The sequence below is a fragment of the Pieris rapae genome, chromosome Z (assembly GCF_905147795.1).
Source record: "Pieris rapae chromosome Z, ilPieRapa1.1, whole genome shotgun sequence".
Classification (NCBI taxonomy): domain Eukaryota; kingdom Metazoa; phylum Arthropoda; class Insecta; order Lepidoptera; family Pieridae; genus Pieris; species Pieris rapae.
The window spans coordinates 2,642,745-2,697,409 of NC_059534.1; the positions used below are offsets into that span (position 1 = coordinate 2,642,745).

At 34.4% G+C, this 54,665-nt stretch overlaps 2 protein-coding genes across 2 annotated transcripts; one reads left to right on the forward strand and one right to left on the reverse strand.

Annotated features, from left to right (window-relative positions):
- The first annotated feature begins 928 nt into the window (after window positions 1-928).
- LOC111003339 (paramyosin) lies at window positions 929-26,175 on the forward strand. Its single transcript, XM_022273781.2, has 22 exons — window positions 929-999; window positions 2,204-2,350; window positions 3,767-3,940; window positions 4,248-4,260; window positions 4,886-5,007; window positions 5,424-5,598; window positions 6,457-6,554; window positions 7,251-7,336; window positions 7,687-7,831; window positions 8,010-8,072; window positions 9,280-9,351; window positions 10,684-10,803; window positions 14,315-14,350; window positions 15,932-15,982; window positions 16,427-16,507; window positions 16,910-17,191; window positions 17,388-17,498; window positions 17,756-17,908; window positions 19,150-19,298; window positions 19,613-19,774; window positions 20,050-20,137; window positions 25,512-26,175. The coding sequence occupies exons 1-22, from the start codon at window positions 994-996 to the stop codon at window positions 25,689-25,691; spliced, it is 2,514 nt and encodes an 837-aa protein (XP_022129473.2). The 5' UTR covers window positions 929-993; the 3' UTR covers window positions 25,692-26,175.
- A 973-nt stretch (window positions 26,176-27,148) lies between these two features.
- On the reverse strand, window positions 27,149-52,679 carry LOC111003398 (SET and MYND domain-containing protein 4). Its single transcript, XM_022273870.2, has 13 exons — window positions 52,640-52,679; window positions 49,875-50,072; window positions 42,973-43,144; window positions 39,304-39,486; window positions 36,034-36,177; window positions 35,393-35,472; window positions 34,542-34,663; window positions 34,012-34,148; window positions 32,766-33,203; window positions 30,549-30,732; window positions 29,754-29,969; window positions 28,262-28,406; window positions 27,149-27,528 (listed from the first exon to the last, which is right to left on the reverse strand). The coding sequence occupies exons 2-13, from the start codon at window positions 50,070-50,072 to the stop codon at window positions 27,346-27,348; spliced, it is 2,202 nt and encodes a 733-aa protein (XP_022129562.2). The 5' UTR covers window positions 52,640-52,679; the 3' UTR covers window positions 27,149-27,345.
- Between the last annotated feature and the right edge of the window lie 1,986 nt (window positions 52,680-54,665).

The following is a 54,665-nucleotide window of genomic DNA, read 5'->3' on the forward strand; positions in this document are numbered from 1 at the left end:
ATCTTTTTTGCATGTATGTGTCATAAGTAAACTAGAAAAAGTTAAGTAAAGTAGTAAAGTATCTTTGTGACACTGATAAAGGTGAAAATCCTTTCTGCTCATTCTGTTTCATTAATTTATTCCATTATAAGTATCTGTCTAATTTTGTCCTTACCATACGATGGAAAGTAGTATTCAGATGTATCGAATATTAAACTGTTAAGATTTCTAAATAATTTTATAGTACGCATTAAACGTCTGCGTTGTCTGTGTGTCGTTTCCATAATGAACAATCTATCTATCAAGTAACGATGTTGGCTGTTTACTAGTAAAAATACAGTTTAAATATCGCTCATATATAATTCATAGTATGATACATAATTGGATTACTCAATTTATGCTATAATTGTCATGATATATTGAAACTTTTACTACTACTCTCCATTTCTTTATACAAAATAACTATTTGAAGTTCTTCGGTGTATACAAACTATTTGTGTCTAAAAAATCGCAATAAACTCTGCTTTTTTTGGTAACTTTCAATTATACTTTATAATGAGCAATGCATCTTATAATTTAGATATTCGTATTTCTGAGATTATTTTTTCTTGTATTATATTTTTCGTTCTATGTGTTTATGATATTATTATAGAAATCACAAAAATAAATTTATGATTGTATATAGATACTGGCTATTACTTTAATCAACTCAATAAACACCAATTAAATTAAATTAACAGAAGGCAACACCATTACATAAAAGTCGTTATAAAAATCTGTAAGATATATTAACTAATAGGCGTGTCAACTAAAACATGTTTCTCTCTATCGTCAAATGCAATTGTACTGAAGAAAAAAAGAAACAAATACTGAGCCAAAACTGACTAACACCTTCATATCTTTTCTCTATGGATATATATCTTATAAAGTAAAGTGTCAAAGTCATGTTGAAGTTTGAAATTTTTACAAATTATTTTTATTCGATTTTGCCTATCTCTAATTGCTAATTAAAACATGAAGGTAATTTAATTTCATAATTAGACATTTATCTATTTCCAAAGTTCAACTGTAAATATTAATTATTAAAAAAGCTTCCTGCCAACTTGTGCTAAACAACCAGGCTCATTCCTTATTAAGCTCGGAAAAACAAGGGAAACATCCTGCAACAGTATAAGTATGGCGTGAATCATACAGTGATTAATTAATTCGTTTATTACTGTTTTTATATGCTATGTGATTTGTTAGTTCTTCATTGGTTCATGAGACTGGTGAGATAATCGAATACACAGGAAGCTATCAATAAATTGCTAATGCAATAAAACTATTCAAAATATGTTTAATTATATATTTTTATTTGCATATAAAAAATAAATATTATCGTGTTTATTGCCGGTATAATTGAATAATGTTTATTTTTATTTTTATAAAAATCACAAAACCAGTTGTCCAATAATTACAAAGATTTATGAAGTGTTTACCTCAGTGAAATATAATACTTATAAATATTGGTATCTGTGCGTACGTATTCGTTTATATGTGCGTGCGAATTTGCGGGAGTGAATGTGCTATACTAGTACGTCTATGTATACTAATAGTTCTAGACTTGCAGAAGATGTAAAAAGATATATAAATCGTGGTCAGAATTTATTATGAAAAAAACTTAATTAAGCCATAATACTCTTCCAGTGGCGTAGGACGGAATTAAAAGCATCAGTTTAATAGCACTAGGTTGTAGCTACAGTAGTAGCAAAACGTAAGCCTTGTTTATTTACACGACGCATTGTAGACCGATAATTACTGGTAGATATTCTTGAAGTCTAGTAAGTCAAGTTTATGGTCTGGTAGTTGATCAATCGAAATAAGGGCACTTTACAATTTCGTCATCAAATATATGATATTCTAATAATCTAATAAACTGAGAACAATTAACGGTTAATAACTCGCGTTTGTTTTAAAAGAAATTGTTTTATGATTTTTTTTTATGTGGAGTCAAACGGGCACAACTGATGTTAAGTGATACAGCCGCCCATGGACACGCACATTGGCAGAAGGCTCTAAATAACGTGTTGTGTCTATTAATATATTAAATGATTCAAAATGTGTTTCCAAACGAAAATCTGGTTGGCTCAATCCAAATTAGCAGTGCGAATTATTTACATACGAATCAGCACAAATTATCTCTGAATAATATATTATTGTAAATTTGTACGTCAAATTGTTGCAGAGTTCAAAGGAGAAAGTTCGAAAAGATCGTGTAGAATCGTCTACCAGTGATCCAGAATTGAAATCGCCAATAAGAAACTTTAAGAAAAAACTGCCTGTCATAAAAAGAATACCCAAGGACGGTGTTTCGGCTTCAGAATCTAACTTGGTAAATCCTAGTTGTCTGTAATCTATGTTTCGGATATAAAAATATAGTATGTTATTTAACCATAAATAAATTTATGATGGTGTAAGCAATTGTTTATGTGAACACTGACATTGGGTTTTAAATTAAATCGTTTTTCAGTTTAAATTCTATGGCACTCTCTTATACTAAGGTTCTATAGTTATTTGCCTAAATTAGCCTTCAATAATCTTGGTGTGCTCAGCAAGGCAAGACGGTACTTGCAACTGTATAAAGCGGAAATTCGACTCCAAATTCTATTCACACTGGGCGTTAGCTCCCAGCTACTTCCATTTGACAGTATTTAACGAAGAACGGTTCGAATCGTCGACGACCAATCCATTTCCATGCGGCTTGATCCCTTGGTGTTGCGTAGAAATGTGGGGCCACTCTGCATCTTCTATCGAATTTACCATGAAGAGTGTTCAGAGTTGTTCGAATACCTGCAGCCCACTTTCATCACGGATGGAATTTCGTATTCCGCCTCGACGTCTAACGTTCCACACCTGAGCGTTTTTATAAAAAAAAAGCAATTTTTTTAAGTGATATCCATTGCTTAATCATTATATTATTGTTCCCTTTTAATTTCGTATACAACTTTGATAGTAGATATGGAAAATCTAAGGATTTCAATAAGGAATGTGACAGTATTGGTGTCCTATAGAATGAAGGAGTTCCAGCAGCCGAGAACAGGCCTCCGCTGGCTAGTTTAAAAAAAAATATCCATTGCTTAAATACAAATCCTTTTTAGAGTAAAGGTTAAGTAAAAAATGTGCAGGAGGGTTAAGTATTTGTTGCTATTTGGTGTCAATGAAGCTCAGGAACCCTGAGTCCATAGGAAATGTGGTCCTCGGACATAGACAAAAAAATTACCCTAATTGACGAAATTAATAACGATTTTTTTCTGCAGTACAATTAAATGCTTCTTTATAAATAGTGGATATTTTGTTACTGCTTGCAAGGGATTGGAAAACTTCGAATAAGATAGAATAGTGAAGCTTCTCGTTGCGCAATTTCCTTTATGTCGTTTTGGGACTTTTGGCTTTCAAATTAAAATACGAACATCACAATAACAACTTTACCAACATAGGCATGCGAGGTGTCGAGTTTTAAAAGCACAAAAATATCTTTACAAAACACTGATATTTCATTTCGTTGTTTATGTTCGCTATGGTTTCCGGGCATGACGTGTTTGTATTGTTTATGGCATTTTTGCGCCGCGCTATTAGATAAAACAAAAATACTTTTACATTTCACTGACTAGTTTCATGTATATTATTAAAAAAAATACGTTTATTATAGAACATAAGATCATCCAGTTATCACTTGTTCTACGTCGTTAAATTCGAACCTGTAGGCATCATATAGTGGACTATTCGTATATATCGTTATGACTTTCAGACGAACTGTGGGAGTAAATTTGTTCTTCAAGAAATAGTTGGTCGGGGTGACGTTCAGGCTACCGGCAATACTGATAGCAAAAGAACGACCAAGATTGCAAAAATAGCGAGTATGAAACCGCAAATACAACGCAATAAGAAATCGGCACAAGCATGTTCCGGAAGTGACGGGGCGGTATGTGTAATCCAAATTGTTCCTAATTGCTTATAAGTATATAAAAAAATTTTTTATTAAAGGCGCGATAGTCTGTCACTTTTGTCCCAATTTATTATTCATTCAGGTTTAACTAAGTAACGATTCTGGGTAATGTCACAAAACAAAACAGCCACAACTATAATATATTAAAACAAAATTTAACCTTTTAACATGCCAAAGAAGAAGAAATTGATCATGCTTTTAATTACTTAAAAATCACTTTACACATTTATGCTTTTTTTAATTACAATAATATTGTAATTAATTTACGATTTTTTTATTGCAGCGACTACGGTCATGTAAGTATGTTAGAAATGTTAAGTTACAGTTGAAATCAAAACCTTTTCAAAACCGTTTATTATGTACATTGCCTTAAGTCTTCATCAGTATATTTACTTCCATCGTAATCTATACATCCTATACCTACTATATGTGTAGTAAATTCCTTTCAATAAGCTATAACTTAAACATATTAAAAGACAGATAGATTTAAATTAGTGACACTGAACTATTTATCATAATTCTCTCAGATTATTTATATAAGAGAAATAATTACCAGACTCTTGAATGGACCCAATTACAGGAAATAATTTAATAGAGCTATTTTTACATTTATGCATTGATATGATAATTCAGAGACCTACATTATGCCTTATAGATTTCCGTTTTCTAAGTGGCATTGACTTAACCCAGAGGCACACTCAAGCAAATGATTAAGTATCGATTTTTTTAAGGATTTAATTTAACGCCTGTTTAAATAAAAACGCACCAACGTTGGATTAATTCGTTCAATACAAAATACGAGCAAATTATATACTTAAATGCTATTAATATAATAATATAAACGATATTTAGTTATTTGTTAATGATTTCCGTACATACCCATTTATGTATTCCTCATAATTGTTACTGTTATAATTAAAGCCTTTACATCATCGGATTCCGATGATTCTTTAAGAAAAGAGCTAAGTGCTATTAATGATGATACGCGTCGAAGTGCACGAGTAATATACGACTCACGCCAGAGGCTACTGAACATGGTGCAGGTGAGAATTTCGTATTAAAATACATAAATCTTTACAAATAATATTAGTAATGTAAACTTAAATTAAACAGGCATTTTATGCCAAGTAGGTTTACTGCTGTTTCAATATTAACATGATGCGTAAAACGGTGTTCGATATTTTATCTGAGGCTATTCGGTATAGCTAATTGGTTCAAATACTGATCGTAATTACAAAGAGATTTTTCTATAAGCCAATTTTGATCCGTTCCTTTTAATCAGAGAAACTAATGAGAACTTTGAATCTGTTAAAGGATTTTTTAAAATCGTTCGAATCAAATTTATATTGAAGTGAAACTGTTGTGTTTTTATACACTTTGTAATAATTGGATGGTTTTTTATCAGTATCAGTTTTTTAGTTTGAATAGGTTTAATAGTTAAATTCCATAATGAAAATAGGAAAAGGAAACAAAGCCAGTGGACGTTGAGGAGTTATGTGAGCGTAAAGACATTCTGCTGCAAGAGTTGGATCACATGGATGCCATAACGAAAAATATGTGGAAACTTTTTCGAAATAGGCTCCCTAAAACAACCAAGAAAAATATAAATTCAATTCACGAAAGGCCTCTAAGCAGTAAGAGTTTTGCATTTTAATCAATCATATTAATACAGGTATTACTTTAATGTAACCAAAAGTTTTTAAGAGAACGCAGAATTTATATTTAAATAAAACTTTAATATATAGAATCGTGATTTATTAGTCTCGCTGACTACGATTGATGACAAGCACTCGAAACGTTGTATAGTAAAATAAATTTGGGTTTATATGTAAAGAAGTTTTATTTAAATACGCCATAACACAATACATTCATAAAATATACATATTTTTTTTATAGAACAGGGGGCAAATGGGCAGAAGGCTCACCTGATGTTAAAAATAAAATAAAATAAAATAAATATTAACATCACCTGAGCTGTCCTTCAGATAGAGAATATCTGTACAGAAATCTTTATCATACATATATTATCAGCATTATCTACTAACCTATTGTATGTTTATGTGCCTCAAAATTTACCTACATTTATATTAACTGAAGCGGCAATTCTTATTCAGCCGGCTTCATTTTTAATCGTGCCTCCGCTGCCCCATGTTCGTATGTCAAAATAAAATCCAATATTTTTGTAAGCGAGGCTTAACTCTCCGTTTGTACCGACTCGATAATACGCCACTCGGCAATTCTGGCTGCTTTGTACAATTTTTTGGAGTTAAAAGATCAGTTGGCGTTAAAATTACAGCCAGTAGAGCAATTCATATTGTTGAAAAGTGTCACGGAAAATGAATTCTATACATTTATTTAGTTAAAATTATCTTGAAAGTATTATTTTCTTATATAATCAAATAATATTACCATAGCTTATCTTTTTCTTATATATAACAAAAAACAATACTCTGAATTCAGAATTTATGGTTATCGAATATTTTATTTTGTAGAACCACCTATCCATCACGAGAGGAAAATGAATCAGCCAACTGTGCATTCAGGCACTGGGATCCCGTCAGATCACGAGCCACCCACTAGAAGTAAATCTGTATGTCGTTCATGTTGTATGAATAAATAAAATTACGTGCTTTTATTTGTGTCATGTTTTAATATAAGAATACATTCTGAATTAAACACATCGGTACACCAAGTTATAGCTAATTCTGAGATTTATGTATAAATAAAATGAAGGTTATATGTATAATAATAAAGTTAACAAACACAATAAGTGTAACTAGAAATTCGATCTTAACGCCTATTGAACCTAAGTTGCCACGTAAGCTCCTTAAAAACTTATCTCTTCTGATATTGAAACGGGGGAACCAATGAATAAAAGTTGTCCTATAGTATGACATTGTAGGTTTATTTTAAGCTACTGTTGTGTTTTAATGTATTAGCTGTTGTATTATTATTGTTTTGTCGTTACAAATATTTATTTATTTATTTCCACTACATTATTCTACCTTAACTACTAATTCGATAGAACTCCAAAATAATACCCACACCAATTATCCTACATAAAAAGATTAAAAAATTAACTTATATGCCTAAATCGTATAACTAACAATATATAAGATTTATTTTTGTTGGTTTTTTTAAACATGAATGTCTTAATAAAGATAACAACGAACTTCAGATTGATTGTTTTTACGGTGTCCACCTATTAAAGATGAAACGCTCAAAATGCATTTAATATACGTCTATTTACATATAAATAAAAATATCTTTTGTTTTGTTTTTGTAGGAAATTGATCTCGGTCGAAAATTGTATGAAAGTTACGACATGCAAGAGAAACTTGTGGCGGACAATGCCAACCTCGAAGTAAAGAGGTATTTTTATTTATTATTCCATTGTTTATTATATTTGTTGCTTGGGGTCCTGTATATCACAGTTCACGCGTGTCTCTGAGATATTCCAACATCTATTTCTTTTTTCATTGATTGTTTTTGGTATTTTTTATATTCTATTGTCGTTGTAGAATTACGTTTTTCAATGCGTAATATATAACCTTTTTTATGAAATAGAAAACTATTTGTAAAATAGAACGTTCCAATGACTGAGATGTCACTTATGATGCACACATCACGAACAGTTTAAAAATTGAGAAAAAAAATGTTTATTTTGTAAATATTTATAAAAAGGAATGAAAATGGATAAAATTCGGTAAGTTTTTCTTTAGGCACATTTTGTACAAGGAACTTATGACGAAGGACCAAAATTTAGAAATTTGTCGCGGTCAAATAAAAAGACTACAAGGGGAGTTAAAATTATTACATAAAGAAAATACGACGCTGCACGAAAAGCTTAGTAAAAATAATCCTCAGGTATCTGTAGTTGTGTTTTAAGGTATTTTGTACTCTCAAATTAAATCTAGTAAGCTGAAATATAATTTGGAAACAATGTTTCTTGAGGCATCTTAACTTATCTTTTTTGTGTAATTTCTGTTAAAATCTACATTCCTAAATACCACGGTAAACATTCTTATGGTATTTCTTTTTATAGGGCGATGCGACTCCAAACAATCAAGACAACTCTTTTCAACAGGATATAGATAATCACTCACTGGTAAAGGTTTTTATAACATAGAAAATATAACACACCAAGCAGCCGCGCCGCGGTAGGGTATGCGCAATGCATTTCCCCAAGTAAAAAAAGTGTGTGAGTGTCCAAATATCCAAGGGATTAACAGGATTGCGAACCAATTGACAATCTATCGCTAATTCATACCATCACATCAAATAAATCAGCCAGCTGTGGTTCGTACTTGATCTCAGCAGGAATCAGATGTCGTTGAAGATTCGTACCATGACCTGGTAACAGAATCTAAATTGGATCGCTTCACCGTTAAACTATGATAAAATAGGCGATTTTGAACTGTTTGAATAGATAAGTATAAAAGATTTAAATTTAAATATTTTAATTGAATCGGCATATTTTTTTTATAATATTTAAGTTTAAGAGTTATAATAAGATAAAAAAAGGGAAACTCCTTAATATCTTAATATATTTTATTTCAAAATAGCGGTGTGGGGGGCGGGCGTAACCACAGTGATTTCATGTGTTTTACCGAAATCTAATGCGATGTTCAATTATAATTCCGTGTATATTTAGCTTTGCCTGAAGACATCTAATATGTATGCTGAAGATGTATTCAGGCAATTCTCAATTATGCATAAACAAAATTGATATTATTGAAAAGCGAGTTATTACTATTCGTTATATTAATTAGTTTTGTAGAAACTAAATTTATACTTATTTTTTACAAGTCATACGTTCTATCGAAAAAGTTTTTACATCAAGAATTCATTTTGAGTTTCAAATAAAAAATTGTTTAGTAAAGTACTGCTTGTACTTTCAAATTATATTTAAGTTGAAGGATGATTGTAAAATTAAAATTAAAAAAAAACCACCAAACTATGTTTTTATCTTCTGTTAAATCATATTTCTTTTAAAAGTAACCGAATTTTAAAAATGTAAACTATTACCAAAAAGCACGTTTAGAATGTATTATTAGTGTATGTGTATTAAAAATACAATCGCGCATTGTAAATGATGAATAATTTGAAATAATAAATTTATTCCAACATAATTATATGTCACAACTCAACACAAACCACAAACATAATTATCGTTATATCGTTCAGTCTTGCGATTCGAATGCGTTTCAGTTTATAGGGTGGCCATGATTGTGTATAGGAGCTACTACTTTAGTAAATTTTTTTTGCTTCTCAAGACTATGACAAGGGCTGAGTAAGGTTTGTTTATTTCACAGACCAAAGAAACCATATGTGTGAAAAGTCCAACCGTTGAGGTCCAAGATAACCAACAAGAACTTGAAGAAATTGTAAGTATTTCTTAGATGGAACTATACTTTTTATTATTAATAAACCAACACTAAAATACGTTTCAACATCAAACGGTATTTAGTGTTTGAGTTTAGGTTGAGGTTTGATTTTAAGTTGAGTTTGGTAAAAACACAGATTTTTATACAGTACAAAGACGTGAAATTTTACTTTAATGTTAAATAAATGACATACTCTATAATTTTAATTAATTTGTATTTATTCCAATTGCATATTTGCCGTAAAATGCTTTGCAATTTGCTGAACTAGGAAAATGTTTACGCTAATTAAATGTCTCCGTTCTTTGATATCTGATAACATTTCTTGTCCTGTTTAATTAACACATTTCATATCTACTGCGTTTATCCTCGTTAACAAGACTAATTATATATGTAATTTTCCAAGCATAAAACTAGCAAGTGATTTCTAATACTAGTCGTATTTGAATATAAATTAAGAAAGAAAAGTTATTAAATAATTAAGAAAATGGGCTACATTATTCTAGAGAGAGAGATTTTTTTTGCTTAAAAATTACAAATAACCCGGTAGAATTGGGGCTAAAATGAATATTTATTTGCAATTGAGAAATATTTTTTAATATAATATGAAAAATTGGTGATAATACATTATGTATTGGTGTAACTTAGACTCAAGTTTAACAAGCGTAAAGTTCAGTACCAAATCAATCAAGTGTTTCGATTAATTACGTACCTTTGAAGCGGAACGGTTTTGTGATATCTGATTTAGGAGGATATTACCTGAGTGCCTAAGAGCTCCTCATCGTGAAAGGGGCTTCTATTCTTAAAATAGACGGGTGTCTTTTGACAAATTTGTATCTATGGAGGCCAGAGACGTTTGTAATTAATCGTTACTGTATGTTGCATAGTGCTCCAGCTTCGCTATTATTTAACTGGAAATAATATATCATTTAAGTGGCCATGGTAACGCCATCTTACGCTGCGAAGTAGTATTTGTAAAATTACCGGTGTTATAAGTAGAACCGATGCGATGCTGCTAAACTGTAACACTAATAGAAATGAAAGCGATTTTAATAAACAAGTTTACTTTGTTTTTAAGCAATTGGTCGACTAGTTCTTATATTGAAATAAAATAATTTTATATTCCTTAATAGTTTTTTTTTTCCAAAACCGTGTTTTTATTTTACTTGCCTTAATTAGCTCTGTCGGTAGGTGTCCAATCAGTCATAGAATTTATACCATTTTCTTTTGTGTATTTAAAAACATCTTTCAAATTTTCATACTTGATTTTGAACAAATAGTACGTTATTTTTATAAAGGGCGTGGGCCAGTTAACAAGCAATTATTTTCTTTCAGGAAAAGGAAATTGTACAATTGAAGAGCGAGCTAGATTGTTTTCGGTTAGAAATGGATAGTGCTAAGGCCGGTAGCGCTTGTAAAGGCGGAGGCGGGCAAAACACGTGCTTTCAACAAGATGTGAGTTCCTTATAATATATACATTCCTTATGTATATACTATTATAGATAAATGTATATATTTTCTTCTTTTGTTAAGGTTATCATAATTCTCTATTATCTATTATATTTTGTCGAACCGAAGTGGTGGAGACCTGATGACCTGTAACAGGTGCTCTAACCTTCAGCAGGCATCAGTCTCACATAAAAAAAAATTATCCCTCAAAAGAAGAATGACAATTATTTATACACATTAATAAATAGTTGTAACTTATCATGTATGAAGTTTTGTGAGAAAATAAGTAAAGATTAATATTATTATTATAGTTATTTAATAATACATTTACCGTTTACTCTTCTAGTGTATCTGTGTGTCCCTTTTTGACAAAGATTTTGATAGTTTATTTAAAATTATGCGTTTCGTTGTATTCCGCTATGGACTACTAAACTATTTAACGATTTAAATCAAACTTTTATATCCTGTGCAGTTCCATCTAACTTAAAGATAGGATTAGCTTACGTATATATATAATTCTACTATACGTGTGAATGTCATGAATGTTTTTGTATGCGTTTTCGTGGAGCCCAAAAACAAATCAGGCTGGCAGATGGCGCTGCAGTCGGTTCTCTCATTCTTTGTTTAATATACTAATCGCTTGAAATATCCTGCAGGACAACGTCTGTCGGCACGGCTAGTTTAATTTAAAATTATGCGTTACGTTGTTTGTCCGCTATGCACTCCTAAACTACTTAACCGATTTCAATCAAATGTGCACACCGTGTGAAGTGATATAACTGAAAAGAAAGAATACATATAATTGTACTGTACGTGTGTAAGTCATTATACTCCTCTTAAACTCTTTTTTTTGTGTGTTAGATGGTTTAGATTCCCAATCAGCCTGGCAGATGGCGGTGCAGTTCGTACATTCACACTTTGTTTATTATCCTAATTGCTTGAAATATCATTCAGGACAATGTCTGTCGGGTCCGCTAGGTATAGTTCCTGTAAAGTTAAGTTAGTACAATTTCAGTCAAGTTCCATTTTCTACTTAAACTAACAGCAACTGCTTATATTCTTTCACTAGCATTGCGAAACCTGTCACACATGTTACATCCTGGTGCAACGTTAAGAAAATTGTTTTGTAGCAAGGTTCACGCTAGCGTGAGGCATATGGCAGACAGATTTCTGCGATACGATATGATTCGGGATTCAATGTGAACTGTTAATAAAGTTTTACCCGACATGCATGTTTCTTCTACGTATTTTTTTTATAGGTCTTCAGTCGTCCGTGCCTAAACATTTACACATTCCTATATAAAGGAATTGTGTTTATATTGTTTTAGATATAATATATGCGCAGGGATTTATCAGTAGACGGTTAATCATTAACTTTACGCTTCGATGATCGATCTTGGTTGTGGATTTGCTTAAGATTTAAACAATAATTATTTATGAAAAGTCTATGACATTAGATCTTATTTGTCATACCAAATTAAATAAACTTAACGTCGAACCGTAGTTAGAAGTAATAAAAATAAACGCTCCATTTTCAATCCTGGAATAGTTAGGTGTTTAGTCAAATTTGTTTAAGAATAACTTCTATTTAATTCACTCCTATAATGATAATACGAGGTTTTTTGTGCTCCTAGATATGTCCAGTTGCATTCGTAACATTTAGCGGGTGATGTAATCGACTGTGCAAAATTTTAAAGAAAGAACAATTCTGTAACCTAAGACTATTAATTACGAGCTAAAGTTAAGACTAAAAGGGGTTTTGTTATTCGATATACCTTACCTTTGTAGTCTTATAATAATCTTATTGAAATAACAGGGTAATGTGATATTTTAATGCGCTGTTGTGTGGAGCTGACATGAGATATTTGCTTTGTAGCAAATTTGATGCCCATTGTATGTGTTAGCGCACAAAAGAGGTGAAAGTTGACTACTTACTAACAATGAGAGTGCCTCTCAATACATTATCCTATAGAATTGGAATAATAGAAAATTTTTATGACATATTAATGGAAACCATTATCGACAGCCCTGGGGTATCATATTGTCAATACAGCTTTTGCGTGGTCGCTCAGGGTGACCTTATTGTATACTTTACACATGATGCGCAGAAACAATTGGGTCCAAGAGAGAGGCGCTAGCGGTTTAGTCGGATATAGAGGGAGCACTTCTCTTGAAGTTTTCATCTTTTTGGATCTCCGAGAAATTATGTATGAATTTCCAGCTTCTTGGCCGATTAAAGCATCGAATGTCGTCAATGACAGAGTTTCATTAATTTCATTTTCTGAATTCAAATTTGGAACTCTGTGAGTTCCCAGACCGTTTTTTTGCATATTAATGCAATATTGATTGCTATGCACTTGATACAGGCGGTGCAAAAGTTTGCACGTTTTCTACATAACTCCTCTCTACTTCTCTCTTCGAAGACACTCGCCATACAGCCACATCTCAGTGCAGGGCATTGATTTATTGAACGAAGTGCAGTTTTTCGGTAAATTAGCTTCTAAGAAGTTCACTGTGCAAAGTGAGACGGTACTTCAATCTGGACCATTGCTTGCAACTGTATAAAATTTCTGCCCCACATGGAGATCTGATCTCTTTTCTTGGTGGAAGATCCCTAGTACCGGCTCCTTCCATATGACAATCGACAAAGAATGAATCCACTCGTCGACGATCGGTCACTTTTCGACCGTTTGGCGTTGCCTGGGGATGTTGGATCTCCACATATTCTACCCCATTTTGGATGGAGAATGTTCACAGGAGTAATATTTAATTGAGATTCAATATTTCATGTAGAGGCAGAAATTATACGTAGATTTCCATACAAATTATATATACAATTACCTATACTAAGCAATTACTCTTATTTAAAAATAACTCGACTAAACATAAATTATTACCGAACAAACTTAAACTATAAATAAACTTTAATTTATTTCTAGGAGGTTGCTACATCATTATAGTAGTTCCTAACGTTACATTGTTTTAGCTCATTAAATTTAATCAAAGACAACATCGCTTCTAATCGCTTCTTTTTCTCGTCGTATTTTGAAATATAAATCTCAAATAAACTTTTAATAAATCGAGCTTTAACAAAAATATCCGTAGCAAGAGTTTAATTGTGCTGTCGAAAAGTTTAGACCATGACACGGTTGATTTGTTGTGATTTCAACTTACTACATTAACTCGTTATTTATAAATATAGTACGTACGTTACGATATTAAAAACTGAAAATCATTATTTTTCTAATTGAGTTAAAGTTTATGAATGAGAATTAAGTGACTTCAAAATATCGGTTATTTTTTATAAATATCAATTCGACCGCTATTTTTTTTTGTATATGTTGAAGTTTTTTATAATTGGACGTAGCTATCGACGTCCGTGGAGCGATAGGTTTAAGATTATAGGCATTATGTTAGATTATCTTAGATTTCTGGCACCAAAATCAGCCTAATGTGATCTTCATATCCCGTTAAATAATTGTTGAAGTATGTCTTTATACTTTCAATATTTTTACAGGCTGGTGCTCCTCCGGTGCCTCCTATGACAAGAGCTGTGAGTATATAATAATGTATAAATATAAAAGATTTGAATGAACAATTATTCAGTCGGAAAAAGTGCGTTTGTTGTATGTATATACAATTACGCATATATATATATATATATATATAGCAAATGGATTGTTAGAAATAAATCAATATTTTGGTTTTTATAAATAGTACTACACAGACTTTGACTAAACTATTAAAAATATACGCTAATCAAGGCTTTAGAAAATACACGGTAAATTCTACTCTTATTCTGATATAATAACTTGGATAATAATGCTGGTACGTACGTAATTTAAACACGCAATTTATACCAACGTTAACCTTTTGTGAGGAAAATTTCTGCCGATGGAAGTGAAGTCTAATTTTCATTTGAAGATTTGATGGAACAAAGAGACAAAGATGTCAGTCACATGCTTGGCCCTCTAAGTGAATGTGGGCAATCGTTTATGCCTCGTGAATGTTCTAAATACTTAGTATATAAAAAAATCTGAGAAAGATATACATAGACTTTTAACGATGCCCATACATTTTCTTTATTTAACAATACAAACTTCAATAACGATTCCGATTTGTACGTTATTCCAAGTAACGGATTTAAAATATGTATGGTGAAAGTTATTAATTTAAACGATAAATCGGTATCCGTTTTGCAGTGTAACTTTGCTGTGGTTTCTGTTTGGGCTATAGAACTGTGCTATGATCAATTCGCCTGGATTAATATAATCATAAGCCTTGTCTCTTTTCATAGGTAGTTTTAAATATTCAATTTAAAACTATATTGGAGATAGAAATTTTGAGAATGGTGCCAATTTAGTTTTTTTACATTGATGAAATTTTATTCATGTCGTCGCACTTTTAATTTGTTTGATGTAGGAATTTAAAGTAAGTTTTTATCAGTCACCCTCTGGGACAGCCTTGCATTTCATCCACGGAACTCGGAGGTTCCATACATGCAATGAATTTAGTTTTATCAGTAGGTCAAATCCCACAGAAACTGCCTCATTTTTGTACCCCTACGTATACTTTAGTTATCTACTTTGATCAATGCGACGCATGTGAGACTAACATAAAAAAAATACGCCGGCGACAACGATACAAGATCCTTCATCAACGATCAACGAAAAAGATGAGCAATTACAAAAGCAAGGTACATAACCAACGACGAAGTGCACGAACTGACATAAGAACAAAGAGAAAATTTGGCAGATGCTAAACGAACTTATTTTAGAGTTAGAAGACTTGCAGTAACTCCAATTGCTCCTAGCCTTGGGGCTGATTGCTTAAAAAATACGCAAGGACAAATAATTGTATACTTGATAGAATTTTGAAATAATTTCATTGTGGTAGTATCGTTATTGTTCAAGCAATCAAACCAATTTTAAAAGTAAATACATTTTATGAGCTATAACAATATTGTTAGAACAATATTAAATCTGTTTCAGCTAATAAAATGTTACATTTATATATTATGGCGATATTATTCCCGAGAGTTGGCTTGATTGTTGCATTATTGTAAATACAACTTTAATACAAAGCATCAACTAACTACTAGCCAAATTGTTTTAAGATTATTTCTTATTTTTAGTGTGGTGTGTGTCCACCTTGTCCAGCGCCATGCAATCCCAACGCTCCTCCGGTAAGCAGTGTTAAAAAATATTCTTGATGATTTGTAAAATAGAACTTCCATGTGGATGTGCAGTTATCGCTGCTAAGCTTCTCAGCTTTCAACCCAAAGTTCCTACTCGAATCACGGTTTTACAGAAATGCATTTTGTAGTTGGGAAATTGAAATAGAACACCGATGATGTGACACAGAAGGCCTAACCTGACCTATTGTTTTTTTTTTAAATGATGAAAGGAATCCTCACGACCCATATCATTTGTCGAATGTGGCGCCCCTGGATTATTAGTTCGATCTTATCATGTAGAGTATAGTTAGTATATCAAAACGTGTTGGTAGATAGCGCCGCAGCCGTTGTCCCAACGAAACTAAAACAAATTCCGCGCATCTTTGTTGCTGACCAACTTCTTTTTACATTTGACAAAGTAAATTAAAAATTCATGTTATCGCATGTTTGCAGACACCCGCAGAAAAAGAAGTTCAGAAACTGACGATCCAACTCCGCCAAACCGAGGAAAACTTTAAGACTAAAGTGACAGAGGTGTGTATGTTAATTTCTCAAAGGGATTACAACTTTCACCTTTACTATGTTTGGGTGTATGAATAAATAATTTTGTTTTTTATATTTCGTTAATATAATTAGCCAGTGTTAATTTATTTAGTCCACCAAAACAACGCCGTTTTTAATATGAAATTAATTCCGGGCTGTGCACCAATGGAAATTAATTTCTATGTGCGCATTTAACATTTGCTCGAACGGTGAAGGAAAACATCGTGAGGGAACCGACATGTCTTAGACCCAAAAAGTCGACGACGTGTGTCAGGCACTGTCTGATCACCTACGTGCCTATTAGATTAAAAGTGATCATGAAACAGATTCAGAAATCTGAGGCCAGGACCTAGAGAGGTTGTAGCGCCACTGATTTATTTTATTGTTCTCTAGTGTGCTATGCTTCGAGCTGAGGTTCTAAGGAAAAAGGAGGAACTAGAAAAGGAAAGATGTCAGCACCGTGAGGTTCAGAACAAGTTGCGTGAGCTAGAAATGAAGTTTGAAGGTCTGGCGATGACAACCAATATGAACCTTGGCAGTAAGGAGCAGGCATTTGAGCAGGAAGTTAACGTGCGAGGCTTAAAGATGTGCTACAGAGAGGCGCGAGAGGAAATTGATGAACTCAGAATGCTTATGAAGGAACAGAATGATCAGCTGCAGGACTATAGAGTGAAGGTATTTTATATAGAAACTGTGCCGGTATTCAAAATTCAAAAAAAGAACAATATGAATATATATTTTCAGTAATTTAAAATAGTCCAGTAAAGGGAAATGAATAGCTTATTTCCTATGTAGAATGCATTCTTAGGATATTTTTGACTAAATAATACAGAAGATAAATTGGTTGCTGATTCAATAAAATTTATTTTAGTACCTTCACACACAACAACTCGTAGAGGAGCAGCGTCGTCAAATGGATATGATGGATATGGATAACACGAGAATCAGCGAACAGATAAATCTAGAAATTCAAAAAGTGAAGGTAAGTGATAATTTATGTATATGATCTTGCAAAACTGTCACGAAGATACTCAGTGATTGGTTATTAAGTGAAGATTGGGTTTTGTGAAGTGTTGGGTTTGATTTCCAAAGCGATTGTTTTGGGGATGGCTGATTAGATTAATATGTAGTTTTAAAGACGCGTCACAGAGTCAAGAACTCCTTGACAAAATTAGTGATGACCAGTTTCTTTTTACTTAAATTAGTCAATATGTATTAATGAACCGGTCTCTCCTATAGTTAAAATTCCAAGAGAAGCTGCAGGAGTTAGCCCCGATTCCAGATCTGCTTAAAGCAGCTCAGCTTAAGCTAAAAGATGCACAGCAGTCACAGGCGATTGCCGAACACAACGCTGAACAGTTAGCCCGTGAACTCAATTCTGCTAGGGAAAAGGCAAGATATCTTCAAGTTGTATTTTATTAACACGAGGTCGTTTATCATCACATCACATCACATTTTTTTTTAATTTTTTTTTATTGGAACATAAAATTAGGACAAACACATGTCAACATCTTACATACGGAAATATAAAAAAATGCAGTGCCGTCCCTAGAACATGTGGACACGACCAGCGAAACACATGTCATCACAAGCTTAATAGAGGCAGCTATCGTACCAGGGCCGTGAAATTAGTATATAAGTTAAGATAATGAACAGGTTTATATACTCATAGACAGTTTAAGTACATCGTTATGAAACTATCGCACGTCTAAGATAATTACTGTACGCTTGAGAACACTGATTTGAACGGCTTATAATTAAACAGTTATACTTCATAGATTTGGCTTGTATTCGTGATTTTCAAGTTCATGTCTATGTTTAACTGGTGACACTGGCCATGGGACAAATTTCTACAATTTTTCAAGCATTTAACAGACGTTGACGCTTTGTTCACATGGCACTAAAACTTTGTTGACATCAAGCTTTCGTCACAGGAAAGTTATTTGAACAAGGTTATTTAAACTATTTATCTTCCCAACATCTAGGCATTCCTTCGTGGACTTATACGGGCTGAAATAGTCGGAATATATTTTCAAATTCTTGCTTTTAATTTTTAACATGTAAATGCGACTAATTAATTTCACTCACTATAGCATACAAATTACATAATCGCATTGTGTGATTTTTTAGGCAAGCTGAATCACATTTTTTTCTTATTATCTTTTTTATTAATTCCACGTTCAAAATCTATTCTCTATGGAATCAAAATTTAACCATAATATTTTACGACTGGTTTCTACAATATAATACCTTGAATACATATTTGATTTAATATAGATCTATACGGCTCTTTACAGCATACGATTTAATTGAATGTTTTGCAAGATATTACAGATTTTAAATTTGCGTTTGCGGAGGTACCGGCCGGCAGGGGCGGTGTTTCTCCCCCTTACCAATTCAGGCCAAGCTAAGCTCGCCAAAACAGCTCGAACTGAGCTGTAAAGGCCCTTAAGGCCAACAGCAAGATTCCATTTAAAAAAAAGTGGTCCCTATAGCACTTTGAATTGAGCAGCGATCGGACGCGTTTAATAATAAATACGTGCTTTCCGTCAGCATTGCACCCGTGCGAAGCCGGGCGGTGATATACTATATTTTATAATTGTGTATTAAGAATAAATATAATTGATCAAAAGGTCCATATGCTCCTGCATAGCAGCCTTAAGCCACCTGAAAAAGCCACAGAAAGGGGTGGAGATGAGAAACAGATAGCCCTTCTACAACAAAGAATTACGCAATTGACAGAATCTAACATGACGTATAAGAGTGATATTGAAAGACTCAAGTGAGTGACTTTTTCATTCATTGGCTCTTTCTTGCACACTTTTACAAAGCAGCCAGTTTCAACATAAATATTGATTTTACGTTGCAAAAGTGATGAAAGTTATACAAGAAACTGTAACAATAATATTATTTGAAATAGGCTTTATTTCATTCAGCCTACTTGCTTTGACACAAAGATCCTTTTAACATTCTATAAAATTAGACAATATTTAAAATTTAATGTTTTAATGTCATTTAACTTTATAGCAAAGAAAATGTTTGATTTTCGTGAAACTACTATTACTTGCAAATTTCTTTCATTTTGTACTTTCCCAGGGCGAATATTATTCGTATGGAGGAGTCTGTCCTTGCGAATGAAAAGCGTTTGCAAGAGAAGATGCACGAATGCGCTCAATTGGGTGGCGAACTGGATAGGGCCAGGGACGAGGCGGCTAGAGCCTTGCAGAGAGCCAACGAACGCACTGACACTATTCGCAAGTAAGTAAAAAAAGATGGCCGATATACATACTTAATCTGCCGCCATCACGCAAAATCTGGCCAAAATGTCTTAAACTTTGGTGAACTCTTTAAAATGAGTGAGGCTGAATGAGGCTTTACTTTCTACTAGTCAACTATTTAACTAGTGAAATATACGGGCTTCTCGTTAATGTAATAAAGTTCTCCATTTCGCACACGGTGAATAAATTTAACGTACGAGGTATACAACTATATATAAAGGTGCTATCGATAGCTATATATTTGAATGTTTACAGGTGTATGCAAACTACTGTAGCTGAATTGGAAAGGCAGTTGGCATCGACTCGAGCTCAAGTCAAAAATGCAGAGAAGGACAGGGAAGAGGTTAGTTGATCTTATGAAATGTATATTAAAAATATTGTTGGCGACTCATAAATAGAAATATAAATATATTATAAGTTAGGTTTGAAAATTGTAACTCTATAGATAGAAATTATGTGCGAGTGTTAAGAGTTATAAGTTAGACAAAATATGTATACAGATTTAAGTGAGAAATATGGTTCATTTATAAATGTAAATATATTAAATAAATAAATAGAATACTTCGCCGAATAAAAGGGTCACAGCTCTCGACGCGGTATACCGGCGCAAATGTATATAAGCGTAGCTCTCGTCGCGGTATACTCGTGGAGTACTTAAGCTCGGCGCGGGCGAGTGTCGAGGCAGTCTCGGTTCAGACTTGACACGGTGCAGACGCGCGTAGAGACTCGGGCTCTTCCCTCTATCCCGTGATAACGAGCTGTGATCCACAAACAATTGGCGAAGCAAGAAACAAGAACAAGGCGCAGTTTCATTTCAAGACAACACCTACAATTACGCACTAGCAGGGGTGCGTGGGTCGAGGCGGTACCAGCGTTACGTCGAGCCGTCTTGACAAACGAGTACGAAGTCAAACCCCACCGGTATACAAAGCCGCACCGAGGTTACTTAGGTTACCGCACGGGTGTTATCAAACGAACACGATTAAACGTACTATACCGTGCGGGCCTGAGTATATCTGCGAGTGTCGACGGTGGTGATTGGCTAACGCAACCAATAGTGGTCCTTCGAGCCGGATCCTGCAGCAATAGTGGAGTGAATCAAGAAGTGAATATTGCGAGAAGAAAATGCCAATCACAAGATCACAGAATGGGATGCAGCGAGGAGAATCGACGTTGACTGTTACCTCCGCCACTAGGTCCGGAGTTCAGACCACAGGCGAAGAGAAAACGATCGAGCAGTCCACGTCGACGAGCGCAGCCAGCCAATCAGAGCAAGCATTGACTCTGAGACCAGCGGGTTATACCCGGCGGGCCGCATCGAGAACCGTATCAAAAGCCAGCTCAAGAAGACTAGCCGAGGCCAGAGAAGAGTTGGCTCGCTGCGAACTGCGGGAAGCGCAGGCTGCAGCACACCTGGCCAGATTACGATTAGAAGCAGAAACGGAAGAGGACGACTCCGTTATAGAAGACGTCAACGATGACCATGAAGAAAAGGTAGCAAACTGGATGCGCTCATCGGAACAAAAGCCAGAAGAAATAGAAACAAAGAGCGACATCCGAGCAATAGCCGACGCAATAAAGGAAGTCATGACGAACCATGTAATGCCGCAACCGAAATACATTCAAGAGCTGCCAATATTTGAAGGGGACAGCTCCGAATGGACGGCGTTCCGGGTAGTATACGAAGATACATCTCCCATGTTCTCGGACATTCAGAACATGGCGCGGCTACGTAAAGCGATAAAAGGCACGGCGAGAGAGAGTATTAAGAGCCTCTTGTACTCAGAAGCGAAGCCAGAAGAAGTTATTAACGCTTTACGCCGAAGATTTGGTAGACCCGACGCATTGGTGTTAGCCGAACTTGAGAAATTAAAAGCGCTTCACAGAACGACGGAGAATCCCAGAGACATATGCGTATTCGCAAGCCAAATAAATAACAGTGTAGCTGCCATAAAAGGATTGAAGAGACCGCAATATCTCTACTCACCGGAAATTGTGAAAATTATCATAGAGAAGATGCCTGCGATTCTGAGGTTCAGATGGTACGACTACACGGCTGCGAGGGAAGAGGAATCGTTCTCAGATATTCAAACAATAAGCGACTTCCTCAATTTAGAAGCGGATAAATGCGGCGCATTCGCGGTACTTGAAGACAGCAAAAGTGTACGACCGAGCGCAACGATAAGAAGACCGGTGAAACAAACTACTTTTAATATTGCTAAAAAGAGTAGACCTGAAGAAATCAAGTGCCCAGTATGTGAAAGCAACCATAAGCTCAAAGACTGCCAAGGATTTCTGAATGCAGCAGTCAACGATAGATGGGAAACGGTTAAGAGGCTTAAGGTTTGCTTCAAGTGCCTCGTTGGAAAGCATCGGAAAGAAAAATGCCGAAGACCACCGTGCAAGCTGTGTCGAAGATGGCATCACAGCTTATTACATGTGACATCGGAGAGCGAACAATGTCATGAAGAGGCAGTGACCAAGACAGCGACGGTCCATACAATTAGTACTCCGAAAGCTATTTTAAAGATGCTTAAGGTGGAGATCTACGGACCGACTGGGAGCAAACAAGTACTGGCGCTGCTAGATGAAGGCTCAACGGTAACACTGCTCGATGAAAATGTGGCTGCAAGCATCGGTATTAAGGGTCCTCGCGAAACCTTAAACATAGAAACTATCGGCGGCGGGCAAATGAAAAGTCACGACTCAATGATTGTAGACATCAAAGTGAAAGGGATAAGACAAGGCGAGACGAGTACACTCAAGCGGGCAAGAACTATCAAGATGCTCAAATTAACCCCACAACTTATCGATAAAACACGACTTAAGAAGTGTCAGCACTTGCGGGGTTTACTGCAAGACGTGTGCTACGAAGCTGAGGCGCCGAAGCTGCTCATTGGCCAAGACAATTGGAAATATATTGTCTCGTTACAGATACGACGCGGAAAGCCAGGGCAGCCGGTGGCGTCAAGAACAAAGTTAGGATGGGTTATCCATGGCTACGATAACAACGGCGTGTCTCCGATGAATTATGTAAACACATGTGCACATGCAAGTGTCGTCGATGACAAAATAAATCAGCCAGTGAGAGAAAATCTTAATATTGAGTCTTTGGGGGTTCAGCCGAAGAAGCCTTCAACGCCTATAGAACAGCGCGCACCAGAAATATTGGAAAGAAATAGTCAACAATTGGAAGATGACAGATCCGAGGTCGGACTGTTGTGGAAAAGGAAAGACGTACAACTTCCTAACAATTTCTCAGCGGCCTTCGACAGATTTCAAAGAATAGAAAAATATCTGCGTGAGGACGCTAAGTTTAAAAATGAATATAGCACGCAAATAGATCTGTTGAAAAGCAACTACGCAGAAGAAGTAACAGCCGACTGCACATCGAACAAAACGTGGTACCTGCCTCACTTCCCAGTGAAGAAAAAGCTAAGAATTGTCTTCGACGGTGCAGCCAGTCACAACAGAGTCAGCCTCAACGACATTCTGTTGTGCGGACTGGACTTCAGGACCGGTCTACAGTCAATATTACGAGTGTCACTGCGAGTACGTCAAGAACTCGTATCGATAGCGGCCGATAAAAAAGAAATGTTACCGCGAGTGAATATATGTGAAGAAGACAGAAATAGTCTCAGGTTCCTTTGGCGAAAAGACAAGAAAGCGCTTGTGAAAGATAACAGAATGTTATCAGTGATTTTAGAAGCTGCGTCACCTTGTGCCACGATTTATATAAAAAACAAAAATGCAAAGGCCTTCGTACATAAATGTCCAGAAGCAGCGCAAGCAATAGAGCAATATCGCTATATGGATGACTATTTGCAAAGTTTTCACTATGTCGACGATAACCAACGAGTTATACAGCCAGTGAACTTGATCCACATGAAGACGCACTTTGAGTTACGAGGATGGGCGTCGAACAAAAGAGTGATCATTGAAGACGACACCGAAGCTCGGAAAAGCTACCTAGAGCATATCGGTAGAATAAAAGATAATCGGCTGCCGCGATGTATGTCACTATTCTGCACTGAGGGGGAGCTGCATACTGTCGCAGACGCGAGTGAGACAATGTATGCAGCCGCAACTGGAGGTAATGGAAAATACTTAGTAAACCTCGTTGGTGCCAAGTCGAGAGCAAAGTCTCGGAAATCAATATCTACGCCGAGACTTGAACTGCAGGCAACCTTGTTGGGGACAGAACACATAGACAATTCTAGACCAATCACGAACCTAGCTGACAATTCGAAAAAGGAGACGCTAAAACCAAACTACATTCTCATTGGACGATCCAGTGGAGCTGCGCGCATACTACATTTTCCTGATGCAAAGCTGGTGGGCAGAAAAGATTTAAAGTCCGTCCAACGACTCTCTGATCACTTTCGGAAGAGATCGCTACGGGAGTACTTGCCCAAACTACTGCCCAGGAAAACGAATAAACTACAGAGAGGCGAGCAGCTGCAACCAGGCGACGTGGTTTTTATCGTAAAACACACGCTACCACGATGCACTTGGCCGAGGGGAATCATCGAAACTACATACGCCGGGCCCGACGGAATAACCAGAATCGTGGACGTCGCAACCAAAGGGGGAGTGTTACGAAGACCATCGTCGAGGATCCTGATCTTGGTGCCTGCGGAGTCGCCGTGCAGAAACGACGGTGCTACGCACGAGGGGGAGAATGTTGGCGACTCATAAATAGAAATATAAATATATTATAAGTTAGGTTTGAAAATTGTAACTCTATAGATAGAAATTATGTGCGAGTGTTAAGAGTTATAAGTTAGACAAAATATGTATACAGATTTAAGTGAGAAATATGGTTCATTTATGAATGTAAATATATTAAATAAATAAATAGAATACTTCGCCGAATAAAAGGGTCACAGCTCTCGACGCGGTATACCGGCGCAAATGTATATAAGCGTAGCTCTCGTCGCGGTATACTCGTGGAGTACTTAAGCTCGGCGCGGGCGAGTCTCGAGGCAGTCTCGGTTCAGACTTGACACGGTGCAGACGCGCGTAGAGACTCGGGCTCTTTCCTCTATCCCGTGATAACGAGCTGTGATCCACGAACAATTGGCGAAGCAAGAAACAAGAACAAGGCGCAGTTTCATTTCAAGACAACACCTACAATTACGCACTAGCAGGGGTGCGTGGGTTGAGGCGGTACCAGCGTTACGTCGAGCCGTCTTGACAAACGAGTACGAAGTCAAACCCCACCGGTATACAAAACCGCACCGAGGTTACTTAGGTTACCGCACGGGTGTTATCAAACGAACACGATTTAAACGTACTATACCGTGCGGGCCTGTGTATATCTGCGAGTGTCGTGGTGGGTGATTGGCACCAATCAATAAATATATTACCATTATTTTAAACCGACTTTAAAGCAGGTATTCAAATTTGTCGCTTTTTTGGTGGAGAACGTTTTTAGTAGCAACACTTATTAAATTTCAGAATTATATCGAAAAAAAGTCACGAGTTTAGTATGAAAACTAGAGATTATATTTTGGTGTAAACCTTATACTTCTTGCTTTTGTTTTTTTTGAATTTGTTACCTTGTGGAAGATAAATTTAATTGTCTAAAATAATTTTTTGGCTATATTTATGTTGATATTCCTTAACTGTCCTCCTTCCGTAACGGTTGCCTCCATGAAACACGAGTAATTGTTACACGTTTGTTTTTTGTTTTCTATGACGTCTGGTTTCTTCAGGTACAAAGTCGTATGCACTGTCAAATAAAGCGCTTGAACGAGAACTTCGAGCAGGCACAGCTACGTATATTTGGACTGCAGTCTCAGGTGCAGGCCTTACGAAGAACAGCGTCCAGCACTGGCGAAGGAGATGGAGAGCAGCAGGAGTGCGCCTGCAAAACGTTCTTTGACAACCCTTAATTCCCACCGGCTTTAGTGTGTCAAAATATACTTAATACTCAGACTAAAATTCAGTGAAGTGCCAAGCACGAACTAATCCCATTCATTTCATTCAATTCAATTCATTTCCATTTGACAGATGTGAGACTTAGTTCGCACTTGACATTGGCATGTGTCTCGTGATTTTCTGTCATAATATTTTAAAGCGTGTTGCAAGTTTTATAATTTAGTCAACTTATAGTGATGTTGGCGAGAAATTTATTTGGAAAACGTTTATGTATTTACATGGCTTTATGAGTAATTTTTAAATGTTTTGAACTGTTCCCAATCGAAAACAGTTCACTTAACAAGCCAATTGGTTTGGTGTTACATCGTTTTCCTACAATCTTTTGGTTACATGAAATTTAAGATATTTCTTGTTTTAAAAGGCCGTTTAATTTAAGAAATCGAGAGGCTTGCTATTGGATGGACAACAAATGTATAAGAACTGATGCTGTGGAAAATTGTCGAGTTGTAATAGAAAATTGTTTTATATTTTTAAAGTTGTATTCAATTACGTATTCTTCATATTGCCCCTAAAAATATTATTTGTTAAATAAATAAATAAATAAAAATCATTGCTATTTATTCACTTTATTGTTGACACATGTCACAATTGGAAACAGGGTTTCCCTTCCCTTCTCTACCCTTGAACTACACTCAACGTAAATGAAATAAAAAAAAAACGATATTTATTTGACACTTAGTTAAAAATCGTACAATTATAATATATAAGGGTGGCCTTATCGCTTTGAAAACAAAAGAAAAAAAAAAACACGAACGCAGCGAATGACAGAAATTGATTTGGATATAATACTTTAATAAAGAATAACTTTGGCGTTAAAAAAGAGTAACGGAGAGTTTATTGCTACTTCTTGACCGTTATACATTGATATGAGGACTGACAGTATATGTAAATTTTGAATCATGTATTTTGTTTATTGGTGTACATGAGTGCACATTAAGTTACTCATGAATAGTTTAATGTTTAAAGAATGTTTAATGATTTTTCACATCTGAACGGAGATTGCAAACTGCGTAGGCGATACTAGCGTGGGCGGCGTCGTAAACTCAACACATCTATCTACATAATGCATATAAAGTTTTTATAAGTACAGTTGTTAAGCTTCTTAAAATATTATTAAGTTTTCTTAAACATTTTTACACCACAGAATATTTTTCTACTTATGAATGTCTAGACTCGGCTTTTACTAAAGTTACTGAGACAGGCTATAGTTTGTAACATGATTAGTACTATTTGTACATGCACCCACGAGAATGTAACTGTGTGCTCCTATTTCACTATGCCTCCTGCTGATAGAGGACAAATCTTTGTTTTTATTTTATTATTCTTTATTACTCAAGATGCCATATGGAACATGGTGTAATAGTTACAGCTCCTTACAAACATGTAAAAGAAAAAACTTGGCTATTGAAAGAGCGGCGGAGAGTTTATTGCCAGTCCTTCTCTTCCGTTTTACGCCCTTGATTTGAGAACTGGCAGTAAATGTAAAATTAGAAGCATTCAATGTATATTTCTTTTTTGACATACATAACTGTTCTTTATGTTAGCTACATGAACAAATGATTTTTGAATTTGAATTTGTATTATGTGTAACTGTTAGGGATACATTTTTTAGATGCTAGCTTCGGGAACTTTATAAATGTTGCCAGCTGCTGCATAGCAAACTCTTAGCGATTCTTGTGCAAGGTGAGTATCACGATGAGGAGGGGTGGCAACCTCGTGAAACAAATCGACGCCCTTGCAGAGTGATGATACCGCTTCAAGGTTTTCCTGATCCATTAGTTTTGCACCTTCCTAAAAAATTCCATACAATATGTTACGTATATTTTCTGTGACTTAGGGCCTGTTTCACAATGTCCGGATAAGTTCCAAATAAGCTATTTATTACTTATTGGTAGGATAAATAGTATTTTTGCGTTTCACGACTGTCAGATAGCGCTATACGTCATGAAATTCGAAGTATCTTATTTGGAACTTTTATCTTTCGAATAATTTATGTGTTGCATAGCTATTTGGCACTTTATCCATACATTGTGAAACAGGCCCTTAGTCGTATAAAAATTAGTTAATTCTTTAGTTATTGTACATTAGTTATTCCTAATGATTATAAAGAAATATGCAAACAAAATATTAAAAGCTAATACAAATAATATTGTAGAGCACTAAATCTAAATTTCTTTGTGTTACGTCCTAGTTTTGTGTAATACTATAAGATTATTTTCGTAGAGATTATGTTTTACAGGTAAAGATTTCCACGACTTATTTGTTAACACACCTGGTGTATAACCCTAAGACAACTAATCCCTAGAAAAATGATAATAATTTATTGTTACAGTATTTATATTTATTTGTAGTTTAACTGTTCCTTTAATATTATGTATGTTTTTCTTTTCTAATGACTTGTTAATTCTAAATAAATATCGTAACATGCGTATGGAACGGGGTCAATTATATAGAAAGAGGTCTGCAATAGCGACTTTAGAAGTTACTACGAGAATATTCTAGATGTTAAAAAGGCGATACATACTTGATACAGTGTTTGACATTCGTCAATACTTTCCATGCACATTTTAATCAATTTAGGATCGATCACCGTCGAACATTTAGCGCATTTGTTTGGCATACTCTTTGGGTTTGCTTGGAACTTACTAGAACAATCCGTATTGGGACATCTGCAAAGAAAATAAATGCTTGAATATTCAGGTTTTGATTGTGTGATTCATCGATATGCGATATTAAAATAGCTATCTGTATCTATTGATGAAATAAAAAAGAATATATGCTGGATTCAGAAGGCCTCTAACGAGGAGGTTCTGAAACGAGTTGGAGTGGTGACCTTATGCAAAACATTAAGCAGCGGAAAGTTGCGTACTTGGGCCACGTGTTGCGCCATGACCGCTACCACCTACTTCAACTAATTATAATGGGTAAAATCCAGGGTAAACGGCGTGTTGGTCGAAGGAAAAAGTCATGGCTTCGCAACGTTAGGGAGTGGAGGGGTATTGCCAATGCGGAAGAGTTGCTACATCTGGCGCAGGATGAGACGTTTTTCAGGAAACTGACGGCCATCCTCCAGTAACGGAGAGGCACTTGAGGAGAATCTATTGATGAAGATGGCGTGGTTAGTCTCGGAAGTCAAACCTTACATTGTGTCGTTGGATATGAGTGTCAATATTATTTGACTCTAGTATGATGATTGATTTTAACAGTCAACATATTTTGGCAGGGGTTAGAGGTTCGCTAAACTAAATAACTTACGATCGAGCAAGCTAAGAACAGCAGTGAGATAACCGGCTAGCATTAGACCGTGACGCGTATGTCAGATACAGAACGCTGATCACCAAGCCGATTAGACTGACAAATGATAATAAAACAGACCAGACTGAGAAATCTACAGAAATCTGAGGCACAGGCCTGAAAAGGTTGTAGCACCCCTGAATAATTTTGATTTATAAAACTGAAAACTTACTCTTGTCTGTGGTTAGACTAAAGATACACACACATCTATGTAATACAATCGTTCGAGACATGTCTAAAGATATATTAATGATTATAAATATGTTTTAATTATTACTTGGTTAACAAACGTATTAGTACCCGGCAGCCCGAGGCAATTAATCACTGTAGGTTTCTCGTTACATTAATTAATACCATAATTAGCCACCCCAAGTGGTCACCAATTCTAATTTATATTAATGTTAAAAATGGCATGCAATGTCGGCAATAAAGGTCTACCACGTAACTGCCAAAAGCGATAGCGATTTAAACATAAAAGTATTTGGAAATATACTTCACAGTACATAACTACATACATACACACAGTTGAAAAACTGTCATTGTGGTAGATGCAACTCTGTTAAGACTCAAGATACGGTCTCAATCGCTCTCCGTTTTCTTTGACAAAAACGCTGCACATATTCGTGACGTTTCATCCGTAAAAAAATACCTTCAAGCGCCTAAAGAAGTTTCACTTCAAAAACTTGCATTCAATGCACATATACGTATAACAGTCATATTACCTTAAATATGGAGTCAATGACTGCATTTGCTTCAGTGTCGGCCAATCTTCTCGACACGCGACGCATTCACATTGGAACCAATATCGGCAAGCTAGAGCCCGCCGTCTCTCCTTATAACTCCGTACAAGGAAGTGTGGGCCATAGTTTTCAGAGACCGTGGCCCCGGGACTTAGCGGTCGGATTGCACGAAGGACAATCTTCTTTCCTTCGAAGTACCTTTAACAATATTACGATGGAATTAAGGTAGAAAATAGCTTTAAAAAGTAAGTTATTAGGCGGGTCTACACAGAGCGACCAGCCTCGCGAGGCATTTTTCGCGCGAAGCAGCTCGCTTAGTATGGACGTGCCTCGGCCTAGGAAGGCGCCCGAGCTACCGCGACCGAAAGACCAAACGTCCCAGCCATCGAGTGTCGGCTTTATGAATTGCTCAAAGGCGCCTCATTCATTTGCCGCGCGTACTCTAGAGGCTTGGGCTTACCAAGTGCGGTCGCCTCGCAATTCTGCTCGCTGCTGTGTGGACCCGCCCATTGGCGTATTCTAAAAAAGAACTCAACAAGAGTCCATTGGAAATATTTCAAAATTTATCAGGTATATTCCTCCGCGCGTGTAGACGTAGTATGAAGTGATATTTGATATTTAAATAATGGAATCATTGTGATAAATAATTTTTTTAAGCAAGTGTTCTTTACCTATCAATTCGAAATAGTCATGGTAAATGAGGATCATTTATAAACCAAAAGCTAAGGTCTAATCCACATATGTCTCATTAATTAAGATTAATTCAAAGAAACATACCTAGATACGGCTGGATAGCATTCATGATTAAATAGAGCGCCTGTAGGATAAATTCCAACAGCTATGTATACTGGCTTTGATCCAGAAAACTGGTGTTGTCCTCTCACTGTCTCATAAATTTCATGGGCATTGAATTGTAGGAGTTGTAGGTTGTGAATAATAAGTTCGCATATGGCGGTTTGAGCTGAAATTTTAATAATATACAATTAAAGGAATTACAAAAATAATGACTTCGCCCTGTGAGAATTATTTATCCGGATACTTTGATGTCCCATTTAAGCCAATGGGATTGGGATGTTACCCAAGTCATGAATTGATTAAAATTATATAATACTGTCACAAAATATACTTTGCGCGTATATTTGTTATTTCTCTGCATATTAAGCATTATTTTGTGTACAATTTCGGGCGAAAACTTATTTCACCATAGTCGTAGTCCACATTTTATCTTTAAAGCCACAATTTGAAAAATTCTGAATTCATAATTCTTCATTGATTATTCCCGATTTCAACTGCTTTGTGATCAACGAAAATTATTATACCTAAGCCATTCACCAGGCCAGTTTCTCTCGATTTCCAATGAAAAAGCTTCCAAATAGAAAATAGGTCGGGCTTCGAGCCAAACTCAATCTGCGAAGGACGTTTAATAATTGCGTACAAAATCTCTCACGTCGTGTCGGTTAACCAGCGTCAAACATTCATTAAATAAAGATGCAGAAATAACAATATTTTTCTATGAATTTTGTGGTTTTAATATTAGTACCGTTGACAAAAATGATGGTTATTCAACAAACCATTGAAGTTTATGTAAATTTCGATGATGTAAGCCGCAATTTTCCTCTTTGTGAACTTTGTGAAAGTAATGAAATAAATGTATCTTTATTTATTTTTTAAGTAGAATAGTGCTAAAGTTATTTTTAACATAAATTATTTGATGCATATGATTACTTAATTTTATAAATACATATAACTAATGTATATTAACGACGAAATAAATTTTTACTAGTCATAATTATAAGAGATGGTAATGACGGAAGGTTCAAAGGTATTTCTGGCACAGGCTTTCCCAGTTTAAAGTATTTGCTGCAAACTTAAATTTAAACACACATCATGTATATCCAACAAGACGTATTTAAATAAAAATGCAGTCATCTGTTTTTCGCTTGCGTCGTGTCGAAACGTGTTCTTAATTTTTTTTTATATTGGGATCCCGTAATAAAATATCTCTGTTTGAATAACTACGCAGACGAAGACTTGAGAGTTTAACAGTAGGCGTTCATGCTCATGCGAATACCATCTATACGCGCATCGCGTTGGTGTGCTTAGTTCAAGCGAGTAAGAACAACGTTATTATTGCGCAATTGTTGGTGGCTTGGGGTTTTAGTGGGTATGCACAATCTCTATCAATACGCGTGTCCCATATAACCCTTCCGCACCAAGCAGTCGCGCCGTGTAATGCTATTCCACAAGTAAAAAAAAAAGCAAAAAAAACCTTATTATCTACGAATCCTGCACTGAATGCCTACGATAGAGACTGAAAAAATTATTTAAAAAATGGAAAACATTGTCGTGTTACTATTTATTTTATAGCATAAGAAATGAAGATTTCTATTGATTGTGGCCATTACATATGACCATTCAGCATTAGAAAAATGTGCCCTGAAACTGAGATTTTCACAAAGCAGGGTCAAGTCAAGATCTTGACAGATTTTTGGCTCAATTCATAACTATGAACAAGACTATTATGACGGAGCCATCATTGCCTTGTAGGCAGGACAAATAACGAGGCTGCTTGCTCCAGCAGACAAGTCCAGACTCCAATGACAGACATCGAAGACACAGGCTTCTATTTGGGGGAAATCCTCTGTATTCACTTGGACCTAACTTCAAGTGATCCCATTTCCGCGGTTAGACACGTGAGATTTCATAAAAGAAGCTGATGTTGCCGCAATGTCAGCGGTACACGATTTTTAATAGATCAAAACGGAGAATTTTAATTTTTTTTAGATTTAGAAAAGGGAAAATCTGGACTACAACGAAAAATAAAATAACAGTTAATTAATGATAATTGCTTCATACTCACTCTCACTTTTTTATTGTTATAGTTGATATGTGTTATCATTCTTATGGATAATATAAATAAAAAACTCCCGGAGAAATCTCAAAGAGGTGTTAATAAAATCTCACCAAGCTGTAAAAAGATTTAATTTAATGTACCTTTTATCTCGCTTTCCACATCCAATTTATTGAAAAAGCCGCCTCTCTTCAAACATTCAGTGAGAAACATCGCCATTACTACCCGTTTGAGGTAGTCCCGCCCGTTCCTCGAAGTAGAATGAGTACATAAGGAGTATATTTGTGCAGCTGTCATCTCTAATTTGTCTTGATAGCTCCCTTTATCTTCCACACTTTTTGTCTCGCAATTTGCATTTTGATCGGAAAAATTCTTGTGATATTTTCTCGATCTATTTAATCTTTCCTTTCTACTTTTTATCCTTGACTTTTTCGCGGTTCCTTCAATATCATTTACGATCGTACCTTCGACGGATTTCATACAGTTGTTTACGTAACTTGAGTAGATTTGCAAACTCGTCTCTAAGCCTGCTTGCGTTATCATCCGTAGTGCAATGTGACTAAGTATTGACATGCCAGATCCTGAAATAGAATGCATTCTCAGTAAAAGGGTCAAAGGTATTCGTAGTGCTGTATATTGTGAATCTAGTAAAATCAATAGAATTCACTTAGTGTTTCTGTAATATATCTGATAGTCTCCTCTGAGTCACTTATGAAATAAACAAATGTAGGCCTTTATTTCGAAACAACTAATAGAGAACTAACATTGTTTTTTAAATCAAATTATTTAATAATAATATTTCTTAATATAACCTGGATATGTACATCGCTGACAAAGCTGAATTTTATAAGGCTAAATTAAATCTTTACATACAATATATAGCTATACTAATATTTAGTATAGATATGTAGTTTTAAAAATTCTTTCACCATTTAAATGCTTCATTATCACTGATTAATATAGATTATTTTAATTGTAAGAAAAAAGTAAAGTACTCTACTAAAACTACAATAATTTTACCCAAAAAAATTTATTTATTATTGCATTACAATAATGAAGATAGAACAAAAAAAATACATCTTGCGAGTCCCAGCCACTAGTTTTTAAGAAAATGTTTTGATTATCAGAATATCAAGTCATTTCGCTATACTTTGGGTCCTGCAAGAAAAGAGCGTACCAATTCTTAAAAGGCCGGCAACGCAACGCGGCTCTCTGCCCTCTGGAATTGAGAGTGTCCATGGGCGGTAATATCACTTAACATCAGGTGAGCGTCCTACCCGTTTTCTTCCTGTTCTATAAAAAATACATAAAAATATGTCTGTATTTGTGGAATTGTTGAATACAGAAGTGAAATATAACCGCAGATGGCGCTTAAAATGATTTTATTACCCGTAAAAAGGTCTATGAATTTACACTCATGTGGGTGATAGGTTGTTACAGCAACATCGCGGCATTCGACGCTACAAAACGCGACACCCGAACAAATAGGACACCAAATTGGAGCTCCATTGTCACAGATTTCGAGCCTGCAAAAATAAATGAAAGGCTTCAGATGTTGGACCCGTTTCATACAAAAATATCCTATAACGAATGAAAATTCTTTATCTGCTTCGATATTGATGAAAAAGTGACCTGGCCGACTTTTGCTATTTTTAATAATATGGCAAACGTACGGTCAGCCGATAGCGTTAAACTGCCCGTGGGCTTTTGATACCCAAAACGGCTGCGTTGCCAGTCGTTTGGGGATGGACTAAGCTTCTACAAAGCTTACGACTAAGCTTAAACATCGTTCATATTCTGAATTAAAATACATAACTTTGTGAATCGTTTGTTCTTTTTACGGTAGCTGCAGATAATTCTTTTTGCAAAATTTGCCGGAATTTTCCTCTTTTTGTCCAGTATTTTCATTAAAAACTCACCTTTTGAAACAGTGCAAACAATGAGAGCCGTAATAATCAGATATGAGGCACGCTGCGTAGGGATTGTCAACTAAAAGTACATCGCCGGTTTTTATCTGATCATTTGCGACAACAAACCGTCCCTGAAAATACATAATAGGTACAGTCAAGGCCAATATACGACTTATAATTGTCCTAATACATTTAGGCTTCGTGGCATACATCCTTTACTTTATAAAGTCAAATCATTTATTCCAATTAGACTACCTAAAACGGCACTTATGAACGCTAAATAAAATTTAAAGATGAATCTTGTTGCCCCTTCCAAAAGTGTCCTGTGGAGAAGAATGGGCAAGAAACTCTACACCTAATCTTTTAAAATAAAATTTTGTATATTTGTATACATTAATAAAATAATTATATGTGAAAACAAAGGTCCTCGCCTTCTCCAGCGAAGGCGGTTTTCTACCCTAGTCTGTTGTTTATGGCTACTGATATTATTATTGGACGCACGGGCGGCTTTTAATTTTTCTTTAGTTATTGTGATTGGGTCATCCGAATCCGTTAGTACGTGTGCCACGCATTCTCTGTCGCTGTGTCTGTGTGTGTGTGTGTAAGAAGTCGCATTAGAAGTTTCACTTCAGAAAATACATGTTGGCCAGACTTCATTAGCTATGTATGAAATTACTTATGCAACTACTGCGCGTTTATCAGGCAGACTTATTGACTGGGAAGTAAACACTATAACATTTATTTTTACACATTTATTTACTATTTTACACTGGATTTAAATGATTATGATATGATGTGCATTACTTGGGTTATTTAGTCTTCAACATGCATTTTAATATGAAATATGAATAAATTGTTACCTTATTTTGTTCTTCAGTTATTTTTACTAACTTTGATAATGCAGGTATGTTTATTTTAGCACCGCCCGTTAGAGTTATGCCTGAAACGTTAAATAGTTTTATTTACACTCAAGTCTTCTTATAGCTTTGTTGATAATATATATTAACGTAGAAACTCTTGGGCCTTGTGTTCAATATAATATAGAATAATTTCATCCTGGGAAGGTAATTCGACACAATTATACGGTAGATTAAATTGTTTGAATTTGAACAACAAAATTTGTAGTTTGACTCCGAAGACGGTTCTTTTTGCGGGTTATGAGAGTTAAGTTTTCTTAGAGCGCGGCCACACGATGCGGTAACAGTGAGGTTTGGCACCGAAGCGGTGCCGCAACGTCATCCAACATACAAATTACTATTTCGCGTCACACGACGCGCGACGCCGCGCGTCAGCGCAACGCGCTAAGCGCGCCGTACTTGTGACCTGCAAGACGAGGCAGGGTGGGGTAAAATATATTGCCACACCGCAACGCCCGTGTGGCACCCTATAGCTCGAAATAATTGTGGTGCGGCGCCGCACCGCACAGTTACCGCATCGTATTACCGTGCTCTTAGTGCTTGTGTTTTGGAATACAACAGCACAATTAATGTTATAATATTACCAGAAGATTTTGTAGCCGATTTATTGGTTGTGTGGTCTAGTGATTCTATATCTTTTTGCAATTGAATTTTGGCTTCTTCATTGTTGCCCAACAGTCGTCCGGCTAACTCGTAAGACACTTTAGCTCTTGTCGGCTCTAGCGCCCCTGAAAATTGACATTACATTAACTGAAAATATTTAACTTTGGCACTGGATACAAATAAATTAAATTTCTTTGTAATTCACACAGACGCCTACCACGATAACCACTTCCAGATGAACATTCTTATGAGTTTTGTGAAAATATAGAAAAATTCTCATCGATTGTGTCTACCTGTAGTCAATGAACCAGAAATCTACAGAAATAAAGCTAAGTCCAAATAAGATTGTAATATCAACTAGAAATAACTAGAAACAAAATAGATGGTAGCGTACTTTTTCATAACCTTTCAATAATCTGCCACACGTACCCAACAAGTTTTTTTGGTTTTTGTCGGAATAGGAGACATGCATCATGTGTGTTATGAAACCACAAGGACGATGCCATATTTATCACAACCAGTGTGGTTAGTAATTGAAAGTTAGATTATTAGATGGTCTTATATTCAAATAAAAATATAACAACAATGTTGAGGCGATGTAAACGTGATCAGTTGGTAGGAAATAAACATTTCTTCGAAATAACGAACAAAAGGCGTTTGTATGAAAAAAAGAAATACGGTAACAAAAATCCCAGGAATTTATTCAAAAACTCTTAAAAATGAAAGAAGCCATTTCAGTTGGAATTGCTCAAGCAAAGGAACAACTGTTACTTATTTTACACGACGTTTGAACTTCGAATGTAATATGACATAGTGATTTGTGTACGTTTTGATTTTAGGCTATAGAAATCACTGTATCTAGTTCTCTGCTTAAATCAATTTCTACGTATCGGCTTTCGCATCCCTAAAATAATTTAGCAATTATCTAGATACATTTTTGCATTATTTATTTTTATTTTGATTTCTTTATGTTTAAATAGTTGTATATTATTTGTGCTATTTCAGTTTTGAGCTTCCCATTAGTGGTTGCCAGGAGGAGAATGCTAAGTTAATTATGTTGCCTCGGTATCGATTTTATACTAGGGGTATGGAATATTTTGTTCAATTTACATATTTCTATATCTGTCCCTACAATAATTGTATTAAAGCGTATTTAAATGAAAATGTTATCACTACTATTTTTTTTTTCAAACCATGGCCATGCTAGTTGTGAAGGGAGACATCGAAACACATTTATTATAATTAAAATTAAAGATTGATAAATTGTAGAGCAACTATATTATTAATTCACTATGTAAATTAAAAACAATTATTTCATGAATGCGTTCCGATCTCAGTTGAACGACTAGTCTAATATTTACAGCCATTGCAAAGTAAATTATGCCCACGAGGCTATATTGACCCAATTTTAACCCGTGTTTGGTGTAAGTTGTACGCATCCAGAAATCAGTTAAAAGTTAAATGGGTCAAGCGTAAATAATGGGTCAATATAAATCAAAGGAGTTTAAATTACAATTTTCTTAAATTTCATTAGGAAAGTCGTGGAGCAAAATTATTGTAAAAGATCAAATTTTATATAAATAAATGTGAAATGTTATTTAGAAATCATTTCCCAATTTGAATACCTGTTATAAACAAATTGTTACACGTGAAGGGAAAACAGAGTTTCACATAAAGAGAGGAAAGGAACAACGTGACTCGCTTTTTTGGCTGTTTGGCACGTTTTTGAAAAACCTGTGAAGTTCCACCCTAATTAATAAAAAATAAACCTTTTTTGTATAAATAGGTACTCATGTTTACAGAATTTGATAGAAAGAGATGAAGTAGTACATTAATTAAGTATCTAATTATACTGATGTACTTAGGTACAGCTAAGCAGTTTTTGTATGTTTATGCCCCGGTCTGGGCCTTGGCAGTAGTCAAGCATCCTCACAAACCAACAATGGGCGTGAAGAGACGGACCACCAAGCAGTCGCGTCGCGGAAGGTTTCCCCAAGTAAAAAAAAGTTGTTGTATGCCAGTTTCTGTGTTGTAACTTTTTTTAAATTATTATATACTTTTATATATATACTATAATTACCTATATACTATTAATTTTATTATTGAACAAATACAAAACAACCAATTTCAAATAATAAGCCGATTACCTTAATTGGCATCTCGAGAGAACGTAAACATACACATTTTAGAGGCTTATTTGATTGTATAAGAAATAAACAAATAATGTGTTTTGTTTCAGTTATAGGGATCTAAGTGAATGTTATTAACGTCCACTTGACTTATGTTTAAAAATATGTACCTACAAATTTGTTCCTGCAAATGCTGACATGCCACAAACCGCACCGGAGTTTAGTTTTGATCCTAATATCACTAAATTAATAAACATCGGAGGCATACCGCCACTGTCACATATAGTTCGTCACAGAGATTAACAAATCAAAGTCAAATCGGTTTAAAATCGTGACTACTAGAGGTTTATTTGAATTGCCAATGTCGCTAAATTTATAAACTAATTACTATTTAATGATCGATAGTAATTTTATAATCATTAAAATATATTTAACCTTTTAACTCATGTTCCTACGACAGTCGTTTGACTCTAGTCGGTTCGGGTTCAGAAGCGGAATGTGTTCACGAAATATGTTTATGACAAATTCGGGATCGCTTTTCATAAAGGCACCGGTTTTTCGATAATCGATTGAGTGGTCGTACCTAGACAGATTTACATTAGACTCTTGAGTGGAAATTAACCGGCTGATGCTAAAAATCTTATTTATGATCTTTTTTAATAATTCATCTGCAAGTGCCTTTTTTGTTAATATTAAAGTAGTGCTAGATTTAGATTTTTTCTCCTTCCTAGTCCACTTCGCCAGTCTAACCCCGTTTCTTTGTAATTTTTTTCATCGTGTACAATACTAAATGCTGCTGTTTGCGATGACTACAACTAAAGTTCCATAATTGAGCCATCCATATCTGGTAAATTTTTCATAAATTATTGATATTGCACTTTAAGGAAAGTAGTGACCAATTCCAGGTCTAGGGTGGAATCGCACTTGATTCCGAGTAACACACAGTGCTTCAAACCACAAATTTAAATCCCTGATAATCAAAATCAATGATGAAAAAAAATCCTTTTCATTACTTTTTTGCATTAATGCATAATTACTTTTGCTATAACAAACAATGCTACAGATTTTTTACTATACTATATGTAATTAATTATTCTTATAAATATTATTAATTTCAAATACCTTTATAACAGTGGCCCATTCGCCAATAATATTGCGCTCGCATCTTCGCAGGAAGGCGTTCCTTTAACGCAAGCTTCAGATCTTCCAACGCTGCGTTTGGCTTTTCGATTTTCAATAGAACTTCTGACCGAATCCAAAGCGCCAGTGCAAGAGTCAACCCGCCATCAATAACTTCATCTACACCTGTGAAAAATCTCTTTATGCGCACTCATATTGTGAACATATGAATATATAATAACATAACATAATATAACATTTATTCAATGATTCTTAAAATGACGTTTAAACGTCGGCCGTAATCTCTAAATAGGTTATTGGGTTATCACAACGTTTTCGAAATTCTCATAGCGGCACTGGTACTCTGTAACTTCCAATTGCAATAAAAAAACCTATGTTGAGTTTTTTGTACCGGGCAATAACAAAGTATAGGTACTATAACCTAGTCAAGCCGTAAGTTCTGTTATAAATAAAAATGCATTTTTTTAAATGAAAAATATATTATTATTAAAATTTTATATCTACATTTTTATAAAAGTCTTAGCAAAACGGATGCAGCTTTATCGGACGCACTGTTTCAGAGACACTGTTCAAGAGACTCAATGTCATCGATTCAAGACTCTTGATAGACTTTGGCTGAAGATTTCACTCCATTTTCACAAAAATGTAGTTTTGTGACTGCTTCACACGCCCCACCAAAGCTTCACTGACGCACGATGATAACTACATTGTACTTTTCCGATCTCTTAAACAGCTTCTTTAGAACAGTAAGCGTACTGTATCTTGCTTATTGTAGTGTTCTTCAATCGTGAAATTTTTTTAATCGGTAAAGAAGATATAATCGGTAAAGACCGCGACAGAAGGCGTTTTTATCGATCCGCTCTATTTAATCGTAGAGATTGATTTAGGGCATGCCCTGTGTATCGACGATAAGGATCGAGCTTCAGATTGTTTTATAATACGCGACGGAGTCCTAACGGGAATCTTCGAGAGAGTTTATAATGGGGTTTCGACGAATTCTGACGTATGTAGTTCTAATAGCACCGCTACGATCTTTTCTCTTCGACAGACGAAGTGGTGTGGTATATGTTGATAGTACGATGTACGGACTACTGCTAAGCCAAGCTTTTGAAGTGTCTGAAATTCATCACTGCAATCCTATTTTATTTAACACCCCTTATTTTATTTATCAAAATTATTATCAACATGAAAAGGTATATGAAATAGCCCTAACACGAAAGAAGTTTTTAAAATAATATACGGGTTCCAAAATGAAAATAATTAAAAAGTTAAAAAAGGGAAACGTTTTTATGTGACAGTATTTATGGAGTATTATTTTCAAAAAATGGCCTGGTACGAACGTCACATATATATAAATAAACTAATAAACACTTTTCCCTTTCACTCATACAAGCAAAACAAATAAAAATGAAAAGTTTTTTAATATACTGGACTAAATTGAACAAAAAACCAGTTAGAAGTGGTTTTAATGGTAGGGATGCCATGATGATCTTATGTTCTAAAATTAACGTATTTTATTTTATTTTTATTTTAATATACTTTTCTCAATTATTTTAACAAATTAAGTTTTAATATCTTGTCTGATTTTTTTGTTGTTAATAATTATTGTTATATTATGAGAGTTTTTCATAAGAAAACATCATTAAAATTGAAGATATTGAATTTCATAAACAATCTTGAGTAAAGCTACGTAGATTCCTCTTCAAATGGATTAATAAAACTGTTTCGTGAATTTCATGAATTCTTCAAAATGTATCATGATATCGTTCTTAGAAAATGTTTAAATTACTTCAGCAATAAATGTTATTATTTATTTAAAATATGTAATTTATATACATTATATTTACATACTATCAACAATAAAATTGTATTTTTATTGACACACATATTGCTCTTATATCGCACTTTAAATTTCATAAGCTAAAATAACTTTTGTAATTAATTAGCGGACCCGACACACGTTGTCCTGTCCTTACTATGAATATTGACTTCGAATTAGTATAATTAACTAAAAAATATTTCACAAAACAAAGTATAATGTTTTATGATATACAATGACCATGCGAAAAACAATGTTTTTCAAGATTAATGCCAAAACAAGCGACTGTAATAATGTTTTATGCATTTTATCAAAAAATTAAACTCTGATCGGAGCTTTTTTAAACGATTTTAATTTCACTTACTTTCTTTTTGACGTTATGTTATGTCAAACGCGATAAGGTTACATCAAAAAAGTTTGAATTGTAGAAGGACTCTAAATGAAAAAAATTGCTGTAACAAAAGACTGGATAACATGATTAAATTTTCTAATTTTCATTCATAAGAACCTTCCCCTGACATTAACAAACACAAAAAAAGAAAGTTCAGGCGTGTTGGCCTCACCAAAGGAAATAGGCATTTATATATATATACATTATATCTGTATATGCATATCTATCCCATTACAATCTATTATTATTAGCCAACTATCTACTTAAACTTGATCATAAAAAAATACGATAATATATTATTCTAATCCAGGGACGGTTAAAGAGAAGAAGGATCCTTGTACCGTGGTTAATCCAATTTTCTCTGCTGCACTTTATAAGTAGATTTACGAGGTTTTCCAATATTCTATAACTGAGTAAAAAATTAGTGCGATATTTTTGCTACAATTAGCAGCTAATGGAGACGAAAATACCTAAATCCAATAAGTATAGAGAATGAAAATCTTTGATATCCAAAGTAAAAAGGTCCAATACGCAATCGCAACTCGAAGTGTAGGAGGGTGTGTGGGAGTGTTTTGTCTGGAGCAAAATAAACAAGACTTTATAAAAATATTTAATTTTTAAGTCAAAGGGCGTCCTCGTCTTACACTACCACAACAGATAGCCTAAGATAAAACCGTTTGCCCCCTGTTCTATAAAAAAGAAATCAGTCAACAACCCCGTTAGGTCTCAGATTTCTGTATCTGTTTCATGATTATTTTTAAAACTAAAACTGAATTTTCTAAGATGTTTTCCTTCCGAGGATCGAACCTACGACCTCCAAACCACGACGCTGAGACTCGCATGTAGCAAATTTGGATTTTATATTTAGGATGTAATATTTTATCTACCTGTCTGACCATAATGAATATCTGTTAGAAACCGTCATAGAATCGTTACAAAACTTTCTCAGTCAAACCACTTTTATTTCATGTCAAACAGTACATTTCCATTTCCGTAGCGTCATTTCATTTGTTGCAAATAAATGCTCTCGCTTTTCCTCGCTGAAGGCTTTTCTCCTGCAGTGACAAGTATCCTTTACTTATAAATATTTTATTGGATTTTCATTTTGTTATCACAGTATTATTTTATTCACTTCGCGGCTTGTTACAAAGACGTAAGAGTCACAAATTAGACGTCAATCTTCGGTATTTTAAATGGAAAGTTTCAGGTTTCTACTTAGAATATTATTGACTTAGAATTTAAGTAAGTACATAGCGTAGAGGCATTTCTATTTCTCACATTTCTATAGACCGATTTTATGATACATGGGTATCATGGGTAAACACATATTTTATAGTACTGTAGATATAGAAAAATCTATGCGAAATAAACAAATTCTCAAGATAGTTGAAGCGGCAGTACACAGTTAAAGTATAAGATCTGTTCGCAAGTTAATAATTACCAGTCATAGTAGCTCGAAGAACAGCTTGGCTGGCTAATGACAGTGCCTTGGACAATTCATTGTCTTTTAAAGCAGATTGTGCAGCAATTCGTCTTTCATAAGAAATTCTTGCATCTTTACCACGGTAGATAGGCTCTATACGTGAAAAAATCGTTTGAAGAGTTGTCATTATCTGTAACCAAAAATAATACTTTTTAAAATATAAAATTATATCAACCAGAGTACTGTCTTCTCAAAATAAAGGACTCGCTCTAGGATTGCAAACTTGAGATTATTAGGATTAGGTAATTAAACGTTAAAGGAAAAATTTAACGTATTGCGTTGTTAGAAAACTAGAAAACCTTTTAAATTAAATACCTGTTCAGTCAACTGGAACTAATTTCTGAAACGTATATTTTTTATTACGAAAAACAAATATTATTAGAGCAGATTGCTTTAGGTACAGAAAAATGAGAATTGTTCCATTACCCAGAGGTAACCACACCCACCCACAGGTCCACAATATGTGGACATAAGACATATTTTAAAGTTTCTTCGAAATTATGTAGTGGATTTCATTTACTTTGTTTTTGTGCATTAAAAATGTTACTCGAAAAATGAGGACTCATAGTATTCTTATACAAACTCCTCACACAGGATAGGCTTATAATTTGATCAGCATATTTGGTAAGATGAGATAAACTTAAGCCTAACCTAAATTCTATTTTTTTTATGTTAAATGTGAGCCTCCTGCTCGTCTGCCTCCTGTAACATAAAAAAAACTAGCTACGTTCCTTGGTCAGTTTTTGCATGGCAGGGAAGCTGCATGTAAGTAGAAAGAAATCCTAAAATATCTTTCACCCTTCTAATAATTCTGGCCAACATATTCGCTGCTTCCGTGTCGTACCAACTACGGTTTCGGAGCGTTAACTACGTTGTCAATATAAATATGTTTATGTACCATAAGTATCGATTTAACATAAGTTTATTGTAAGTGCAGGGAAAAATTATATTTAATATATTATATAATGTAAATAGTTTTAACGTTTATGCAGCTTTAACAATACATTAGCGTATTCAATGAGTATATGAGTTTATGTATTGAAACTGATAAACACTTTATATACAAAACTGACTCAATTTATAGATATTTGACGTCGATTCTGTAGACGGGAGCAACGATGTATGTCTAACCTGTTTACAAACTGTCATTAGCGATTTTCTTCACGTTTATCGAGAAATTTTCCCTTAAATTTGAAGTTTGAATACCGTTTTGCATTCTGGAAAATAACGGCGGAGATTTAGTATCAGTTTTAAATTGATTTTGTTTTTAGTTATATTTATTATGTACGATTAATTTATAGTATTCTTATAGAATATATCTTATAGAGAGGCACTTGAAGAAGAAGAATTTATAGTATTAAATAAACTTAAGGTGCAGCTCGTGACTATGTTTAGTTAACATAGTTAAATTAATATAAATCTAATAATACCACACGAAAATGTGTAGGAATTGTTAACGTCACCATCGCAACAGGCAGGCGTTTAGGCGCATCGTAGCAAAGACATATCAGTCAAGCGAGAAGCCAACGCGACGGGCGGTGCCTTGATGCCACAGCATTAAGACGGTTCACAATGTTGAACCGAAATCGCCTGGAATCGATTTATTACATAGTAACGACCCTCCTGGCTTTTCTTAAATTGAATTACGATATTCACATTATTTAAAATAACGTTGAGACATTAAAATAGTAGTCATTTTATTGCTGAATCATAGACAGCGTTTTGAAGTTTTTCGCCTGGAATTGCACATAAAAACATCTCGTTAATGCCAGCAATATTTTGTGTTTAGGCTGAATGTAATACGTAATTCGCAAAACCGTTTTGACGTCGTTTTGGTCAGCCTATGTTCTACTAATTATACGTTCTGAGACTAGGAACGCGGAAACCAACCAACAACAAAGCACAAAGCGGGTAGGTATTTTCTTTACAAGAACCAAGGAACAAAAGCACTCCAGGCAATATTTGAAATATTAAATTATGGGTTCCTGGAAAGGTTTTGCCGATTAAAGCCATACTTAATAGGAGGGCAGCATTATTTAAATGAAGTATTTTAAATTGCTGCTACAGAATTGGAGTGTAAAAATTTCTTGAATTGGCACACATCTCCACCAATTCCCAGATAAGATCAAACCACTAGAACGAGTGAAATTGACACGGTTGAAAACGGATGTTCCAGCATAGTCGGAAATTATTTTCACTCGGCAAATATATGTATGTATTAACGTAGGTCGATAAAATATGTATGTATTAAATTGGCAATATTTAAAAAATGTTGCTAATTTAATGATTGATTGTAACAGAGCAGTGTTGGCCTAGTGGCTTCAGCGTGCGACTCTTATACCTGAGGTCGTAGGTTCGATCCCAAGCTGTACACCAATGGACTTTCTTTCTATGTGCGCATTTAACATTTGCTCGAACAGTGAAGGAGAACATCGTGAAGAAACCGACATGTCTTAGACCCAAAAAAAGTCGACGACGTGTGTTAGGCACTATGGAGGCCAATCACCTTACCACTTACCTATTAGATTTAAAAAATGATCATGAAACAGATTCAGAAATCTGAGGCCAAGACCAAGAAGACAAGACAAAGAGGTTGTAGCGCCACTGATTTATTAATTTTTGTTTGTAAAGATTGATTAAATCATAGAAATATTTATATACATTGTTTTTTTGTAGATGGGGTTAGTCTTAGCAATGGTACTGCCTTATTATTAATTAATTATATAATAAATAAATAACATAGATTATACTTAACAATTGTATAAGTACAATACGTATAAATAACAAGCACCCAAGTTATGAATTGTATATTAAAATCGCAATACACAGTTAACAAAGAAAAATCACGTTGTCATATATCAAAGCATTCTAGAAAATAATTTACAACACCATAAGATTCATAGTGCTATAAATTTCAGACAATATCAGTGTAAATTGACAACAATAAAACCGTATAAAACTTAAAAATAATAAGCACGGCGAGAATAAGTAGGAATGAGGATATTTGTTCGGTCGAATAAAACTGAGTGCAGTTCTCAGTAGTTTGTTGCATCGCTCCCACGGGCACCTTAATGAGAGCCGACGTCTCTAACAAACTCGCTAACCATAGGTAAGTTATATCTAGATTACTTTGCGCAATCGTTTGAGCAGTGAAGATTCGCGTTGCTACATTTATCAATAGTTTAACATTCTATTACCTTAATCTGTGGAGTGTAAAGTACTGAGTAGTACTTTTTTATACAGGGATTTAAAGTAATGACTTTTCTATTACCTTAATCTGTTTTAGAATTTAAAATGGTGACTTAAATTTCTGATCTGTCTTGATTTATGGGGGACTTAATTTAACCAGAAATGGTAATATTTTTATCGGGAATCGAATTTACTACAGAGATAGTCATGAGTCTATTTTGTATAGTTAATATTTATTTTGATAAAGAATAAAATATCGAAAAGAAACCAGGAATTGATGATAGGATAGTCATTAACGTGTCGAGGTATGCATCCGGTTTTCTTTAGTTACTTTGCATTATTTTAATTTAACTAAAAAAATTTTGATAACTGGACATGAAATTAAATAAAAAAATCTTGATTTAATGTATTTAGAATAGAGATCAAGTGAGATTTGGGTTTTTACATTTTCTTAAAGGCTTTTTAATAAATTTACGTTTATTTATTTGCCACATGTGAAAGTGCCTCCCATCTTTACGCGATTTTAAATATATGTACCTAAACTGAAAATTTTCATCATAAACTCATAACTTTCATATGAAATATGAGATATTATAGAAGTTAGTAATACAATTTTTTTTTATAGAACAGGGGGCAAACGGGCAGGAGGCTCACCTGATGTTAAGTGATGCCGCCCATGGACATAATAATAATACATATAATACCATTAGTAGAACCAATCGAATACTAATTTAAATTTTGAATAAAAAATTGTGTAGGATGAGTGTGAATAGAACATAGAGATTCAAACACATTACACTTACTCATTATCTCACATTCACCCACACAATCGTCGCACAAGCACTGGCTTATACTGTTAAAAATTATGAGAAAAATTTGTTGTAGACATATATTTTTTTTAAAGAAACATTCTATATTAACTTGACTGTGTACCAGCTGGGATCGCAGGCTACAGTTTCACTTTAAATGTTTTCTTAATCTTAAACATTACGTATATATAATCTCTGTTATATACTAATAATGAATAACTTATATTTGTCAATAACACGAAGTACAAATTAATACGATTAATTGAAGGACCAATTTAGCTATAGAAGATTAAGCCCAATTAATTAAAATGCAGCTCTCAAGAAGAGTTTACTGACAGTAAGTAAATGCGAAAGCGGCTTTATTTATCGATTAGCGCTTGAAAATATTTATTAAGCCTTTCCTTAAATACTTAAGTGTAGTCTTTTTAATAAACAGTGAAAAGGATTTAATAGCTGTTTAAGTGTTATATTTCATTTTTTAATAAGACGCCGAATAGAACAGCGTGTATCTCAAATTGTTTAAAAAAAAATTAAATCGTTCGTATATATTAAATTTCTCGTGTAAATAAAAATACATTTTTTGTGATAATAAATAAAGTACCTTAAACATTATATTTATAAGCTAACGGTAATAGGCATCTGTCGATGTAGCAATGGGTAAAAATTGGCAGAGCCAAAAATAAAACTGGAATTGTATAGGAAAATCACCTTTCGTATCGTAATAACGGTAAATAATAATTTACTAAAAATAATTAAACATCTTTGTACTAGAGATTTTATAAATCGACTTAATATACTACATTTGGAAAAAATATTATTAATATGTATTAAAAAAACTTTTTGTCTTAAAACTTTAACTTTTTGTATGAAACGTAATATTTTTTTTGAACGTTAATTTGAATTGTTTTACTACAAGTAATCGACGAATTGACGATGATATTACTAATAATGTATGTAACTTCTATGTAAAATTCCTTTAAAGGAAAATTTACACGTCATTATTTATGTATAGCAGAATATGCGAACAAATTATTAATAAAGCATTGAAGTTCGTTTTTGTTTTACACGATACATACAAATTGGACCCTTAAAATATATCGTCATATATTATTGTGTGTGAGTTGTGTTACAAAGCAGTAGTGAAACAATTTCAACGCCTAAGCCCGAAGTACTGCGACGCGTCGTGAGTTTCCAAGAACTAACCAAGATCTAAGTCTTACTTTATTGATTTAACTAGAACTTGTTCAACAGCTTAATTATATATTCCGTGTAACATCGCAGCTTTATGGATGGATGAGCAATACCTAGACCTTGATATTGTGCATCGGTATTAGAAGTGGCATAAAATTAATTTATGATTTATCAATATGAAAGCTTGTAAATCGAAATATGCTTCGATGGATTTTGTGTCTTTAGGTATATTTGCATATTTTAAATGCAACGTCTATGCAAGGGACCTGTTATACATTAATTTTACGTTGCTTAACGCTTAGTAATCCAGATAAAAATGTATTAGTAATGATTCGGTACTTTTTGAGTTTGTCGCTGCAGACATATGTAGAGTGATTTTATTTTGAAAACTACACGTGTCATTTGAATTCGAATCAATAATTATTTTTCTATTTTAATTAACAAAGAAACTATTATTAAAGTATTTCCGAACCAATTCGACTTAGGGTCCTTCAAGAAAAGAGCGTATCAATTCTTAAAAGGCCGGCAACGCACTCGCGAGCCCTCTGGCATTGAGAGTGTCCATGGGCGGCGGTATCACTACACATCGGGTGAGCCTCCTGCCCGTTTGCCCCCTGTTCTATAAAAAAAATAAAAAAAAAACTCTTCCCATTTCTAATAATTATTTCGCTTGAAATCGTGTCCAGTTATTACAAACTGAGCCATAGCTTCACTATATTTCTTTGAAAGAACTGCTATTTAATATAAGAATTTTATCGTAATAAAGTATATATTAAGAATTTATCGAGTGTTAACTCAAGCGTCCTCTTTCAAACATCCTTCGAGACTCGATAGATGTTATTGAATTCCTTCCTATCTTCGCTAACTTCTGTGAGATTTCATTTCACCGAAATTATATCATAAATTTTTTATCTTAGTTCATTTGTCGTATGTATATTTTAATGAAAATTGAATTTATATACAGTCAGTATATAATAATAATAAATCCCGTTTATTATCTTCACAGATGTTTAATATACATACATTTGTTATACATTTATACAAAGTATCCATCAGACCCCTTTCCAGTAAGCTCAGCTTTTTACAAATATCCATTTTGACTTTGTTCGTCCATTCCTGCTAATTATTCTGTAGTATATATAATGGTTTATTATGAATAATCTTCTACTTAATGCAAAATAACGAAATGCATTAAATTTTGTGCAAAAAATGCAAGGGTTATGGATACTAGACCAATTATAAAAGATGAAGAATTGAATCTGGATGATACCAAGATATTTCTTGGAATCAGGGATTCAAATCTTCAGTGGTCGCCTCATATCAACGAATTGGCGAAGAGCCTTAGTTATGCAGTTTACGCGGTTAAAAAAATTCGCTCACTGACTGATGTCGATATAGCTAGACTTGTTTATTTTAGTTATTTTCACAGCTTCATTATGGCTTATTATTATGGGGTCATACTGCTGATGTCGCATCTTATTTCATCCTGCAGAAGAGGGCTATTCATGCACTCTATAATTTAAAATGTAGAGAATCTCTGAGAGATAAATTCAAGGAAATTAATTCAATTACCTTTCCCTCGCAATATATCCGACCCACGGTGGTATAAGAGAATATCTCTGTTGCAGACGACCATACGATTGAGAATATTATTGTTCTTATTGTACATACCGTTTCATTTTCCATAACTGCCTTAACCTTGCTGCGTTCATCGATTTTATCAAATGTGTTTAAAAATCCGATGGATTCTGCGATAGATACTACTTCATTCGCTAAGTTTATGAAGAACCCTTTCTTGTTGGAACAAACTGTGACGTCACTGCATGCTTCAGCATAGCCAGAGTCGACTTCCTCGTATATTCTTGACATCTGAAATATTTTGGGATATTTTATTAAATGCTATTAAAACCATACAGAAATATAAATTTAACCATTTCGTTACACTGACTGCAGTGTGGATGATGCCTAATATGCCAAAATGGACCCGTCGTCCAGGGCAGCATTTTAGTGTCTGCCCTTTCTGGGCGTTCAATAGCCTCGTTTGTCCCCTATTTTATAAAAAAGGGAAAGTAAATGAAAATTAAAGAGATTTCATTAAATTGTTTAAATTACACCTTGGTGAAATACATAGCCTTTTGAATATTAGAAATAAAGCTTGTACACATTGAAAATAGGCTAACTTGATATCTCACTACACGAAATTAGCTTAGAAATGCTAGGAACGTAATGTGCGAGCACAGTACAGACTAATTTCCCTAATTTAAATCAGAGACTTTACACCGGCCTGACTTTGTCCACCGTGTTTATATATTAACAGTAGCTATTACGATAAATTTTGTTATTAATATAAAAATCGTTAATATTAAATTTCGTAGATGCACCGCTTCTGCGAAATACAATTATTTCTCCACTATTCGAGATAATGAACGAATATTTGCACGTAAATAAATACGAAATTTCTCTATAATTTGAAGCATTGCTGGAGCCGTCTATTGGGAGATAAATTCTATTTCCCTACAAAATTATAGAAGGAACAACGCTAATTAGTCGTGCGCTCACTGATTGCAATCAGAATTGCAAGATGTCGTAATTTAGAACCTACACACGCTTTCAGATGAATTAATTTAATATTAACTCGAACAAACTAAATATTATTATATTTTTATTGGCAGCTTTCTGTTGCTGACACGCGTCGTCCTTTTTTGAGTCTCAGAGTAAGGTTGAGAGTCAAGTGTCGAAATCCAATAAATTTTTGGTAGACAGGAAAAAATCCGTGCATTCTCATCCAAATGAGTATGGTATTTTTTATAGAACGACAAGGGGGGGGGGCAAACGGGCAGGAGGCTCACCTGATGTTAAGTGATACCGCCGGCAATGGACACTCTCGATGCTAGAGGACTCGCAAGTGCGTTGCCGGCCTTTTAAGATAAGATTACTTCAGTGGGCAGTTGCTCATGTAAGGTTTGAGAATGTTGGTTTATTAATGATTATACAAAGAATATTATTGTGGATGTCAAATTTATGTCAAAAGAATGCCGGATTCACAATGGCGGCGCAGAAATTTAATCGCTTGGTTAAATTTAGCTAGGCACTTGACCGGTTGCTGTAAATGTCAGAAGTAACATTCTTAAATCGTTTTATCAATTTATTACTAGACAGTACAGAATTTTGCTGAAAAATTATGATTCCATGTTTAACCAACAGGTCTACGTTGACGTTTTCCGGTTCCAGATGGCACCATATTCTCGCTTTCTTCAAGGTTCCCGAACATTTCCAACTGGGATGTCATTGCGTAACTGGGTCATATGTCAATATACCCATCTGTTAGTATGTTTTCTTAACCGACTTCAAAAAAAAAGTGAAGAGAATAAACTATCTAACGTGATTTTAATTTTCTATGCAGCCTCGAATCTGTACTCTACAAAAAAGGGACGCTCTTTATGCTACGTGACAACTAGGAGTATCGTTTGTTTGTATAAAAATTTACGGCTTACGACAAAACTGGTATTATTTAAAGAAACAGGCACTGTAGTAAAAATATTTATTTAAGGACAAACACAGAAACTTTTGAAAGTGCAGTATCACACAAAAATAAAATCATATTTCAAAATAATTTATTGGATAAGAAAATGTCCGCTTGAGATACATCACAAAATGTCCACTACATACAATAGCGAGTTGAATGAGTTGTAGATGTAACTTGATACTTATCGATATATATTAAAGAGATTTTTCAATATTAAGATTTCCCTCGTAGGATGTCTACCTACGCTTTTTATCCATTACATTGATCAAGTAACAATAATGAATATTTCTATTCTATATTTCTATACTTGGAACTGAAATTAAAATATAATATATGATAAGTTTAATTTGAATATACAGCGATCACATAGGAGTATGAAATTACATATTCTAAATCTGATTATTAATACGGATTTAACGTAAATGTGTATTAGAAACTATTGAAAAGTAGAAAAAAATTGTTCACTCCCGCATAACTTTTAGCGCTGTTGTCGGGTTTATATTTTACCGACCAAGAAGCTGCTCATCACACGACACATACATCTTTCGACAATAACCATACAGTTTTAACGTTACCACCACACCACAACGATCCACACCATGTTTGATGACATTTCACTTTCAGATCACCAAAATTTATTGGTGAAGTACGAAGTGTAATTAGAAGAAAAAGTAAGACACATAGAGGTTTTAGGAGAAACAATTATAAGGGTCAATATGCATGCAAAAAAAAAATAGATAATGTGCGTTTTTGGGTACGTTTTAACTTCAATCAGCACAAATAATTTATTGAGTGTACAAAGTTGTTATGAGTGCTTCTACATTTACCGTTATATTTCTACATAAATATATAGTTTGGGTTTAGTCACAACACAGTCAATGTACTAATATTCTGTTAAAAACAATTTTACCTTTGTTTTGTTCGTTGCGAGCGGCTCAGCACTTCTAATACATCTAAAACCGCTACTAATTATAGATCAGCCGCAGATACTTACGCATTCTATTTCTAATGATAAGATTGCTATCAGCGCCATCTCTTGAAAATTTCGTAAGATATTTCGGATCTATCATTAGTCATACACTTGTTACATTTATTATTTATTTATTCTAATTTAACACTTATGGATAAAGGATTTACTATTTTAGTTTATATACAATTGATACAATATCTACATACAATTATGTTTACAGCTATTTTTACAATATTCTAGATGTGTGTATATCTAAGCAAAACTAGTCATCTTGAGTTGTGTACATTCTAGTGTTTTTGCTATTAAAGTATAATCTCATAATAGTACCTTCCTACCATTAATTTACGTAATCAATCATTAAGCGCTACGTTTGAGTTCCGCACGTCAAATTCGATGCTTTTTTGACATATGGAATCTCGCGCTTACCGCAAAATCTCGAGTGCGACTGAATGCCTTAGAGCTAACGGATCTAACTGCTTAGTAAATATTAAGGTTCATCATAACCAATGGACAACTAAGAAATAAATGTTTACAGCACCATTTAAAACATGCATCCATCGTCGTCAAATATACGATCTGCGTTTAATTTTACATAACATTGTATGTGAAATTAAACGCATTTATTATCATAAACTAGGCTGTTCCACTTAGACGGATCACCAACATTAAAACGACTGTGACAATAATTGTACGATCGAGTGGTGCCAGGTATCACTAAAAATCGTTCTGAGTATATTTCACTGCATTTAAAAACTCGCAGGAAACTTGACGATTTTATCGCTGCAGCACTGCGAGGCTCTCTGACAGTTGGTAAATTGTTCAGCGGGTCCGCCTCTTGTGTCAATGATAATAATTTTTTCTACGTCAATGAGTACACGACATTGAAAAACAATATACTTTTCAGTAAATTAAGTATTGCTTTTTTTTCTCGTACAAACACCGGCGGCTGCTTGAAAGTGTTTTTTTTTACGTAATTGGCGGCAAATGGGCAGGAGGCTCACGTGAGGTAAATTGGCCATATTTGACTGGATTTCTTTGTTTTCTATGAAAGCTAAAAATCCTTTAATTTTTATTTTCATCTCGCTTCTCCTTGGCATGTTTTTATGAGTTATATTTAATACTCATAGTTTTCATTTATGGAATTTTATAATAAAGTTCATATACATTTTTACAGCGCGTAACTGGTTTTACTTTCAAAATAAAAAATCAAAATCATCTGCAATATCTTTTATATTAGTGTCTTTAAACGAAAGGTTTCAATCAAGAGTAAAGATGGCAAGTTTAAACTTAACATTCTCGTAACTACTCTGGTGTCCTCCTGGGCTTAATCCTTGGACCAATGCTCTTCTCTTTATTTATTAACGATACGATAATGTAATTGCTTTCTGCACTGCAATCTATATCATACAATCTAAATCAGTGCTGACATCATCCGATGTGTTTTTGATTCGGGTAGACCTTGATTTCTGAAGATTGTTCCAGGCTCGACGACTATGACAAATAATCAACAATACAGTACGTGTAAGCATGTCTTCTTTATGACAAAACCATGTAAACTCATCTAAGTGCACTCTTGGAGACCATTCATTTGGATCTTTCTTTTTTACTCTAAACAAGTACGTGAACTATATTGTGAGTATAGATGGGTGGTTTTAAAACCCAGACGCGAGACTTTTCAAAGATAACCACATTACATTTGTTCTATACTCTATAAAAGGCTTGTGAAGCCCCAGTTGAAATGTTTGGTCATTCCACCACTTTCGCATAATAGTGTGAATTACAGTTTCACTGATCCTAAGACGTGATTTGATAGATGGTATCACATTAAGAAAAATAATTCTGCATGTAATAACATACACCGAACTTTTTATTATATTCAATGATTCGAAGCCAGCCAAGCCAAGCCCAGAACCAATTTTTGGGTTCCATCCACGCTTTACTGATTGTCTACTTGATATTGACGTGT

What these genes read in the sequence shown, in the direction of transcription:
- LOC111003339 (XM_022273781.2), top strand. An exon ending in GCCAACCTCGAAGTAAAGAG is followed by an intron (nt 7,337 to 7,686) that starts GTATTTTTATTT and finishes GTTTTTCTTTAG; the next exon opens with GCACATTTTGTACAAGGAAC. An exon ending in AGTGATATTGAAAGACTCAA is followed by an intron (nt 19,299 to 19,612) that starts GTGAGTGACTTT and finishes GTACTTTCCCAG; the next exon opens with GGCGAATATTATTCGTATGG.
- LOC111003398 (XM_022273870.2), bottom strand. Translation starts at nt 50,072, where the DNA reads ATGTCAAGAATATACGAGGAAGTCGACTCTGGCTATGCTGAAGCATGC. An exon ending in TCTTCGAGCTACTATGACTG is followed by an intron (nt 39,487 to 42,972) that starts GTAATTATTAAC and finishes GATTTTTCACAG; the next exon opens with GTGTAGATGAAGTTATTGAT. An exon ending in TAACTGAAGAACAAAATAAG is followed by an intron (nt 34,664 to 35,392) that starts GTAACAATTTAT and finishes ATGTATTTTCAG; the next exon opens with GGACGGTTTGTTGTCGCAAA.